The sequence below is a fragment of the Triticum aestivum genome, chromosome 2B, assembly GCF_018294505.1.
Source record: "Triticum aestivum cultivar Chinese Spring chromosome 2B, IWGSC CS RefSeq v2.1, whole genome shotgun sequence".
In the NCBI taxonomy this organism is placed as follows: Eukaryota; Viridiplantae; Streptophyta; class Magnoliopsida; order Poales; family Poaceae; genus Triticum; species Triticum aestivum.
Genome location: NC_057798.1, coordinates 108,504,720 through 108,576,808, shown reverse-complemented (window position 1 = coordinate 108,576,808; position 72,089 = coordinate 108,504,720). Strand labels below are relative to the sequence as shown.

The 72,089-nt window shown below is 46.6% G+C and overlaps 2 protein-coding genes across 2 annotated transcripts; both read left to right on the top strand.

Annotated features, from left to right (window-relative positions):
- Positions 1–45,681: 45,681 nt before the first annotated feature.
- Positions 45,682–48,628, top strand: LOC123040686 (autophagy-related protein 18d). The gene is made up of 4 exons (XM_044463461.1): positions 45,682–46,498; positions 47,668–47,911; positions 48,021–48,153; positions 48,362–48,628. Exons 1-4 carry the CDS (start codon positions 45,764–45,766, stop codon positions 48,441–48,443), a joined length of 1,194 nt encoding a protein of 397 aa, XP_044319396.1. The 5' UTR covers positions 45,682–45,763; the 3' UTR covers positions 48,444–48,628.
- Positions 48,629–52,514: 3,886 nt separating this feature from the next.
- Positions 52,515–54,373, top strand: LOC123040685 (autophagy-related protein 18d-like). Its single transcript, XM_044463460.1, has 4 exons — positions 52,515–53,063; positions 53,342–53,588; positions 53,660–53,789; positions 53,899–54,373. Exons 1-4 carry the CDS (start codon positions 52,614–52,616, stop codon positions 54,014–54,016), a joined length of 945 nt encoding a protein of 314 aa, XP_044319395.1. The 5' UTR covers positions 52,515–52,613; the 3' UTR covers positions 54,017–54,373.
- The last annotated feature ends 17,716 nt before the right edge of the window (positions 54,374–72,089 follow it).

Sequence of the window (72,089 nt, the reverse complement as noted above, 5' to 3'; positions counted from 1 at the left end):
AACGCCAGCCAATACGTGGGACGCCGCAGAGAAAGAGTATTTCCCTATGAGAGCCGCACTGCTCACGACGGTGCACGACTATCTCGGTTACGGATATCTTGCGGGGCAGGTAGTCCACGGATTTTCTGGATGCGTAAGGTGCATGGATGACACAACGTATCGCCAGCTAGATAGAGATCCCGGGTCTTCGAAAACCGTGTTCATGGGACATCGAAGGTGGCTTCGCGACGATGACCCGTGGAGGAAACGCAAGGATCTGTTCGATGGTGAAACAGAACCCCGAAAACGCCCGTGTACGAGGAGCGGCGAGGAAATAGACAAGCTGTTGAAAAATTGGAAAGACTGCCCACTGCCGGGAAAGAAGCAAAAGGCGCCAGAGCCGGGAAAGAAGCGAAAGGCGCCAGAGCCGCTGCTGAAGGTATGGAAAACGAGGTCTGTTTTCTGGGACTTGCCGTACTGGAAGATCCACCGTGTGCCTCACAGCCTTGATGTCATGCATATCACGAAGAACGTGTGCGAGAGTCTGCTTGGTACCCTGCTCAACATGCCAGAGAGGACCAAAGATGGGCCGAAAGCAAGGGCAGACTTGAAATCAATGGGCATCAGGCAGGAGCTTCACGCTATATATGATGATGATGATGATGATGATGATGATGATGATGATGATGATGAGGCGAAGCAGGACACAGAAAGTCGTCGCAAAGGCAAAAAGGCCAAGAAGACCGGAAATGACTACCCTCCCGCGTGCTTCACTCTAAGTCAGGAGGAGATCGAGCAGTTTTTCACCTGCCTCCTAGGAGTAAAACTTCCTTACGGTTACGCGGGGAAGATAAGCAGATACCTAGACCCAGCGAAGCAGAAGTTCAGCGGGATGAAGTCTCACGACTGTCACGTGCTGATGACGCAGATACTTCCAGTTGCAATCCGTGGGATCATGGACGCGCACGTCCGTGAAACGCTATTTGGCCTATGCAACTTCTTCGACGTCATCTCTCGGAAGTCGATTGGCGTGAGGCAACTCAGAAGGCTACAGGAAGAGATCGTGGTGATACTATGCGAGCTTGAGATGTACTTCCCGCCCGCATTCTTCGACGTTATGGTGCATCTGCTGGTCCATATAGTGGAGGATATCATCCAACTCGGGCCGATGTTCCTGCACAGCATGATGCCGTTCGAAAGGATGAATGGTGTCATCAAAGGATACGTTCGCAACATGTCACGTCCAGAAGGAAGCATAGCCAGGGGCTTTCTGACCGAAGAGTGCATCTCCTACTGCACGAATTATCTAGGCATCGAGAACCCCGTTGGTCTGCCCGTCAACAGGCACCTCGGCAGGCTCGCTGGATGGGGTCACCGTGAGGGTCGCCGCGAAATGCATGTCGACTTCGAGGGTCGACTCGCCGACTTTGAAAGAGCAAACCTAGTCGCGCTACAACACATAGACGTGGTCGATCCTTGGTTGGTAGAGCACAAAACCTTTATTAAAAAGACGTACAATGACCGAGGCCAACAGAGGACGGACGGAGATATACTCAAAGAGCACAACTCATGTTTCACGCGTTGGTTCAAGCATAAGCTTCTGTCGTACCCTTTACATGAGGATTCTTCCGCGGAAGAACAACTCATATTCGCCTTGTCACAGGGCGCCGAGCACAACCTGATGACCTATGAGGCGTACGATATCAACGGCTACACATTCTACACCGAGGCCAAGGACATGAAGAGCGATGGTTATCAGAACTCCGGGGTAACGATGGAATCCTACACCGGTAACGACAAGGACAGATACTACGGAAGGATCGAGGAGATCTGGGAGCTGAGCTACGCTGGAGAGAAGGTCCCGATGTTCCGTGTCAGATGGGCCAAGAACGTCATAAAAGAAGACCGGTATTTCACCACCATGGTTATACCCGAAGCCAAATCCAAGACCGCGGGCGCAAACGTCACCGCGAAAAATGAGCCATGGGTACTGGCTTCCCAAGTGGACCAATGCTTCTTCATTACCGACCCGCCAAAGCCCAGTCGTGTTGTCGTGAGGAGAGGCAAAAGGAAGATCATCGGAATGGATGGAGTAGCCAATGAGCAAGACTTCGACAAGTACGGCGACCCGAGGATCGAACATGACGACGATGATGAAGTAGCAGCATACACCACAAGAAGAAGCAGGACCACCCTACCTAAAGGACGTCCGTTCCACAGAAGAACTCCATTTGCGAAAAAGAAGGGCAAGAAGATTGTGAACAGATAGCTAGCTAAGATCGATTGTATTTAAATCGTAGCCTTCATTTCTCGATTGTATTTCATGGGTACTTTTTGAACTATCATGAATATTTTTAAATTTCATGGACACTCGATCTCGATCCCCCTCCATCTCGATCGCTATCCCACCTTGCCAGATCCGGCCCCCCTCGCCGCCGAGCACCCCCCAGTCCACCGGCCGCCGCCGCCGACCCCCCGCACCCTCGATTCCCCTACCCAACCGCCGCCGCCGACCCCCCGCACCCCGCGCACCGTCTTATAAAAAAAATTAGTATCAAACAGCTTTTTAAATGCTACTGTCTTATAAAAAAAATATTACTGTTATTATTTAAACAAGTTTGAACATATTTAAACACAAATAAGTATCAAACAGCTTTTTAAATGCTAAAAAAAATTTGTGGAGCCCACCTCGATCCCCCTCCATCTCGACCGCTATCCCACCTCGCCAGATCCGGTCCCCCTCGGCGCCGAGCACCCCCCAAGTCCACCGGCCGCCGCCGCCGACCCACCGCACCCTCGATTCCCCTACCCAACCGCCGCCGCCGACCCCCCGCACCCCGCGCACCGTCTTATAAAAAAATAAGTATCAAACAGCTTTTTAAATGCTACTGTCTTATAAAAAAATATTACTGTTATTATTTAAACAAGTTTGAACATATTTAAACACAAATAAGTATCAAACAGCTTTTTAAATGATAAAAAAAATTTGTGGAGCCTGGGATTCGAACCCAGGACCTCCTGGTGTGAGAACTGGCTACTGACCAGTCGAGCTAGTAGAGGGGACTTGGTGTGGATCAGGTCAGGTGGGAGATAACCTGTTGGCTCGAGCAGAAATAAAAAAAAGTACTAATGGCGCACCAGGGTGAGGTGCGCCATTAGTGTGGATATACTTATGGCGCACCGGGGGGTGGTGCGCCATTAGTATTGTGCCCCCATCCATATTTTTCCTCCCCGGCCCTCGATCCCCTTCTCGCCCTCGCCCTCGATCCCCTTCCCCTCCCCTCTCCTCTCCTCTCCCGACGCCGCTGCCCCGCCGCCTCGACGCCGCCCCGACGCCGCGACGCCGCCCCGACGCCGTGAGACGCCGCGACGCCGCCCTCTCCTCTCCCGACGCCGCCGCCCCGCCGCTTTCCCCACGGAGAAGGAGGAGGAAGAGGGGGCGCTCGCCGTTGACCTCGCCCGGCCGACTCCGGTGGCCAGGCCGACTCGCCATCGCCCCGCCGCCCTCGTCGCCGGTGGCCCGGACGCCGCCCCGTCCACACCACCGTCGCCGGAGCACCCACACCACCACCCGGACCTCGTCGCCCCCGTGAGCTCCCCCTCCTCCTCTCCCCCTATCCCCCTCGCATCCCCCGTGAGCCCATTCTGGAGTTTAATGGAGTGCAGGGCAAGTTTTACCTGTATCCGAATTGTTTGTTTGTTACACCATCGAATTGTTCGCTTGTTTCATGTCATGGAAGAAACCGGTCTGCTGCTTGATAACTTTATATTAGTTTCACAATGCACCATGTGTAATATTTTGGTTTATCATGAGATTTTGCAGTAATCAATTGTCACATACCTTTTTTCCTTTTTGCGGGGGCTTTTCACATTTGTTATGTCTCATCAGTCATCTTGAGAATGATATTTGCAAGTGACTAAGTCGACTACCTTGCATCAAGATATACCTACAGCTGCACAAAATGTTATGTGTAGTTTAGTTTCTGGAGTAGGTTTCAACTCCATTCAAACATTCAGAAGCACCTAAAAGAACCCCACACCATGGAAACTCACAATTAGTAGCGTCGATGTTATCTGCTAGTTTTCAAATAATTAGAATTTCTTATTGCAAGATGCCCACCGCTAGAGAACAACCATTGATGTTATCACCTACTGTTTCGTTTATTCTTAAGAGGTTTGGTTATATAACTCAGCGGCATTTTAATTCCCGATAATTGGGTTTACACTGGAGTATTTTATTTCTGTGGGGAGAGGGAGAGAAGCCAGTGCAGGGTGTGGGAAGCACCTCTTCATGTGATTTTTTTTGCTTTATTGTGTAATTTTTTTTCTTGAGGTCCTGACCGTAGAACAACCGTTCTATGGTATTTTTTTCAATTATGTACAAACAGTTACAAGGTTGGAAAAGGAAAAGGTCTATAAAACTTCAGTTTTTGCTAACATTAGGAGATTAAAGGTCCCTTGTGATGTATTTATGTAAATTGTGTTAAAGGGGGACTAAAATGCAAAGCTTCTGACTTGAAGATCCAACTATTCTGGCTATGAACAAGAATAAATTTTAGAGAGATTCCATGAAAGGATTATAAGTTGTTGTTGATCCAAGTGTTGAAGGGATCTACTTTCCTTTGCTTTGATATGTATGCCGGACAGCCTCTTTACAGGTAGAGATACCCTGTTCAAGGACAGGGGGGCGGGGGTGTGAACTTTGTGAAATCCTGTCCTATTGATGACTTTGCAAACTTAAGTAAGGGTGGTTGTCCATGGTACTGAGCGCTGCTGTTTCTATGCCAAGTCTTAAATATTTCCATTGTTTATTGTTAAAAAGCTTTCCTCATTTTGGTGACTTTACAGAATAAGTAAATCTTAACTAGCAGTGGTTAATAATTAAGTCTTCTTCTTTTTCCTTTGCAGCTCACATCCCACTGTACCTGTAGCAGTAAGACAGAAAAAGATGATCCACAATACTCTAGTTTATATGCAGAGAAATTACTTAAGAATACTCTAGTTTTAATAAGAATACTCTAGTTTTAATAACACAATATTTAGTGCTAACCAAACAGGTCACAGTAAATAAAACTATGATATTTGAAAAAACTGCAGTATTCTTAGAATACTTAGAAAATACTTTACTATCAAACAGGGCCTGATTGATTTGGTTGCTTGATTTGGTTTAATGGCTGCTGGCGTCTGAATGTTGTCTCCTAGTTTAATGGGTACCATAATTGTTTCCGTTGATTTGGTTGTCACTCTCCTCTGGATGAGATGAGATTGAGTTTGAGATTGAGATTGAGATGCTGTCTGACTTGCAGTTAGCACAGCATTTTCTTAAGCTATGATGAATCTGGAGATTAAACTGGTACCTCAAACTCAAACTACCATCACCAATCAGGCTGGAAACTGAAACCACCAAACCAAACTATCTCAAATTAATGGTTAAGATGCTAGATTTTTTCGCTGGTATTAGACTTGTGTTTTACTCATAAGTTCCAGCTAACTATCTCAAATAAAGGAAGATGGACCTAATTAGTCTGATGTAAATTTTCTACTGCACTGGAACATAATATTGCAAGGCTGCTTTGATTGATGTGTCTGGTCAAATATGTATATATGATTAAGGTCAGTGCTGTGTTTCTCAGGTTTCACACTGCAATGACCAATGTTCTTTCCTAGAAACAGATAACTGGATTTACTTGGGCAAGGTCGCTACAGCTTTATGCCTATTTCAGTGATTATTAACTTTATAAGAATGCAAATATATGATTTAAAACTTAGCATCTCTTGTTCTGCAAGATACTGCTGTCCAATAAATAGTAGCAGCGACAATCAGTTCTTGGTACAGTGTGTAGTCCTGCAGAATACTAAGGTGTGGTACAGGCGCACCTTAGTCGGGCTTAATGTTCAGATGCCCCGGGCTCCACAAGCTTTTATGAAAATGTATCATGTCACTGTCCGTGACTCTCTCTTTTTTGCATGTTGTGATGAAGGCCTTTTTTGCCTTGTCCACCCGAGAGGCCCTTGAGTTTGCTGGAATGTCGATTAACTTCCGTTCCAGCAAATTCGGGTACTCCATATGTCCTATTTTCAGCAAAGGTCATGCTGAAATTTTCCGTGAATTTTAGCATGACTTTGCTAAAAATAGGACATATGGGGTACTTGTGACTAATGCATGGGCCGGGGTATCTTAGTAGTTAATTAAGTAGGATCAAGTGCCCCGGCGTACTTGTGACTAATGCATGGCTTTTAGGGTGCCTCGGTGTCGATAAAAACCGAAATGATGAAAAGTTAGGCTTTTAGGGTGCCTTGGCGTCGAAAAACCCTCAATGATAAAAGCTTAGATTTTAGGATGCCTCGGTGTCGACAAACCCTAAATGATGAGACCATGATCTTGTTCCTTGACAATAACCAACTTTTTGACCAAACTTTGTTTCTATTTAGAGAGAAACATGGCCCACAACGATGAGGCCGGGGGTTCGGGCGGCAAGGCATTCTGGGAGCTGTCCCAGGAGATGGAGGAACAACCTCACTTGTATGAGGCCGCCGCCTTCCCCACCGATCCTGAGACCACGGATGGTGCCGCCGAGGATGACCACACTGATGCCACCACTGATGGTGCCGCCGAGGATGCCACCACTGATGATGGCGGCGCACGCACAGATAGCAGCCAGCCGAAGAGGCAACGGAAGGACCGGCGCCCGATCGTGCTCCGCACCCTCAAGGAGGAAGTTACTGAAGTGGACTCCAACGGGAATCCAACGGCGCCCGAACGAATAGTCAAGGGGTACTCGCTTCAGCTCGGGTGCATTGTCCGGAGCACCGTCTCGATCAACACCGAGAACCTGAGGCATCCTGACCGGGGGAATTTGCGCCACCTCCTCTTCACGAAGCTGCACGAACGATACAAGTTCCCCGCTGAATTCGAAAACACAAGCCTCAAAGGGAATAAAGTGAACAATGCTGCCCTCACGAAGATGAGCAAGGCCCTGTCTACTTGGAAAAGCAATGTGAAGAGAATGATCGAGAAAGGTGAGAGTTATGAGAAGATCAAGGAGAAAAATCCTTCCATCACCGAAGATGACTACAACGACTTCAAGATCAATTGCTCGAGCACCGCAAGCTCCCAATCAAGTGAGTGGGGGAAACAAATGCGGGAGCTGAACATAGGGGAACACACACTCGGTCCCGGCGGTTACAGAGTGGCGGAGCCTATATGGGACAAGGAGGAGGCGGACCGTGCCGAGCAAGGCCTACCGCCCCTCTTCGATAAATACGGTGACAAGCAGACCAGGAACTTTGTCAGGGCCCGGTACAAGAAGGACCCGAAAACAAAGGAGCTTACCACGGATCCGAAGACCAGGCAGCTTGAGCTTGTTCTGGTAAGGAATACACCCCCGCGTAATTAGCTCCATATGGTTGCATTCTAATTAATGAAGCCGAATTTCTAAATGGTTCACATTCCTTCCGCAGGCGACTGAAAGCAGTAGCGCGGGGTCGACTCAGAGCAACCCTTGGGACACCACTCTAAATAGGGGGTTGAATATAATGAAGAACAAGGATAAGCTCAGTAAGCCGACGTCAGCTGGTCGTGTGGCCGGCAAAGGCTTGTCGACAAAATGGGGGTCATACTATACCGCTGGTGTGCGGAAGGAGAAAAAGACCAGCTCGGAAAGCCAGGCGCGAGAGGTTCAAGAACTCAAGGCACAGGTGGCGCGGATTCCGGAGATTGTCCAAGAGCAAGTGGAACAACGACTCGGAGAGACGATCACCGCCCTTGTGCCTACCTTGATCTCGGGGTTGAGTGCGTGGATTGCGGGCGGCCAACAGGGGCCGCCCCCGATTCCTAGCTTCACGGCCAGCAACTCGCATAATGCGATGGCGGGGCCATTGGTGCCTCCGGCGGAGGCGGCATTGGTGTCTCCGACGCCGGCACGGGAGCTTAATGCACCCGGGTGTACGCCGGCCGGCACCTCTTCAGCAAGCGGCCGCTCCGTCAACTGCACGCCCGCCGTTGGCGGTGCCTCGACATTAGCCGAGCTCGACGCCATCATCACGGTAACTAATTAAGCCTCTCTCGGCCGAGGACTTCATCTCCTTGCCTTTGACTGGGCATCCCTGACGCCCTACATGTTTTCGCAGGGCGCCGCCGACGTTCCGTGCACTCTCCTCCACTTCGTGAACAACGAGTTGGTCGATGTCGCCAAGGGCAAAATCGTTCAACCGGGCAACCCCTTGTTCCACGGTACCCAGATGCCACCCAACTTGTTTAGGGTTCAACTGGTTCGGGTGCTGCCAGGCTGCGACGACTTGTTACCTCCGATTCGACCCGTCGGGGCCGACGATGATGACGTGATGACCCTCAGCGCCTGCCTGAGCTGGCCCCTGCTTTGGCCGAAGAGCCAGATTCGTTTGGGGGCGGGGGACACCACCCCAAAGACAACACCGCCAGTCGTGCCGGCGCCAAGTCGGCCCCATGGCAAGACCGCCGTAACGGTGCCGGACATCCCTATGCCACTGGATCCAAACATGCATATGGCACAGGATCAGAACGACGACGACGACGACGATGATACATTTGGCAACGTCGATCAGTACTTTGCCGAGCATGGGTACGATGGCGACTTCATGGGGCCTCCTTCTCAAGAACCAAACCCAACAAAAGACGTGTGCGATCTAGCTCGTACCGCGGAGAAGCCAAGTTGCAACAGGCGCCGTCTGGCGTTCAGCTCTCAGGAGACGCCTCCAGCTGCCGACTTCACCGAGCCTCAGATAGGCGAGGTGCGAAATATTATCAGCCCCAACACACTCAAGAAGGCGGTCTGTGAGCAGAACTCGGTCCCATTACAGGAGAAGAAGAAGGCACGCAAAAGAAAGACTAAGAAGGGTGCGAGCCAGCCGGCACCGAGTACGATCCGTGCTCAGGACGGGCCACCTTCACCGCAGGATATCTCGAGGAGGGTGCATGTGGCGGGTAGGGCGATGCTACCACCAAATATGCTCAATGCTGCAACCGGTGCTATGCGGAGTCTGCACGACAGTGTTCTTTCTTTGGAGAAGCGGCGTCTCAGAGAGAAGGATGTGGCATACCCGGTTTTCGTGGCCAAGGTGCCAGAGGGCAAGGGCTTTGTGGATGGCGACATCGGGGGTACGATCGTCCTGCGGTTTGATGACATCTTTGCTATGTTTAACCTTCATCCGCTGCACTACACCTTCGTTCGGCTATTTTCGCTGAGTATGGAGATGCGGATCATTCGCGACAAGACCCCGGACATCGTGATAGTCGACCCCTTCTACATGCGTGCCAAGATCTTGGGCAGCGCTGGGGACCGGCAAGTCGCGAGTTCTTACCTCGAAGGCGTCATTCTGGCAAACCAAGATAAGGATAACTTCCTCGTGCCTTACTTTCCCGAGTAAGTCCTCCCCTCAACCGGCCCGTAACATATGAATTCTTACTTTTCGATCGTTTTTCTTTTAACATTCCGTGTTTTCTGCAGTGACACACGTTGCACGCTCATCCTCCTAAGCCCCAAATATTCCATGGCCACGTATTTCGACCCGGACCGTCAGTCGAACGTAGACTACACAAATGTCAAGAAGGTTCTTGATGATGTTCTCCCCGGCTACGCCCAATCTGGAGGCACCTTCACCAGGCCTATTCGTAAGTACGGCAAGCACGTGTTCTCCCACAATACGACGTTCTGCTGCGTCAAGCAGCCGCCTGGCGGTCAGAAGGGTGCCTACTACGCCATCCATCACATGCGGGCGATCGTACGGGACCATCATCAACTTCTGCTACCGAGTAAACTCCAAGATTGGGCCGCGAGCGTGTCGGCAATCCAGGACGCGGACCTCCGACAAGAATTCTTTCGCATCCAGTCGGAGTTTGCGGAAATCATCCATCAAGATGTCCTTCGTACCTCGGGGCAGTTCTACCTCAGAAATCAACCGTCCAACAGTGACATCGACACAATGCTACAAATGCAGGATGACAACGCCCGTTCTTTCATGACTCCCACGATAGACGGCGGCTTCATCCACGCTCCGGTCCCTTGAGTCGAGTTGTCTAGTTCTGAAACATCGATTGGCTCATGTTGTAATTAAACTTTAATGAACTTGTAGTATGTCTCTTTGGTTTTGAGAGTCGTTCAACTTAGATGTAATCGATGCTATTAATGTCTTGCTTTTCTCTTCCGATCGTTCTGTTGCATAATTATATATTGCTTATGTATTGTCTGTGAATTGGTACTAACGTTTCGTTTGGCTAGTGCATAGTGATGCCGACGTATGTCGTATACAAGGGTAAGGTTCCCGGAGTCTACGATGACTGGGAGGAGTGTCGGAGACAGGTTCACCGATTCAGCGGTAACAGTTACAAAGGGTACACCACTAGGGCCGAGGCCGAATCTAGATACGCCCGCTATCTAGCGGGAGAGGGGAGGGAGCGTTGGAGGAACCGGATGAAGACGAGTTTCATCGTGATGATGCTCATCGTGATGACCGCAGCTCTCTTCTATGTGATGGTAGTTTAGATGATCGATATCGACTTGTAATGCGAAGACAAACTCGCTACTCGCGGTCTCGAGACTTGTAATATAATGTTCTATCTTTGTTCGGTCTTTTTAATTCGGAGACTAATATGATGAATTGTATTCGGAGACTAATATGATGAATTGTATTCAAAGACTAATCTTCTATTGTATTTGATGAATCTATTGTTGATGTGTGCTGTCTATATTTTGTCAAATTATACATTTTGTAACCTGTGCAAAAAACAGAAAATAAAAAAATAAAAAAAACCTAATATTCATACTAATGGCGCATCACACGACAGTGCGCCATTAGTATGACAGTGCATACTAATGGCGCATCACCGGGTAGTGCGCCATTAGTATGCTGCGGTTACTAATGGCGCATCCAGAGGTGGTGCGCCATTAGTATGCCAAAGCACCTGGGTGTACATGCCAACTGGGAGGCATACTAATGGCGCACCCTCGCATATACTAATGGCGCACCAGGTGGTGCGCCATTAGTATACCAGATACTAATGGCGCACCAGCTGGTGCGCCATTAGTAAAAATTACTAATGGCGTGCTGTCAGTGGCGCACCAGTGATGCGCCATTAATGGCCATAATAGGTGCGCCATTAGTAGTGGTATTTCTAGTAGTGCCATCATCATCACCGCGATCTTCACCGACACCTCCGCCATCTTCATCAACATCTCCATCACCTTCCCCCTTCTATATCCAGCGGTCCACTCTCCCGCAACCCGCTGTACCCTCTACTTGAACATGGTGCTTTATGCTTCATATTATTTTCCAATGATGTGTTGCCATCCTATGATGTCTGAGTAGATTTTCATTGTCCTATCGGTGATTGATGAATTGCTATGATTGGTTTGAGTTGCATGTTTTATAATTGGTGCTGTCCTATTGTGCCCTCCGTGTCGCGCAAGCGTGAGGGATTCCCGCTGTAGGGTTTGCAATATGTTTATGATTTGCTTATGGTGGGTGGCGTGAGTGACAGAAGCACAAACCCGAGTAAGTAGGTTGTTTGCCTATGGGATAAAGGGGACTTGATACTTTAATGCTATGGTTGGGTTTTACCTTAATGAATCTTTAGTATTTGCGGATGCTTGCTAGAGTTACAATCATAAGTGCATATGATCCAAGTAGAGAAAGTATGTTAGCTTATGCCTCTCCCTCAAACAGAATTGCAATAGTGATTACCGGTCTAGTAACAAAGTCAATTGCTTAGGGACACTTTCACAACTCCTACCACCACTTTTCCACACTCGCTACATTTACTTTATTGCAACTTTATCTAAACAGCCCCTACTTTTTATTTTCGCGTTCTTTATTATCTTGCAAACCTTTCCTATCATACTTGCAAAGTACTTCTAGTTTCATACTTGTTCTAGGTAAAGCGAACGTCAAGTGTGCGTAGAGTCGTATCAGTGGACGATAGGACTTGAGAGAGTATTTGTTCTACCTTTAGCTCCTCGTTGGGTTGGACACTCTTACTTATCGAAAGAGGCTACAACTATCCCGTATACTTGCGGGTTGTCAAGACCTTTTTCTGGCGCTGTTGCCGGGGAGTCATAGCGTGGGGTGAATATCCTCGTGTGTGCTTGTTAGCTTTATCACTAAGTAATTTTTATTTGTTGTTCTAAGTTGTTGTCTATCTTTAGTTATGGATATGGAACACGAAATACCAAAAAAATTAGGTGTAGATGCTACTCATGGAGATGCACTACTAGGGAAAAGCCTAGCAGCAGCGCGGGTTTTAGGCCTATCAGTAGCGCGGGAAGGAGCGCTACTGATAAGGCGCTACAGCTAAACCTTAGCAATAGCGCGCCTGTATGCACGCTACTGCTAACTTGACTTAGTAGTACTGGTTCTTCAGAACCGCGCTACTGGTAACTAGTAGTAACGCTTCCCCTTTCCCGCGCTACTACTATTATTTCTTTTTTATTTCATGTTGTATTCATACACCTTTACACAAGTTTTCATACAACAGGAATTTAGAGATTGTTTTTACATCATAATGAGTTATTACATCACGGGGTGAAAGAACCGTGGACTAGTTTCAAGTGGATGTCCATCCACTTGAAACTAATCCGTGGTTCTTTCACCCAATGATATAATAATATCATCATCATCATCATATCATTAACAACTTATCATCATAATACATCATTGTCATATAACACCTCCTCAAGATCATCGTTTTCATCAATGACATCACGTAGCAAATTGGTCACTAGTCGTAATCACAAGTACTCCTTATTATCAACTCTAACACATTACCACATAATAAACATATTGTACCTCATAGGACCTACTACATTCGATTAAGACCTACTACATTTGCTAAGTTAAAATAGCAAAAAAAAACAAGATAGCCCCTGACTCTCCATTATGGAGAATGGAGATTAGCATGTCTCCAATTCTTGCCTTTCGCTGAATGTTACTTCCAAGAACCTCCTTGCGAATGTCCATACATTTCTTCCATTCTTTGATGATCATGTGTTCACCGGTTTTAGAAATTCGATATGCACAGGTGAGCTCCCTAGATTTACCTGGCAGTATGTTCAGAATTGAGAGGCGACCATTCAGAGACATCAGATGAGGCACATAATCCATCGGGAGTTTCTGTTGAAAAACATAATAATAACTTCATAGTTAGCAATGATGTACTAGTTTTAGATGTATGCAAAAATGCACGGATGTCGTAATAGTAAAAAATCTTATCAGGGTATCTCCAGAGAAGTTACCGTGGTTCAACACATGCACTAGTGGCATGTATTCACCATAATTTGGAGGAGTTCGATAATAGTTATTGTAATTCTCAAGAAGAGTACAAAATGCGATCAGATGATTTTTCTCCTTATACGTTAATTCGGTGCCATCGGTGTAGTGGGTTTTATCTACCATCTTCCGCACAGTCTTTGAAGAATCAAAATAAGCTGTCAATGGAAATAAGCTATCAACTATTTTGAAATAAGCAATATAAATTAGTTAATAACTATGTTTGAGAAACTCACATAGCGGTATAATCGGAAGCGTATCAAGAAGGACCCAAATGTCCATATTGTCTTGCTCGATGTCAGGATCACCAAGATCCATGGTGAAAATCATACCCTCATAAAAACCATACATTTTGCAAAGTGCTTCCCAATTTTGGCAACCAAAATGGGTTACGCTCTGAGCATTGCACAGATTTACTTCAAAATCCATATCATGGTCTTCAAAATGGGTCCTTAGGTGTATTTTCTTTGTTTCAAAATTTTCATGGTCTTCAAAACCCATCCTCTCCAAGACAAAGCGTCTTGCATGGCATGGAATAAGCTAGTCGAATTGTAAAATATGAAAATTAGACGTTGAAATAGTTGAAGTCATGCTTAATTACGAAAAAACACATGTCGTTGTTGCATACCGTTTCAACATCGAAGGTCTCCTCGAGCTTAATGCTGAAGCGCCGATCTTCGTCCAGCTCAGTGAACCTGTCGCACATACCTTGATCATCGTGGCACCAGCTGCACTCCCCCAGGAGACTGTCGTTGTCCGAGTACGACATTTCCTACATTCATAATTCAAAGATTAAACGTGTACACATTCTAGCACAAGTCATGCCAGAATTCACGAAAAACTCCGACATGACCTTTGCTAAAAAAGGACATATCGAACGCCTGAAATTTGCCGGAACGGAAATTAATCAACACTCCAGCAAAACACAGGCCACTCGGAGATGTAAACTGAACATGAACGACCACTTGGGCAACCACATATCCTATTTGAGCAACAACACAAGATATACAAGGATATTTGGCTGGTCTCACCTCGATGTCGGAGGGGGTCGGTGACTAGGACGACGGCGGGGATGTCGGAGGGGGTCAGTGACGGGGACGACGGTGGTCACCTGAAACCGTATAAGTTATCACTAATACATCCCGAATAATTGCTTAAACTAAAAAAATAACAACAAATATGACATGTTCAACTAGTTTTATTAATTCAACTAGTTCTTACTAAATATAAACTTACTATAAATAGAAAAAAAACTAGTTCTTTCTAAAAATAAAGTAGTTCAACTAGTTATATTAATTATCTTACTAAAAATACATTAGTTCTATTAATTCAACTAGTTCAACTAGTTTATTAATTTACTTAGTAAACTAGTTCAACTACAACTAAAGTAGTTCAACTACAACTACTATTAATTATACTTCCCTAGTTAACTAGTACCATCACTACTAGTAATTAACATCTACTACTAAAAGTCTAGTACTAATGTGAATCCTAAATTAACACCTACCAGTACTAAAAATCTAGTACTAACTAAGCAACATATAGTACTAGCTATGAACCCTAAATTAACATCTACTACTACTAATTTTAGTACTAACTAGTGGCAGGGGGTGGGGGACGACGGAGAGGTAGCTAGGGGCGGTGAGGGCGGGATCGGGATCGGGAGGCGGCGGTGCTGGGTGGGCTCGGGTGGCGGCGGTGAGGTCGAGGGCGGTGGGAGGAGGGCTGCCGGCGGCGGAGGGAGGAGGGGCGGCCGCAGGCGGAGGGAGGAAGGCGGCGGCGGAGGAGGGAGGGGCGGCCGCAGGCGGAGGGAGGATGTGCGAGGAGGAGGGAGGAGGGACGGAAGGAGGGGAGTACCTCGGCGGCGACGCACGATGACGGTTATCGGCACGCGGGCGAGAGTGAGAGAGAGGGTCGGTCGTGCGCGTGGGGATAAGGTAGGGATAGTTGTAGCGCGTTTGCCGAAACGTGCTACAGCTAATCTGAATAGCAATAGCGCGGTTCATTATAGGGCGCTGCTGCTAACACTAGCAGGGGGCGAGGTCATGGCAATTAGAGCAGTAGCGCGTTTTGTGGAGGACGCGCTACTACTATTTTCCTTTCAGCAGCGCGTTTTGCTATCACGCACTGCTGCTAAGTAGCAGTAGCGTTGTATTTTGAGCAGCGCTGCTGGTAAGTTTCTGTGTATAGGCTTTTCCCTAGTAGTGATGGGGAACCTCCAAAAACCCTCGATGCTCGTTATGTGAAAGAAATTATGTACTATTTTAATAATCCTGAGAAAACCCCATTCGTTATGTTATGGGAGACACGTTGGATCAACATGAATACTTTAGAGATTATCGCTTGACACAAAAAGGGAAACTATTATGTGATCAAATTTCTATGTTGCGTTGGTATGCTCGTCAACTATGAGTGATACATGATTATACTTGTTGCTCTAGGATGAAGGCTCCACGCCTTCCCTTTTCATGCAAATTCAGTGATAATGAAACCTTAGCTTCTTATGCTAATGGTATCTTTGATTACTATGATGTGGAACAAATAGAAGAATTTGTTGCTTTTATGGGTGCTTATGAGGTTGAATCTATGTTTAAATTGTTTGATGATTTTGATGATTCAGTTTATAGACCAGAAAATCTTGCTATACTTAGATATTGCTATGAAAATTATGAATACAATTACTATATTAATGCATTTATTGAGAAAGTCTCTGCTGTCCAAGAAGAGACTAATATTTTGCAGGAAGCTATGGAAGAAGAAATTGATGAAACTGTGAGCTCATTGGATGAAAAAGATGACGAGGAGAGCGAAGAACAAAAGGAGGAAGAGCGGATTGATCACTCGTGCCCACCTTCAAATGAGAGTAACTCTTCAACTCATACATTGTTTAATTCCCCTTCGTGCTTACTGAAGGATGATTGCTATGATGATTGCTATGATCCCTTGAATTTGTTTGAAATATCCCTTTTTGATGATGCTTGCTATGCTTGTGGCCAAGATGCCAATATGAATTATGCTTATGGAGATGAACTTGCTATAGTTCCTTATGTTAAACATGAAATTGTTGCTATTGCACCCACGCATGATAGTCCTATTATCTTTTTGAATTCTCCAAACTACACTATATCGGAGAAGTTTGTGCTTATTAAGGATTATATTAATGGGTTGCGTTTTACTACTTTACATGATGATTTTAATAGATATAATATGCATGTCCTTGCTGCTCCTACTTGCAATTATTATGATAGAGGAACTACATCTTCGCCTCTTTATGTTTCCAACACGATAGAATTGCAAGAAACTGCTTATACTATGCATTGGCCTTTACTATGTGTGCATGAATTGTTCTTTTATGACATGCCGATGCATAGGAAGAGAGTTAGACTTCGTTGTTACATGATATATGTTACTTTATTCTCACTACTAAATTATAAATCATTGTTAATTAAAATTGGCTTTGATATACCTTGGGATCCGGGTGGATTCATTACATGAGCACTAAATGTCTAGCTTAATGGCTTTAAAGAAAGCGCTGCCAGGGAGACAACCCGGAAGTTTTAGAGAGTCAATTATTTCTCTTGAGTTCTTTCATATAGTTTAAAACAAAAAAAATAAAGAGGGGAACCTAAAACTTTTCAAAAAAGGAAAGTGAAAGTGAGAGAGACAAGCATTCTTGAAGTGGGAGAGCTCCTTGAACTTTGTTCATGCTCACGGAAACTTTGTGAATCTTGATTACATAAACTCTTCATCAAAAATAATTATCCCCTTGTACAATTCCATTGTATTATAAAAATAATGTGCCAAGATTTTGCCTTTAGGATGTTTACAATGCTTGTTGGTTTGTACGGTGCAGGACAAAAACTTCGGCTGTAGTGCGCGATTTTACATTTTTAACTGGGACGTCCATTGGTTCTGATTCTTTTTGAACTGTCTTTCTATACAACTTGGTTATTTTTTCTAATTTTGGTAGAATTTTTAGGGTACCATAAGTATGGTGAATATTCAGATTGCTACAGACTGTTCTGTTTTTGACAGATTCTGTTTTTGATGCATAGTTTGCTTGTTTTGATGAATCTATAAATTTATATTAGTGGATTAAGCCATGGAAAAGTTATATTACAGTAGACACAATGCAAAAACAAATTTGAATTGGTTTGCAACAGTACTTATAGTGGTGATTTGCTTTATTATACTCACGGATCTTACCGAGTTTTCTGTTGAAGTTATGTGTGGATGAAGTGTCTAAACGAGGAGGTCTCGATATGAGGAAAATAAAGAGAGGCAAGTGCTCAAGCTTGGGGATACCCAAGGAACCCCAAGCAAATATTCAAGGAGACTCAAGCGTCTAAGCTTGGGGATGCCCCCGAAGGCATCCCCTCTTTCTTCAATAAGTATCGGTATGTTTTCGTATTCGTTTCGTTCGTGCATTATGTGCAAGTCTTGGAGCGCCTTTGCATTTAGTTTTCACTTTTCTTTTATGCACCAGGCTGGTATGAGATATTCCTTGGTTGATTTATAGAATACTCATTGCACTTCACTTATATCTATTGAGTATGGCTTTATAGAATGCTTCATGTGCTTCACTTATATCATTTGAAGTCTGGATTGCCTATTTCTCTTCACATAGAAAACCGCCATTTGTAGAATGCTCTTTTGCTTCAGTTATATTTGTTAGAGCATGGGCATATCTTTTGTAGAAAGAATTAAACTCTCTTGCTTCACTTATATCAATTTAGAGAGATGACAGGAATTGGTCAATCACATGATTAGTCATAAAATCCTACATAAACTTGTAGATCGCTGAATATGGTATGCTTCATTCCTTGCAATAGTTTTGCGATATAGAGGTGATAATATGTGGGAGGTACTAGTAGATAGTTATGTTTAGTAAGGATGTTTGTGTTAAGGTTTGTGATTCCCGAAGCATGCACGTATGATCTATTAACTATGTAACCAAATTGGCGCGCATTGTATTTTGATTGTTTATCTTTGCGTGAAGGTCAGGGGCGCGCGATGGTTAACTCCTACCAACCTCCCCCCTAGGAGCATGTGTGTAGTACTTTGTTTCAAGGGCTAATGATTTTTTGCAATAAGTATGTGAGTTCTTTATGACTAATGTTGAGTCCATGGATTATACGCACTTTTACCTTTCCATCATTGCTAGCCTCTTCGGTACCGTGCATTGCCCTTTCTCACCTCGAGAGTTGGTGTAAACTTCACCGGTGCATCCAAACCCCGTGATACGATACGCTCTATCACACATAGGCCTCCTTATATCTTCCTCAAAACAGCCACCATACCTACCTATCATGGCATTTCCATAGCCATTCCAAGATATATTGCCATGCAACTTCCATCATCATCATATTCATGACTTGAGCATTCATTGTCATATTGCTTTGCATGATTGTAAGATAGCTAGCATGATGTTTTGATGTCATCGCCACGCTAGATCATTGCACATCCCGGTACACCGCCGGAAGCATTCATATAGAGTCATATCTTTGTTCTAGTATCGAGTTGTAATATTGAGTTGTAAGTAAATAAAAGTGTGGTGACCATTATTATAGAGCATTGCCCCAGAAAAAAAAGAAAAAAAAGGGAAAAAAGGAAAGGCCAAAGAAGCCTAAATAAAAAGGGGGGGGGGCAAAGAAGCCCACCGAAAAAGAAAAAGAAAAAAAGAAAAAGAAAAGGGGCAGTGTTACTATCCTTTTTCCACACTTGTGCTTCAAAGTAGCACCATGTTCTTCATATAGAGAGTCTCTTATGTTGTCACTTTCATATACTAGTGGGAATTTTTCATTATAGAACTTGGCTTGTATATTCCAACGATGGGCTTCCTCAAATGCCCTAGGTCTTCGTGAGCAAGCAAGTTGGATGCACACCCACTTAGTTTCAGTTTGAGCTTTCATACACTTATAGCTCTAGTGCATCCGTTGCATGGCAATCCCTACTCCTCGCATTGACATCAATTGATGGGCATCTCCATAGCCTGTTGATTAGTCGCGTCGATGTGAGACTTTCTCCCCTTTTGTCTTCTCCACGTAACCTCCATCATCATATTCTATTCCACCCATAGTGCTATATCCATTCCTCACGCTCATGTATTGCGTGAAAGTTGAAAAAGTTTGAGAATACTAAAGTATGAAACAATTGCTTGGCTGACACCGGGATAGGCATGAGGGGTACCTTGTGTTAAGAAAATGGAGCATACAAGAATATATGATTTTGTAGGGATAACTATCTGAAGCATTGATATTTTGAAAGACATGATTGTTTGTTGGGATGCCCTAAGTATTACTGTTTTTATGTCAAATGATAGACTATTGCTTTGAATCACTCGTATCTTAATATTCATGCCATGATTAGACATATGATCGAGATTATGCTAGGTAGCATTCCACATCAAAAAATTTCTTTTTTATCATTTAACTACTCGAGGACGAGCAGGAATTAAGCTTGGGAATGCTGATACGTCTCCGTCGTATCTATAATTTTTGATTGTTCCATGCCAATATTCTTCAACTTTCATATACTTTTGGCAACCTTTTATACTATTTTTGGGACTAACATATTGATCCAGTGCCCAGTTCCAGTTCCTGTCTATTGCTTGTTTTATGTTTCTCAGAAACCCCATATCAAACAGAGTCCAAACGGGATAAAAACGGATGGAGAATTATTTTGGAATATTTATGATTTTTGGGAAGTAAAATCAACGCGAGACGGTGCCCGAGGGGGCCAGGAGATAGGGGCGCGCCCCAGGGAGGCAAGCATGCCCTGGACTCTCCTGGGCCCCCTATAAGGCGGTTGATGCTCTTCTTTTGCCGCAAGAAAGATAATTTTATGAGAAAGATCTGGGCGAAAGATTCACCCCAATCGGAGTTACGGATCTCCACATATAAAAGAAACGGTGCCAGGGCAGAATTACAGCACGCAGAAACAGAGAGATAGATCCAATCTCAGAGGGGCTCTCACCCCTCCCACACCATGGGAGCCAAGGACCAGAGGGGAAACCCTTCTCCCATCTAGTGAGGAGGTCAAGGAAGAAGAAAAAGAAGAAGGGGGGCTCTCTCCCCTTGCTTCCGATGGCGCCGGAACGCCGCTGGGGGCCATCATCATCACTGTGATCTTCACCAACACCTCCGCCATCTTCACCAACATATCCATCACCTTCCCCCTTCTATATCCAGCAGTCCACTCTCCCGCAACCCGCTGTACCCTCTACTTGAACATGGTGCTTTATGCTTCATATTATTTTCCAATGATGTGTTGCCATCCTATGATGTCTGAGTAGATTTTCGTTGTCCGATCGGTGATTGATGAATTGCTATGATTGGTTTGAGTTGAATGTTTTATTATTGGTGCTGTCCTATTGTGCCCTCCGTGTCGCGCAAGCGTGAGGGATTCCCGATGTAGGGTTTGCAATATGTTTATGATTTGCTTATGGTGGGTGGCGTGAGTGACAGAAGCTCAGACCCGAGTAAGTAGGTTGTTTGCGTATGGGATAAAGGGGACTTGATACTTTAATGCTATGGTTGGGTTTTACCTTAATGAATCTTTAGTATTTGCGTATGCTTGCTAGAGTTCCAATCATAAGTGCATATGACCCAAGTAGAGAAAGTATGTTAGCTTATGCCTCTCCCTCAAATAGAATTGCAATAGTGATTACCGGTCTAGTAACGTAGTCAATTGCTTAGGGACGCTTTCACAACTCCTACCACCACTTTTCCACACTCGCTACATTTACTTTATTGCATCTTTATCTAAACAGCCCCTACTTTTTATTTATGCGTTCCTTATTATCTTGCAAATCTTTCCTATCATACTTGCAAAGTACTTCTAGTTTCATACTTGTTCTAGGTAAAGCGAACGTCAAGTGTGCGTAGAGTCGTATCAGTATCCGATAGGACTTGAGAGAGTATTTGTTCTACCTTTAGCTCCTCGTTGGGTTCGACACTCTTACTTACCGAAAGAGGCTACAACTATCCCGTATACTTGCGGGTTATCAAGATGCAAAATACTATCAGGTACAAAGTTCATGATAAATTAAAGTTCAGTTAATCAAATTATTAAAGAACTCCCACTTAGATACACATCCCTCTAATCATCTAAGTGATCACGTGATCCATATCAACTAAACCATGTCCGATCATCACGTGAGATGGAGTAGTTTTCAATGGTGAACATCACTATGTTGATCACATCTACTATATGATTCACGCTTGACCTTTCGGTCTCAATGTTCCGAGGCCATATCTGCATATGCTAGGCTCGTCCAGTTTATTAACCCGAGTATTCTGCATGTGCAAAACTGGCTTGCACCCATTGTATGTGAACGTAGAGCTTATCACACCCGATCATCACGTGGTGTCTCGGCATGACGAACTTTTGCAACGGTGCATACTTAGGGAGAACACTTGTACCTTGAAATTTAGTGAGAGATCATCTTATAATGCTACTGTCGATCTAAGCAAAATAAGATGCATAAAGGATAAACATCACATGCAATCAATATAAGTGATATGATATGGCCATCATCATCTTGTGCCTGTGATCTCCATCTCCAAAGCACCGTCATGATCACCATCGTCACCGGCACGACACCTTGATCTCCATCGTAGCATCGTTGTCGTCTTGCCAACTATTGCTTCTACAACTATCGCTACCACTTAGTGATAAAGTAAAGGAATTACAGTGCGATTGCATTTGATACAATAAAGTGACAGCCATATGGCTCCTGCCAGTTGCCGATAACTCTGTTACAAAACATGATCGTCTCATACAATAAAATTTAGCATCATGTCTTAACCATATCACATCACAACATGCCCTGCAAAAACAAGTTAGACATCCTCTACTTTGCTGTTGCAAGTTTTACGTGGCTGCTACGGGCTGAGCAAGAACCGTTCTTACCTACGCACCAAAACCACAATGATAGTTTGTCAAGTTAGTGATGTTTTAACCTTCTGAAGGACCGGGCGTAGCCACACTCGATTCAACTAAAGTTGGAGAAACTGACACCCGCTAGTCACCTGTGTGCAAAGCGCGGTGGTAAAACCAGTCTCGCGTAAGCGTACGCGTAATGTCGGTCCGGGCCGCTTCATCCAACAATACCGCCGAACCAAAGTGTGACATGCTAGTAAGCAGTATGACTTGTATCACCCATAACTCACTTGTGTTCTACTAGTGCATATAACATCTACGCATAAACCTGGCTCAGATGCCACTGTTGGGGAGTAATTTCAAAAAAATTCCTATGCACACGCAAGATCATGGTGATGCATAGGAACAAGAGGGGAGAGTATTGTCCACGTACCCTCGTAGACTGAAAGCGGAAGCGTTAGACGAACGCGGTTGATGTCGTCGTACGTCTTCATGATCCGACCGATCCAAGTACCGAACGCACGCCACCTCCGAGTTCAGCACACGTTCAACTCGATGACGTCCCGCGAGCTCCGATCCAGCAAAGCTTCGCCGGAGAGTTTCGTCAGCACGACAGCATGATGGCGGTGATGATGATGCTACCGATGCAGCGCTTCGCCTAAGCACCGCTACGATATTATTGAGGTGGATTATGGTGGAGGGGGGGCACCGCACACGGATAAGAGATCAAGAGATCAGTTGTTGTGTCTATGGGGTGCCCCCCTCCTCCGTATATAAAGGAGTGGAGGAGGGGGAGGAGGCCGGCCTCCCTAGGCGCGCCCCATGAGGAGTCCTACTCCCACCGGGAGTAGGACTCCCCCTTCGAAGTAGGAGTAGGAGAAGGGAAGGAAGGGAGAGAGGAAAAGAAGGAAAAAGGGGGGCGCCGCCCCCCTCCTTGTCCAATTCGGACTAGAGGGGGAGGGGCGCGCGGCTGCCCTGGCCGCCCCTCCTCTTCTCCCACTAGGGCCCATGAGGCCCAATTAACTCCTCGGGGGGTTCCGGTAACCCCTCGGTACTCCGGTATATGCCCGAAACCTCCCGGAACCCTTCCCATGTCCAAACATAGTCGTCCAATATATCGATCTTTACGTCTTGACCATTTCGAGACTCCTCGTCATGTCCGTGATCATATCCGGGACTCCGAACTACCTTCGGTACAATAAAACACAAAAAACTCATAATACCGATCGTCACCGAACTTTAAGCGCGCGGACCCTACGGGTTCAAGAACTATGTAGACATGACCGAGACACATCTCCGGTCAATAACTAATAGCGGAACCTGGATGCTCATATTGGCTCCTACATATTCTACAAAGATATTTATCGGTTAAACCGTATAACAACATACGTTGTTCCCTTTGTCATCGGTATGCTACTTGCCCGAGATTCGATCGTCGGTATCTCAATACCTAGTTCAATCTCATTACCAGCAAGTTTCTTTACTCGTTCCGTAATGCATCATCCTGCAACTAACTCATTAGTTACAATGCTTGCAAGGCTTATAGTGATGTGCATTACCGAGAGGGCCTAGAGATACCTCTCCGACAATCGAAGTGACAAATCCTAATCTCGATCTATGCCAACCCAACAAACACCTTCGGAGACACCTGTATAGCACCTTTATAATCACCCAGTTACGTTGTGATGTTTGGTAGCAAACAAAGTGTTCCTCCGGTATTTGGGAGTTGCATAGTCTCATAGTCATAGGAACATGTATAAGTCATGAAGAAAGCAATAGCAACATACTAAACGATCAAGTGCTAGGCTAATGGAATGGGTCATGTCAATCACATCATTATCTAATGATGCGATCCCATTAATCAAATGACAACTCATGTCTATGGTTAGGAAACTTAACCATCTTTGATTCAACAAGCTAGTCAAGTAGAGGCATACTAGTGAAACTCAGTTTGTCTATGTATCCACACATGTATTATGTTTCCGGTTAATACAATTCTAGCATGAATAATAAACATTTATCATGATATAAGGAAATAAATAATTACTTTATTATTGCCTCTGGGGCATATTTCCTTCAGAGAGCGCATGTCCCCCCGCCCCACCGCGCACTCGTCGAGGAGGACCCGCTGGGTCTCCACAAGTTCCGGAAGAAGATGGCAGCGACGATCCTTTCGCTGATTGCCCAGAGGATAGCAAGGATGGGGGCTCAAGTGGATCTCAACCAAATGCAACTCTAGGCCGAGTCAAAGAAGGAATGGACTGGATCCAGAAATCTCTACAGGACAACGGGTCAGGAGAGATGATCCCGAGATATGAATGGGACTGGAGCACTAGACCAGCAATAGATCCAGCACCAGAAAGTGCATAAACACCTGTGCGCCCTCTCCTGCTCACCCTACTCAAAGTCAGGAATGTGATCTGGAAATTGCATGCACAATATCAATTGTCGATATGGTACGAGAGTATGAAAGGAAGCACTTTGGTGTTAAAGGTTCAGCCTTAGGATATCATCAGAATCACAGAGATTTGGTACCAAGTGGTTACACATATCAAATAAAGCCCCAACAGAGCGGGGATCGATTAAGGAAAATAACCCCATTTCGGATGCTATGAATGGTCTACCAAGCACTGTTTTGTCACAATATCAGACCCATATCAATCTCACCCAGACAGAGGATCCACCCGATGACATAGTGTGGAATGTATCATTCAGAGACGATCTAATGCCTTTGGAAAACCAATATGGTTGGGGTATAAAAACTGGTAAGATGATGATATCAACCTGCGCATCACAGACATACAAGCACCCCCCCCCACCACCACCACATCTGCACCATGGAGAGCACTGTTGACAGAAAGGTGAAGAAGGCTGCGACAGAGAGCAAGCTGGAGGTGGTTGCCTCAAATGGCAATGAACGTGCGGGCATGAGGCTAGAAAGGGATCCTCCTCGCATGGACAGAGGGAGGCCTCCCTAATGGAGACCCAGCATGCCCCTGCTACGTCGGTGATGGAGGTTCAGAATTTCGACGTCGTGGAGATGGACCTCACCAGGGCACGAGCTGCTATGCCTACCCGCTGGCTAGTTGTTGCTACTTATTTTCTGTGTTGCCCTTCAGTACAGAGGGGTTGTTTGGAGAGCTAAAAAGCAAATGGGGCCTTCGTGGACGCATCGCCTACACCCTGCTCTGCAACAACATGTTCATGCTGGAGTTTGAGCGCGAAGGAGACAGGCGCTTTGTCCTGGAGAACTTGCTATGGACCCACCAAAAGGGTGCGTTCCTGATCGTCCCGTTTGATGGCCAAGGTAAAAATGCTAATGTGGTTGTGAATGTGATGCCCATTTGGGCTTGCATATATGACATCCCCCCTCCCCTCCCCCCTGGCTCATGCTTTCTGAGGAGATGGGATGGGAGCTGGGGATAAAGCTCGACAAGGTTCTGAGAGTTGATGCTGATAAGAGCGCGGGGCCGGTCCACAAATAAATGGGGCCCAGGGGCAAGACAAGAACATGGGGCCCTTCTTGACACAAAAAATCTCAAATTTTATTTATTTTAAAAATTATAAGCAATCCAGTACATAGTGTAGATTGATGGAACAATATAACTCCAGAACAGCTCGATTTTGTAATTGTTACAATGAAGATATCTTTTTTTTCTACAAAACAAAACAAACAATGAATGATTGTTATTCATCGACACACGGTATTTCTGAGTTTGGTGAGTGAGCTAGGTTTTTTGTTTACTACAACTATTATCACCCTCGTTGGTATCACCAGCAACAACATAAAATTGTCACTTTTTGCTCTTCGACATTTACTACAGTCAAGTGCAAAGAATTACTATTTTTGGAAAACTTAGCCATTACCTACCAAAAAAAGGAAAACGAAGCGATTGATCCTTTCTGGGATTCTACCAGTTCATCTATCCATTTTTCTTCCTTCCTTTAATCACTACCAAGACAAATACTTTCTTGGAGACATGTCACCAAACAAGCTGCATAAAAATCATTAATATAGGAACAGAAGAACCTGGAAATGGATTGATGCGGATGTAGGTGGCTTGATCCACAGGCCGCAATAGCCAGAATAAGCACGAATAAGATGCCGCCGCCACGAAGTGAATAAAATTTAGGGAAACACTTAATATCATACGTCTGATACAAATCAATCCTCAGACCACTAATGCTCCGTTGATGCTTGTTTAATCCCACGGCTGAGCCTCACCCCGCTGCTGACCACCCAATTTTCTTGGAGCCACATTACCATAACTTGCCCCTAATCCCTCGCCCCCTTCCATCTCTCTCCGTATCCCCTATTCCTCTGCCTTTCCTCGTCAGATCTCGCCTCCGTTCTCGCAATCCACCGGGACACTGTTCCTATGTCCTCTCCGATAGTGCCGCCAGAACTACATCCCCTGCGCACCATGCTTCGAGCTAGCGTCGTCTCCGAGCAGATCATCCACCACAGCGCCCAGATCTGAACCACCTATGTCCCCCCCCCCCGCGTGACCTCTTTCACTACCGGACTCGCGGTCTATGCCTACGGCCATGGGCCATCGGCATAGGCCCCTAGGCCGTCGGCATAGATCTATGCCCACGGCAGCCGTCGGCATAGATCTATGGCGACGGCAACCGTCGGCATAGAGCCGTCAGTCTAGATTACGTCAGCGTACTCCTATCAGACCGTCGGCATAATAATACCGTCGGCATAGGGAGGTATGCCGACGGCCCTGGCGCAGCTGTCGGCATAGTTTAGCCATCGGCGTAGTTTTCCATCTGACGGCAACGGACGGCGCCGTCAAAACTGCTGGCGGCTCAGGAGGCGACACGTGGCAGGGCTATGCCTACGGCAAAGCCGTCGGCATAGGTTAAATCTATGCCGACGGCTTTGCCGTAGGCATAGCCCTGCCACGTGTCGCCTCCTGGTGTAACCTGGTGGCATGGCTATGCCTACGGCAAAGCCGTCGGCATAGATATAAATCTATGCCGACGGCTTTGCCGTAGGCATAGCCCTGCCACGTGTCGCCTCCTGGTGGCTCCTGAGCGTATCTATGCCGACGGCTTTGCCGTAGGCATAGTTTTTTTATTCCCTGTTTTCTCTTTTCCAATTCATTTGACAACATTTCAAAACAGAATAATATGAAATATGACAGTTCATCAACATCATTTAAACATAGTCAAGTTCATCATCTAAAGATCATCACCGGCGAAAGTCCACGAACATAAGAGTAGTGCAAGACATGAAACATCATAAAAGTTGAAACATGAAAGACATGGCACAACGGCCGCATACACGGAATCATCATCGACATCAAGCACCACCGAGTCCACCTCCTCCAAAACCACCACCCACCCCACCCAAGTCCACCTCCGCCAAAACCGCCACCGCCAAGTCCTCCTCCGCCAAAACCGCCACCGCGACCACCATCACTCTGCCAGATCGGAGTGACTGGGGTCGACGGAGCAGGAGTCGAAGCCACCGGTCCCCTACATGTTTGAAAGAAGATTCTAACGGTAAATATGACATGATAGTGTTGAATGAACGAGAACTAGTTTGTCATTAGTTAGGCAAATTTACTAACCGGAGTATCACCGCCTAGTGCCAGCCATTCCTCGAACGTGGGAATGTGTGGGGCGTCTCCCGCAGGTGGTGGTGGGGGTCCAACTTGTGGTGGCTCCGTGCGGTTAGTCCAAGACGCCAACATAGCCTGGATGTTAGTTAAACAAGTCCACTTAGAAACAAGCCGTGATCAACAAAGTCAGAAGGAATGAAAGTGCAAATTTGAGCTTGGTTTAAGAGGGCAAAACTAACCGCCATCACTTGACGGCTGTAATCATCGTTTGCCTTCACTCGTTGCAAGTACTCCCTCACCTCAATATGCCTATGCTCGAGAAAGGCCTGATATGCCTACAAAATTGAGGTTGTTTCTAAGTGGGCAGTGATGAAAATAAACTAAGAAAGATAGAGACAAAGAAGATAAGGGGAAGTACTTACAGCACGTTGGCGGACTAAGGGAGGCTGCGAACGCCCCGTACTCTCTAACGGGCTCGGGTTGGTAGCTCGAAGCCGTGTGTACGAGATCGACGGAGTGATCAAGCCATCGAAACACGGATACCGGCCATGGGACTTACCCTGGATGGCCACCACCGCCGTGTCGTCGATCTGAGACTGGGCGACCTCAGGAACGGGAACATCCGGATGCAACTTCTGATAGTTCTGAGTGTAAGACTCCAGGTGTTGCTCGGTGTTGCCGTAGTACTGGCTCTCGCCCTCCTTGCGATCACTCCGCTCGCGGGCCAGCTTCCACGACTCCATGTCTGAGAGCGGCCTCTGCAACTTGTCCTCCTGCAACGTCAAACAGAAGTTAGCCATACATAAGAACATGACGGTAAAGAAGAACCAAAATGCATCTTTCATATAGATATACCTTCATGGCCTTGAAGCCCCAGTGGTTCCTGTTTCCTTGGCCGTGTGTCCCGTCTTTTCCACGGTTAGCCCGGGCCTTGATGCTCTTGGCAACAAACTCTGGATCGTCACCGACCCACCTATCCACCAAACACGCCCATCCGTCATGCCTTCCATAGCACCAACGAGGAACAACCTATGCAAATTTTGGAAGCATGACATGTGAGCACGAAACATATAGTTGACTCCTTGAAACAATGAAAAGTCAGTAATAGTTACCATCATGAACTGCTCCCTGCTCATGGTAATTTTTTGCCTCTGTGCTTGAGTTTTGGTCATCTTTTGTTGCAGGTAGATGTGGTAGTACTGTGAGACGGCAACCCAACGCACCTCGTACTGCAACTGACGAGCTTTCTTCTTTGCAGACGCAAGTAAGACCACGTCGGCTCTGGCCTTGTGCTCGTCAAGAACTCTATAGAGTTGCTGCAATCATGCATAAACCAGAAGCAAACAAGGCATGAGTTGAGTGATTCAATGATAAACTATGAACGAAACTAAAGACAAGTGATTCAAAAGGGAACTTACCCAAAATTTGGTGATCACGGCCTTAGCGGCCGTCCCGTACTCCGCGTTGCTGCAAGCCTCGTAGTGGGCCCAGCTTGTGGCCAAAACACGCAGCTGTGGGTCCCTGTCTGGCCGCGGGCAGAATAGGCCAGGCCAAAACTGCTTCAACAGGACAGTGAGAAGGCCGTTCGGTTTACGGCCCTTTCCGTGAAGGATCCAGTTACTGCAAAAGAATCAAAGGGTTGCCATGTGTACAATAAAAAAATGTTGTCATGTGTTGAAAGTATGATTGAGATGCACTTACTCTGTCCCCGCAGGTTCAATGAGCCACTTGTGCGCCTCGATAGAAGGTGGTGTAGGTACTCCGGCATTACCACGCAGCCACCCCTGCGGAGCACCCGGTGGCAAGTCACCCCACAACTCGGGGTCAACCTCCCCTCCACCCTCCTCGCCCTCCTCGGCCCTCCTCCTCGGCCTCCTCCTCCTCCCTCCTCCTCCTCGACATCAGGAATATACTCCTCCTCCTCAGACTCAGAAGCTGCATCAGCATAGGAGGGCATCGAAGAAGACCCTCCTATTTCGGACACGGCCCGGAGTTTTTTGGCCCGGTTGCCTCTCCCCCTACCTCCTCGTCCTCTAGGGGCTCTCCCCCACCCCCTCCTCCTCTAGGGTCTCCTCCCCCGACCCCTCCACCTCCCTGTGAGGTGCCATCCTCGCGTAGTCGGGAGGGAACCTTGTGGGCTCGTCCACTCCGAGTAAGTCCTCCTTTGAGTTTACTGAGGAAACTGGCACCGCTGGACTTGCCCATGATTAGCAAACCTGCATTGAGAAGAGAATAAACAATTAGTAAGGATATAAAAAAACAAGCATACAGGAAAGACATTAATAACGGAAGAGAACATTATTAAAAGAACATACATTTTCTAGAACCCATATGAATCATCACTATTGTAATCTATTTGTCGACCGGTCTCATCATCACTATCCCGCATATCTTCTTCGTTGTTTGACGGAGGTGGAGGCTCTTCCTCATCGTTAGAGTCAGCGTCTTCATTTAACTTTTCAAGCATAATTATGTCTCTTTGATTCACAACTGCCTCACCATCAATCCGGGCGCCGTCGTCGTTTGGGTCCAGGTCAACATAACCCAAGTCATCATCCTCCTTGTTTCGGACCACGTCATCATGTTCCTCTTGAAAAAACACTCCCTCGTATGTCATGGGGTTTATGTTGTAGTAATCATCATCGTTCGGGTCCGGTAGCTTACCATGTGGCGACACCTTGAACACAACTTCCCAACCCTTTAGGTACTCTTTCTGGCATGGGTAAGGCAGATAATATACTTGTGTGGCCTGGGTAGCGGCGATAAAGAGATCAGCTCCGGCATAGACGGTTGATGGTTTAACTTCAACTAAACCAACAGAAGGCGTATGTCTCAGACCCTTTTTGGGGTCGAACCATCGGCATTTGAACACAGTGAGACTTAGGTGTTTACGGCCACATTTGAATGTAAGCTCGTATATTTTTCCTACCCTTCCGTAGTAATCTACATTATTATCTCCTTCGGTGAAGACTCCGGTATTTATGGTTTTGGGATCAGGCCGACTGTTCTGGTGCTCCTCTGTATGGAAGCGATACCCATTCACATCATACTTTTGGCATGTCATGACGGTAGGGTCAAAACCCATGGAAACCCATCTCAATTCTTCATCCATTGATTCGTTCGGATCATTTCCCTACAAGTTTAATTGAAATTATAGGGTGCATGAGTTTAATTGGAAGTGTGAAATGGGTAATAGGGAAGTGTGAAATATTACTTTCTCCATGAACCACGCAACGAAATTTTCCTTCCATCAGCACCCTTTCGGAGAAGAGCAAGTGCCTCCGCTTCAGTAGGAGGCAGCATTCCTGTCCATTCTTCCTCAACGAATCGACTACAATAAGAAAAGCGGTATAAGAACTAGGCAAAGTGAACATAACGAATTGACTAAAAGAATGGTGCAAAGGTATTACCTCATCCACTCATCCTCAACTTCCTTGATGTTGTGCAAGATATAGAACATGACATCCTCCCACTCATCTCGTGGCATGACATAAGATGTCGAGCATCCAGCCCTGCCACCTTGCCCGGTGAATAGAGGCAACTTGGGTTTATACTTGGGTTCTTCTGTATTGTATCGAGACACCTTATTGTGCAACGTGGGAACATGGTCCGGATAGTAGGCTGTCCTGAGGTCTGCCACCTCCTCTAGGATAACTGCCTCAGCTATGGAAGCTTCAATCTTAGCTTTGTTTCCACATTTCTGTCTCAGATGCTTGTTCTGTCTCTCAGGGCCGTACTGCCAACGATACTGCACAGGGCCCCCCAACAATACCTCGTTCGCAAGGTGCAAAATGAGATGTGTCATCGGAGTAAAGAAGCCTGGCGGGAAGATCTTCTCTAGCTTGCATATCAACTCCGGCGCCTTCTTATGCATTTCTTTTATCTTCTCAGGACATACTTCTTTAGCACAAAGCGTTCGGAAGAAATGGCTTAACTCCGCAAGCACACGCCAGACACGCTCGGGAACATAGCCCCGAACCATCACCGGCATAATCCGCTCAATCCATACATGATAGTCATGACTCTTCAGCCCGGTCACTCTGCCCGTTGAAAGATTGACCCCCTTACTTATATTCGACGCATAACCATCAGTGAACTTCACGACGTGTTTCAGCCACTTGAATGCCTCCATCTTATGATCCTTTTTAAGTACGAAGTCAGCATCTGGCTTGAACCAAGATTTTCGACTGCCTGTGGGAGGTTGCATGTGAAGACGTGGTCTATCACAAATATTCTGTTGATCGACTCTAGCATTAACATTATCCTTTGTCTTATCAGGAATGTTGAGGATCGTGTTAAAAAGGGACTCTGCGACATTCTTTTCGGTGTGCATCACGTCGATGTTGTATGGAAGTTTGAGGTCCTTAAAATAGGGAAGCTGCGTGAAGGGGGTAATGTGAGTCCAGTTGTGCGTCTCACCATATCCTTCAAAACATTTTTTCCCTTTACCGATGCCTTTGCCTTTGCCTTTGCCTTTGCCTTTCCCTTCACCGGCAGGCTTAAGAGCTTTGAGCTGAGCAAGCACATCCGCACCAGAAAACGTTGGAATCTCGTTTACTTCATGGACAACTTTGCCTTTTGTGAAGTTCTTCTTGTCTTCCCTATCAGGATGGTCTGGAGGGAGGAATTGTCGATGCTGGTCAAAGGCAACATACTTGCCACCCTTCTTCAGCCAAATGAAAATCAAGGCCTGCATGCACACTGGGCAAGGCATCTTTCCACTTGTACACCATCCGCAGAACAGGGCATAGCCGGGAAAGTCATGCATGCAATACTGTAGCCAAACTTTCATCAAGAAATTTTTCTGCAGATGCCGGTCGTATGTCAACCTCGGGAAGTACCAAGAATGGTGCAAATCATCCACCAACGGCTGCATAAACACACTCAAATTCTTCCCTGGATATTCAGGCCCCGGAATTATAAGCGACAGGAACATGGTCTTGCGTTGCATTATGGCGCCGGGAGGGAGATTGAGCGGAATAACAAATATGGGCCAGCAGCTGTATGGATTAGACGACATACCATATGGATTGAACCCATCACCTGTTATAGCAATTCTGACATTCCCAGCCTCGGCTGCTTCCTCCGGGTACTTTATATCGAATGACTTCCATGCTTCACCTTCTGATGTATGTACAATTTTTTTTGGATTGTACCTTTTCCCTTCCTTGTGCCACTTCATCATTTTGGCAGACTCCTCGGTGATGAAAAGGCGCTGCAGTCTTTTTATAAAATCAAGATACCGAAGAACCTTCACAGGGATTTTTAGCTGCCGCTTCTGACCATGCTTATCGACCACCTCAATATACCGAGAGGAACCGCACTTCCTACAGTAGTTGTCATCCGCATACTCATGCCTAAACAAAAGGCAATTCTTTGGACAAACATGTATTTTCTCATAGTCCATGGAGAGCGCCTTCATGATTTTCTTCGTACCGTACATGGTTTTCGGCAGTTCATGGCCCTCGGGCAGGCTGTTAGCCCATACTCCCAGAAATGCTTCGAAGCAACCTCGGCTACAGCCGTACTCAGCCTTCACTTCCACCAGTTGCGAGATGGCATCCAGCACAGACAGCTTGGCACCCTCATAGAGAGGTTTCTTTGACGAGGCCAAGATTTCCAGGAAGGCCTTTGCGGTTTCCTCCGGCTCCTCCGGTTCATTCGCTGAATGTGACGGAGGTGTCGGCTGTGCAGCAAAGACATCATCTAGCATGTCTCTAACCCCATCGTCCTCATAACCAGCGACGCGTTGTCGTATCACATCCTCTCTACCACGGTCCCGCTGGGCAAAGTTTATCGGCATATTAAAGTTGGGCATAAATCCATGCGTGCGAAGGTGCTTAGTCATCGCACTCTTATCTCTGCGGATACGTCTCTTACATCTGGCACACGGGCATTCTGGCACCATCCTCATTGGACTACGGAATATCTCTTTCAAAAACACATCAGTTTTCTCGACCCACTCTGTTGTTACTTGATTCCGACGGAAAAACCCACTATACATCCACTGATTATCTGCCATCTCTGCTTTATTGGAACCCACACAACAAAATTAATGATTCATTTAAATTACCCACATCAATATTTTATTTTTTACAAGGTTGACGAGTAATCCACCTACATCTCTAATAGGTAAAGATGGGTCCTAATCCCACCCGAGAATGTGTAGATTGAGTACGGTCCATGCTCTACCCCATTCCGAGACAAAATTTCGGCAGCACCTCCCCGCTGTTCTCCAAATACACGTCTCGGCAAAATGCCGAGAGAATGTGCATCCGGAGAACAACAGGGAGGCGCCACCGAAATCCTGTCTCGGAACGGGGTAGAGCATGAACAACGTACCCAATCTACACATCCTCGGGCTGTCCGTGGAAAGCGCTGGACAATCCGAAAGAGCTGCGGTGATAAATATGCAATTGAATGCATATTTACCGATGCAACCCTTTCGGACGGGAGACCTAGGTTACGCGACTTGATGTGAAAATTCAATCTAGTGACATGGGAAAAAGTGGACGAGGTCATGGAATTGTTGCTCACCCTCCGATGTAGTCGATCAAAGGAGAGGGACGATCGTGGACCAACACCTCCAACGTCGACGATCACTCCACGAAGATGGAACACCACAAATCCTGTTAATTACACCGAGTGAAAAAAATTAGGTCATCACATCACATTAAGCATTGACACTTTTAACTATGAAAAAAAATCATGTTTCGTCAAGTGTCAAATTTTGTCCTTCAATTTTTTTAGCAAGATCATCATGATTAAATAACCACTCATCATATCATAATTTTGTCCGGTTCAATTTTGTCAAGTGTCCAATTTTGTCCGGTTCAATTTTTGTCAAGTGTCCAATTTTGTCCGGTTCAATTTTTTCGACAAGATCATCATCATAAAAATAACCACTCATCTTATACCAATTTTGGAGCACAACTCAAATGACAAAATCATCATAATAAAAATCTAACATCCAACATCCATCATCTAACATCCATCTAACATCCAACATCCAACATCCAACATCCAACATCTAACATCTAACATCCATCTAACATCCATCTAACATCCAACATCCATCCATGCATTCATTCATCCATGCAACAGTAGCAAAAAAATGAAAAAAATGAAGAAAAAAAAGTATCTCACCGAGAGGGGCGTGGCAGGGGGCGCGGCGGTGGAGGGGTGGTGAGGCAGGGGCGGTCGGGGACGGGAGGGACGGGGCCGGCCGAAGCCGTGACCGGCTGCAGCAGCCGCGGGTCGGGGAAGGCCGGGACCGCGACCGGCTGCAGCAGCCGCGGGGTCGGGGTAGGCCGGGGCAGCACGAGGGGGGAGACGCGGCAGGGGCGAGGGCCGTGGAGGTGCGGCGGCGGCAGGGGGGCGTGGAGGTGCAGCGGGGGCGGCAGGTCGGGGTGGGGGGGCGGCGGCAGGGGATGGTCGTGGAGGTGCGGCGGTGGTAGGGGAGGGCCGTGCGGCGGCGGCGGCAGGTCGGGGTGGGGGGGCGGCGGCGATGCAGGTCGGGGTGGGGGGTTGGGGGGCGGCGGCGCAGGTCGTGGGGTGCGGCGGCGGTGCGCTCTCGTCGTGGGGTGGGAAAGAACGAGTGGCTCTGGGTAGCTAGCTGCGTACGTAGTGGATAAGGCCACCCTATGCCGACGGCTAAGCCGTCGGCATAGCTGAGGTCGCCACGTGGCACCTATGCCGACGGCTTAGCCGTAGGCATATCTTTTTTTTGAATCATACATGATATGTAATTATGTTAAAAATAATACATGGTATATAATTATAATTATTATTTTTTTCTGAACCGAATTTTTTCTATGGTCAGCAACATTTCTTTATTATATAAATATTTTCTATGGTCTCGCGAAAGGTGATACATAGGAGAGCAACTGACTGAGGGGTACAGTTACCGAGCGGCGCCGTCCGTGAGGGAGGCCACGCACCGGAGACGCCTGCCGCCTCTTCGGACAAGCCACAACACCACCCCGCATGTATGAGGGCCCGGTACGACGCTCCGGTGGCATTGCTATCCCCCAGGGCCCCCGTCCCGCCTAACCTTAGAGCGGTTGACCACGAGATCTAGCCCTTTGACTTCCCACGGACGGGCTTTGACCAGTGGACCTCTCCACCCGGTTGTGTCAGGTCGGCCCATAGGGACACCCGGGAGCAACATCCGGGCCAATACCACAACTAAATCCACTCCGTATAGAACCGACGCGGCCGTTTCCCCCCTCAAGGTGCCGGCGGCGGCGCCGTCCGTGAGGGAGGCCACGCACCGGAGACGCGTGCCGCCTCTTCGGACATGCCACAACACCACCCCGCATGTATGAGGGCCCGGTACGATGCTCCGGTGGCATTGCTACCCCCCAGGGCCCCCGTCCCGCCTAACCCTGGAGCGGTTGACCACGAGATCTAGCCCTTTGACTTCCCACGGACGGGCTTTGACCAGTGGACCTCTCCACCCGGTTGTGTCAGGTCGGCCCATAGGGACACCCGGGAGCAACATCCGGGCCAAAACCACAGCTAAATCCACTCCGTGTAGACCCGACGCGTCCGTTTCCCCCCTCCAGGTGCCGGCGGCGGCGCCGTCCGTGAGGGAGGCCACGCACCGGAGACGCGTGCCGCCTCTTCGGACATGCCACAACACCAACCCGCATGTATGAGGGCCCGGTACGACGCTCCGGTGGCATTGCTACCCCCAGGGCCCCCGTCCCGCCTAACCCCGGAGCGGTTGACCACGAGATCTAGCCCTTTGACTTCCCACGGACGGGCTTTGACCAGTGGACCTCTCCACCCGGTTGTGTCAGGTCGGCCCATAGGGACACCCGGGAGCAACATCCGGGCCAAAACCACAGCTAAATCCACTCCGTGTAGACCCGACGCGTCCGTTTCCCCCCTCCAGGTGCCGGCGGCGGCGCCGTCCGTGAGGGAGGCCACGCACCGGAGACGCGTGCCGCCTCTTCGGACATGCCACAACACCACCCCGCATGTATGAGGGCCCGGTACGACGCTCCGGTGGCATTGCTACCCCCAGGGCCCCCGTCCCGCCTAACCCTGGAGCGGTTGACCACGAGATCTAGCCCTTTGACTTCCCACGGACGGGCTTTGACCAGTGGACCTCTCCACCCGGTTGTGTCAGGTCGGCCCATAGGGACACCCGGGAGCAACATCCGGGCCAAAACCACAGCTAAATCCACTCCGTGTAGACCCGACGCGTCCGTTTCCCCCCTCCAGGTGCCGGCGGCGGCGCCGTCCGTGAGGGAGGCCACGCACCGGAGACGCGTGCCGCCTCTTCGGACATGCCACAACACCACCCCGCATGTATGAGGGCCCGGTACGACGCTCCGGTGGCATTGCTACCCCCTAGGGCCCCCGTCCCGCCTAACCCTGGAGCGGTTGACCACGAGATCTAGCCCTTTGACTTCCCACGGACGGGCTTTGACCAGTGGACCTCTCCACCCGGTTGTGTCAGGTCGGCCCATAGGGACACCCGGGAGCAACATCCGGGCCAAAACCACAGCTAAATCCACTCCGTGTAGACCCGACGCGTCCAGTTTCCCCCTCCAGGTGCCGGCGGCGGCGCCGTCCGTGAGGGAGGCCACGCACCGGAGACGCGTGCCGCCTCTTCGGACATGCCACAACACCACCCCGCATGTATGAGGGCCCGGTACGACGCTCCGGTGGCATTGCTACCCCCAGGGCCCCCGTCCCGCCTAACCCTGGAGCGGTTGACCACGAGATCTAGCCCTTTGACTTCCCACGGACGGGCTTTGACCAGTGGACCTCTCCACCCGGTTGTGTCAGGTCGGCCCATAGGGACACCCGGGAGCAACATCCGGGCCAAAACCACAGCTAAATCCACTCCGTGTAGACCCGACGCGTCCGTTTCCCCCTCCAGGTGCCGGCGGCGGCGCCGTCCGTGAGGGAGGCCACGCACCGGAGACGCGTGCCGCCTCTTCGGACATGCCACAACACCACCCCGCATGTATGAGGGCCCGGTACGACGCTCCGGTGGCATTGCTACCCCCAGGGCCCCCGTCCCGCCTAACCCTGGAGCGGTTGACCACGAGATCTAGCCCTTTGACTTCCCACGGACGGGCTTTGACCAGTGGACCTCTCCACCCGGTTGTGTCAGGTCGGCCCATAGGGACACCCGGGAGCAACATCCGGGCCAAAACCACAGCTAAATCCACTCCGTGTAGACCCGACGCGTCCGTTTCCCCCTCCAGGTGCCGGCGGCGGCGCCGTCCGTGAGGGAGGCCACGCACCGGAGACGCGTGCCGCCTCTTCGGACATGCCACAACACCACCCCGCATGTATGAGGGCCCGGTACGACGCTCCGGTGGCATTGCTACCCCCAGGGCCCCCGTCCCGCCTAACCCTGGAGCGGTTGACCACGAGATCTAGCCCTTTGACTTCCCACGGACGGGCTTTGACCAGTGGACCTCTCCACCCGGTTGTGTCAGGTCGGCCCATAGGGACACCCGGGAGCAACATCCGGGCCAAAACCACAGCTAAATCCACTCCGTGTAGACCCGACGCGTCCGTTTCCCCCTCCAGGTGCCGGCGGCGGCGCCGTCCGTGAGGGAGGCCACGCACCGGAGACGCGTGCCGCCTCTTCGGACATGCCACAACACCACCCCGCATGTATGAGGGCCCGGTACGACGCTCCGGTGGCATTGCTACCCCCAGGGCCCCCGTCCCGCCTAACCCTGGAGCGGTTGACCACGAGATCTAGCCCTTTGACTTCCCACGGACGGGCTTTGACCAGTGGACCTCTCCACCCGGTTGTGTCAGGTCGGCCCATAGGGACACCCGGGAGCAACATCCGGGCCAAAACCACAGCTAAATCCACTCCGTGTAGACCCGACGCGTCCGTTTTCCCCCTCCAGGTGCCGGCGGCGGCGCCGTCCGTGAGGGAGGCCACGCATCGGAGACGCGTGCCGCCTCTTCGGACATGCCACAACACCACCCCGCATGTATGAGGGCCCGGTACGACGCTCCGGTGGCATTGCTACCCCCCAGGGCCCCCGTCCCGCCTAACCCTGGAGCGGTTGACCACGAGATCTAGCCCTTTGACTTCCCACGGACGGGCTTTGACCAGTGGACCTCTCCACCCGGTTGTGTCAGGTCGGCCCATAGGGACACCCGGGAGCAACATCCGGGCCAAAACCACATCTAAATCCACTCCGTGTAGAACCGACGCGGTAGTTTACCCCTCCAGGTGCCGCCGGCGGCGCCGTCCGTGAGGGAGGCCACGCACCGGAGACGCGTGCCGCCTCTTCGGACATGCCACAACACCACCCGGTTGTCAACACGTACTATATGTAAGTTAGTCAAATAATAATATTTAAGAAAACATAAAATATAGCTATGAAAAAAAAGAAAAAAAACTAACAAGTGGAGGGGGTGACCGGGAAGTGGATAAGGGAACTATGATAAAAAGATCGATGACGTGGTAAAAAAAAGAAAAAAAAACTAGGAAAAAAATATAGCTATGAAAAAAAAGAAAAAAAGAAAAAAAGAAAAAAAAACTATGCCGACGGCAAAGCCGTCGGCATAGCTGCGGCATATGGCAGATGGCCGGGGCGCTGCGGATCGGTGTTGTGGCATCTATGCCGACGGCAGCCGTCGGCATAGGTGGTGGTCGGTGCGCCTCGGATCGATGACGTGGTAAGGGCATCTATGCCGACGGCCTCCCGCCTCGGCCGTCGGCATAGACCGGACGCCGTTAGCCGCACGGCACGGCGGGATCGCCGGGCCCGCAACTATGTCGACGGCTGCTGTAGGCGTAACTTTGGGTAAGCCGACGGCCGTTCTGGGCCGACGGGGGCCGTCGGCATATGTCTGGATAGCCCGACGGCTTTATTACGCCAACGGCCTGGATATGGCTGTCGGCATAGCCTAGACAAGGCCGACGGGGGCCGTCGGCATAGATATGGCCGTCGGCATAGGGCCCCGTTCCGGTAGTGTTTGATGGCCAGCCCAACATCAGGTGCCCGTGCATGCCATCTGCACCATGTTATTTGCCTCCCTAGGTTGCCGAGAGGATCAACTAGGTCATCTTGGAGGCACCAGGTGTGTACGACTCTACCACCCATGACTTGCATCTTCAACTTAATTGAGCCTTCGATGTCTTTGCTGTATCAAAGTACAAATAATACAAGCACCAGGTTCTGTAATGTTGAAGTACAAATCGACATGTTTGAATTGTAGTGTACTTTTATTCAAATGGACGTGTGATGATTTTGTGTATGTCCATAACTTTAGTGCATGTAAGCTCACATAACTCCAATTAGGTTGATGATATTAATATGTACATTACAAATTGCAGCACCCAAATCTTGAAAACATATGTGCTATTTTTTCCATAACAGGATACTTCCAATATGTCACATCTATGTTGTGGTGGCAACAGATTTTGGCTTCAGATTTCATGCTTCATAGGTCTTATATATGTGCCCGTAGCTTCCTTCCCCATGTATGTTCTAATTCATGTCAGCCTTTTTTTTCTGCCGAGGAGGTAGCCGGGAGCCGTGCCAACGCTGCAGAGGAGGTTGATGTTGCCGGTGGTTGGCTCCGGCGTCCCTTCTTCGCCAGGACGAAAGGACGATCGTCAGTCAATACGACATGCTGCATACATGTCGTTCTTTTGCATCCTCAGTTTGTATATATTCTGTGGGGAGCCTTGTAATTCAGTGTGTTCAGTTTTGCTTCATTTCGATGCTTCATATTGCGCCCTCATGCTTCCTAAACTTCAAATATATTATGGACAAAATGGCTATCTTCATGATTTGAGTCTGAACGACCATGTACAAATCTTTTGTTATTCCCACTTTTTAAAATCTATGGTTCTATTATGCAGATTATGTTGGATTTGCATGATATGATGCATCCAAAATTTCATGCTTCATATGTTTGATTAGTTTGCTTCATAAGTATCATAGTTGTGTTTTTTCAACAATTTGCTTCATATATACATATATATGACCCAGGGTGCGGAATAAGTTATTCTTCACCCGAGGTAATATTACAATCATTTCATAATTAAATTACGTTTTGAATTCAAATAGTTACATTCCTATTTATTCACTACGTAAAATTTGGCATAAGAAAATAAAATATAGGTCACAACATAAGAAAATTTACAGTTTATGTGTATTTTACACATTGTTTTTACATTTGTAATTTTACATAACGTAAAATATTTTTTACGGTCATTATATATTTTCTTACGGTCTCTTTTTACGTCGGAAATAAGATAAAACTTACGGAACATAAAATTACGGTGCATTGATGGTAAACTAGAGGAGGGTGAAGAATAACTATTCCTCACCCAGGGTGACGAATAGTCAATCCCTATATATATATCTTATAACTTGATTTGAAATATCTTATATATAGTATATGAATATATTTAAAATGATAAAGTAGTATATATAGTACCACATGATAGTATATGAGACATATGGGTTAACTACCACCGGGTGGTAGGATGGATTTTCCCTATATATATATATATATATATATATATCATGTGCGTGAGCGCATTAACTCTAATCGTATGCTCCGGTCGCTAAGCGTCCGCTTCGTGCACCGCTCAACCAACCAATTGGCATGTATTGCTAATGATGGTAATGGAATTAAATCGATTACTGCCTGGTTACTACCAAGAATGCACAACTTTCCGTCCCACAAACAGATCATTCTCCTCACCCTGGTAAAATAATTGGCAAATATAGTAATGAAATTAAATCTGTTACGATCTGGTACGCACAACTCTCCCGATGGTAAAAACTAGCAGATATAGTAACACAATATAGGCAACATGAATTTTAAGCATTACGTACTTTACACGATGTTACCATAAAAGGTACAATCATTTACTATTGAAAAAGAACAATCTTGTATAGTAATACAACTACACATGTTTACCTTTACTTGCATGTGTGATTACCACCATAGTGTAGATGGTGGGTGCTCAAGCAGTAATCTAATTACTATTGTTACTATTTTTTCATAGCTTATTACTATGCATCCTAATTATGTGGTGGACGGAGAAGCTACAGGTGTAGTAGTAAACAGATTAATTCGGTTACTATATTTTCTGCTGATTTTACTGTCATGCACTAGATAATAGGTGGTTATGCCGAGCAAAGGCACGAGTAGTAATCGTTGGTCTATCGTTACGATGCTTTCTAAGATTAGGTAGAAGGCAGGATCGCTAACTTCCTGAGAGCAACGCGCGGAGCCTGGCGAGCGCGCAGGATAGATAATTATGCGCTCAGGCTCACTTTAGCATAACGGTAGCGCTAAACTGAGCGTGCGCGTAAAAACGCTAATCCTGCGCTCCGCTCGATGTGAAGTCTGTTGCGCGCGTCACTTGGTTGGACAATCCCAGTAAAAACCATGCCAAGAATTAAAACAGTTACGGTTGGCACAGACCACCCCTCCGCCTCGCATATGTAGGCTAGCAAACCAACCGTAATGAACCATCTATCTAGGGTAATCGTAGTGGATTTTTTTACTATAGGATTGACCAGCTGAGTAATAAGGACTAACTAGTAGTAAAACTAGATTTGCTTATTACCTTTGTACGTAGTAGCCTAGTAAATAGGTTACCAGACCAATTACAAGGCTAAGTGGTGCATGGTACACCCTGACAATATTACTATTTTTGATACATAAATGCCTTTTGAAGATTACTTATACAGTATTATGTGGCACAACCTAGTAACTACATTACCATAGATATTAAAGTGCCAAGGAGTGATGTCTGCCAGTGGGTAATGAGATTACTATAGACAACATATACTACAAGAGTACGTGGTAGCCTCGTATCAAGATTACCAGAACCATTAAATATTACTAGTAGTAAAGGATGGATGAGTGGTGCGTGAAAGCTAGTAACCTGATTACTAGAAAGACTGAATTTTTTACGAGCACCCAGGTGTGCCTCTCAACCAATCAAGCGGGTGGACATGCTAATGATCGATGGTAAAATCGCATGCCAGAAAAAGTAATGACATTTAATTAATTACTAGATGCCACACAGCAGTTCTTAAAGAAATTGAATGCGTTACCATAAGCCTTCCAAATCAGCCAACCTGCTTTTATTTCTTAGATGTGGTTGTAAACTAAGTAAGGCACATAGTAATGCTCCAATGAAAACTATTGTCAGAACGTTGCATCTAGTAATGCTTGAGAACAAAATCAACATAGTAAAATAATTTACTAATACAATATTATTTTACAATAAGAGCATGACAATTTCCTAATCAATGAAACAGAGAATCTGAGTGGTAATCGGTTTACTATGTTGTACCACTTGTGTCCAGATATTTACGATCAAACTAGATCATGGTGCATGCAGGTGGGTTTGGTCTCTCAGCCGTCTAGGGATTAGACATGTCGACAGTTAGGAGCGCTGAGAGAGGGTGCGGCGCGTAGAATAAGGTGAACTGCGCTCAGGCACATTTTAGCAAAGCTATATATATATATATATACCACCACTTGTATTTTCTATGTTGTATGTAGTATCTTTCAAAACCGAGAGTATATACGTGTAGTATGTAGTATATATCAATGATTAGGTAGTATATATAGTATTTTTTAGGTAGTATGTATCATGTTTTGAGTATGGTCTTTTTTACGTATAAATATATACGTATTTCACAAATATAACAAAAACTATGAACTCATATGCAATTTTTTCATGTAACTTGCTTTGAAATATCTTAGATATAGTTTATGAACATATTTAAAATAATAAAATAGTACATATAGTACAACATGGTGGTATATGAGATATGTGGGATAACTACCACTGGGTGGTAGGATGGATTTTCCCAATATATTTTGCTTCTACAATGTTTCAGGTTGCTTCATTTCCGTGCTTCCTATTTTTAGTCAAATCCAACAACTCATGCTTCCTGAAGTTCTGCAAGGTTGACGGGAGCGGGAGAAAATGTTTTGCAGATCGTGAGCATGCCGTGGTGGTCGATGGTGGAACGACATGTGGAATGATATTGACAATCTCAGTGGCTAGTGTTCTCGTCATCGGCTTGGAAGCAAACTAGCAAGATCCGCGCTTGGCTACCATGAGTTAAGAGTAAATTTTCTAAGCAATGGAAATATTTTTTGGCACATTGGAAACATAACAAATTTATTACTATGTTGGATTTTCTTTTGGACAGAAGCACTAGCACAGGAAGCAAATTTTAGTAGCACCAGAAACAATTTTGTGTTCGGTGGAAGTTCGCGGAAAATAAGATGGTATAAAAAAGAGTGGAAGGTAAACAGACGTGACTTTTGCCTGGTGGGTTTTCCATAGCACGGTTCCTTGGGCCTTTATTTTTCCCTTGTACTTTCCTTGGCCCATTCTACTTACTAGAATACCTGGGCCGGGGTCCCTGCGCCCCGGGGACCCAGGGCGGGCGCCCCGTTTGCTCGGCCTATGGGTCGGCCCTGTAAGAGCGACGACATATTCACTGGATTTGTCTGTGTCCGTGTCAAGCACAATGTAAACAAGAGTCTCCTGCGTGAGATCAAAAGTAGAGAGCTAGGCGAAGATGAACTTTTTGTATTAATTATGAGGACTTAAAAATTAGGAAACATGATGTATAGGAGTATAAAAGAATTGAATGAGAGCTTTGAGAAATTGTTGAGTTGGTCAAAATCAGGCGAACCTATTTCAATTGAACACCTCAATTGATTGTGATGCCTTTTACCCCTAGAGAGCTTTTTTTTAATAAAAGAAGGGCTTTGCACCCTTCCGATTTTCATTAACGAAAACCATGATGTTCGGAGCTACAAGGAAAAAAGAAAAGAGCACGATGAACTGCTTCCAGCTCCAGCAAATTCCCGAGAGGGAAATGTTTATAGAACTAGAGGCTAGACTAAGAAACCAAACCGTCTACTGCAACAAACTTTGCTATTTAAGTTCATACATTCATCCAGGCTAAGGGCCTCAAATTCCAAAAGACAAAGACCACTGAAAGACAAGTAGACAGAAGCGAGCAAATCAGCCACCACTCGGAAGAGCTTTGCTTTTTCATTCCAGCCGCGCCACATTGATTCTGCACCCTCGAGAGGCTGCATAAACCTCATTTGCTACCCATTCTAGCAGTCTTGCCCCTAGCTACAACACCTTTTTTTGTTGCTCCTTTATCTGCAAAATGACCAATCTACCATCCAATGGCTCATCAGTTTAATTAAAGTCATAGGATCAGAGATTTTTTTTTCAAAGATGATCCCATTCCTAGATTTCCATAAAGCCCAAAATACTGTAGCAATCCCAACTAACACCTTTTTCTTATCATTCGCCCTAAATGTGTCTAACCATTCCCCAAAACATTCTTGGACTGCTGATGGAGTTTTTCTCAGCCCAAATGAACATTTGATTAAACTCCACATCATAGAAGCAGCCGAACATGTGAAAAATAGATGATCAACTGGTTCATCTTTCCCACAAAACACACAGTTACTTTCTCCTTTCCACCCCCTCTTCAATAAGGAGTCTCTAGTATGTATAATTTTTTTGTAGACTAACCAAAGAAAAACTTTAATCTTAGCTGGGACCTTGATCTTCCATAAAAGAAATTGTGGGAATCTAAGAGCAGAAGCTACCAACCTTCTGTAAAGAGATTTAACTGAGAATTTTCCATCAACCCCTAGGGAGCTTAGTTATAATGCTGAATTAGTGTGTGCCACGGTGACAAAAGAACGCCCAAATCCGAGCCCAATAAACAAGACGGTTCCAGTGCCTGAACGTTTTGGCCCAGCCCAACGAACCAACAGCTTTATGTACGTTTCAGTAATTGTAATCCGACTGTCTCAAAACAAAAAGTAATTGTAATCCGACTCCGAACATGCATGCATGTCTCCCAGTTCGACATGATTACCAACTTAACTACTCCACGGGTACGTTCACGATCGAGCCTCGGTCGGTCATCACAACATATATACTTCGCCGTGATTGCTGATCATCAATTAGCAGATCGAACTAGTTGTAATCCCAAAGCAAAGCTTTGATGGATCTATCGTTGAGCCCATCGGTCTTGGCGTCTACATCGTCTACGTCCGAGCTGCCGGACGGGGTAGTCCTAGTCCCCGCTCCCGATCCGCTCGTCCACGTCGCCTTCAACCACCATGGCACGCACTTCGTCGCGGCCACGGCCACCGGCTTCCACGTATTCTCCTGCCACCCTCTCGACAGCGTCATGCACCGGCGCAGCAGCGAGCTCAATGTGACCTCCGCCCAGCTGCTCACGCGGTCGCAGCTGGCCCTCGCGACGCGGAGGCCCAACGCCGTCAGCGGCGCGGCCGACGACCACGTCATTGACTTCTGGAACGGCATGTGCAAGCCCAAGGACGCCAGGACCAACACCGTCAGGAGCCCGTGCGGCGCCGTGGGCGGGTTCCGCCTGCGCGGGGACCACATGCTCGTCGCCGGCGAGGGGACGGCCACGCTGTTCGACGGCGTCCACTGGGAGAAAGAGGTGACGACGGGGCCGAACCCGCTGGGGCTGTGCGCCATGGAGGAGCCGAATGGGCCCGCGACGCTCGTCTACGCCCTGCCGCTGCCGGAGGCGGGATCGGTACAGGTCCGCCGGCGCGGCAGGGCCGGCAGCGTCAGCGTGCGCGCGCACGGCTCGGGCGTGGCGTGCATCGCGCTGTCCCCCGACGGACGGCTGCTCGCCACCGCCGGCACACGCGGCACGCTCCTGCGCATCTTCAGCACCGCCGACGGCACCAAGCTGCAAGAGGTAGGTCTCAAAGCTGTCTTCTTTCGATCCTGAACTATTGCATTTTCAATTTTGAGCTTCAAACACTGAATCAATATATTATGTCCTATTTTGGAGCGGCTTTAATTTTGTGCTGGCTCAGACAATATGTACGTGGTATAGCGTATAGTACATGTGACCACCTTTGCATAGAAAAATAGAAAACTCCCCCAAAAAATAGCACAGAATAGTATAAATTTGCAGATAAGTTTGGAAAATCTGAAGCTTTTAACGAACTTGGAAAATGTAATTTGAAAAGACAGATCCACTACTCCATAAATGATTTGCGATGTGCGTAAAATGCCAATAGTGCCTGAGCTATAGGGAGCTCGTTTTTCAAATTCATATTTTTCACAGCCCAAAAATTTCGATTTTATTTGTGGACACACTACCACATGTGTACTACGCATGTGTAAAATTTCACAGCACTATACTTCACACGTGGCGTAAAAAAAAGACAAATATGCATTTTTAAATGGGCCTTTTTATTTTTGTTGTTGAGCTGGATTTTTTTTTACAGCCTACAAAGAACATTTTTAACACGTTCTTGCGGATTGCATATATGTTTTCATGGATTTTTTTCACTTTCTTTTTGAAACTTTTAAATATGCTTTTTGTTCTTACTAAGAAAAAAATTCAATAGTCAATCTAGAAACCAATCTCGAAATTAGTGACATTAATTAGTACTAAAAAGGATTAATAATCAAACAGAAACTTATATTTCCCTCATTTCCTATAAAATGACTTTTCTTTCCAAAGAAATAATTTTATGAATTTTGCTTAGAAGGCGAGTCAACCAAAATTTCTTATTGAATCCTATAATATAACTAAATAAGTGACGGACTTGACTAATTTGTTTTTATCTTAACATGCAAATTAACGTGTCACCTTAATATGTACCTACGCATGAGAAACTTCTTATTTTATTATGCTACTCCTGGAGTACTTTTGTTCAATAAATATTTTAAGATATATGATCATTAAATCAAGTAAATCATTAACACACTTCGTGGAAACATAATGTTTCATATAATTGAAACATATTGCAACTTACCCGCAACACGGTCGGGTATCATCTAGATATATTTAGAACTGTAATACAATGAAATTTCGTCTTGTTCACATGTTGGTGTTCTTGACTCCTGTTGTAGCTGAGGAGAGGCACCGAAGGAGCAGACATCCACTGCATCGCCTTCTCCCACGACTCCAAATGGTTAGCGGTGTCCAGCGACAAGGCAACGGTGCACGTTTTCAGCATCAATGACTTCAACCTCACAAGCTCCACGCCGGAGGACGACTACGCCGGCGATGACCTTCTGGCGGCACCATCAGCACCATCTTCTCCTGCATCAGCAAAAGCCAACAAGGGCTCATCACGCATGTCATTCTTGAAAGGTAGGTGAATGTTCCTACATGTTAACTGGTAAAATTAACGTTGTTCTCTACATTTTTTATGAATCGATCGAAATCTAAAATTAACACTCCACTCCTCATGAATACACAGGCTACCTGCCGACGTATTTCAGCTCGAAGTGGTCGTTTGCCCAGTTCCGGATCCCTACCGCCTGGACCAAGTGCTCCGTGGCATTCGACCGGAGACACCCCAACACCATTACCATTGTCTGCATGGACAAAAGGTGCGTTGACGAAGCTAAAATCACTCTCTCAATTTTATATCGACACACATGTCACATGTGCAACATATTGTCACACACACGCATGTGGTATTCTGTATCACACGCTCGCCCGAGCCTACCTCCCACTTCTTGATCCATTTTGTTTAGAAGTTTCTGAGATGATACATAACGTTACATGCTGACAACGGCTGTCATGGTGTGCGTGCAGGTTCTACCGCTGCGAGTTCGACCCGGTGAAAGGAGGCGACATGGTGCCGGGGGTGTACCACGAGAACTTCATGGACCTGTGAAGGGATTAGGGACGCAAGGCAGCAATGCAGCAAGACACTTCTTTAGGTCCAGTTGGAAGTCAATATACTTTCAGGTTGATGATGTCTAGATTTTTCTACGTAGACGTACCTCTATGGTGTTGTATGAATCATGACTTCTTTGGCATTTTGATCATCTTCGTTTTTAATGAATATAATGCATGCAACTCACCCGCATAATTCAAAGAGAAAAAAAGAATTATACGGCGCCAAGGTGCAACCACAAGTCAAAAGGCGTGACGTTCATATGGAGCCCACCGGATCACAGTTCCCACCTTCTTCATCTGTCGTTAGGGCATCTCTAGCAGACCCCTTAAAACCGCACGGTCCACATAATTCCGACGACTATACGCCAGTTTGGCCCAATTTTTGGGCCACACCAGACCGCGTATAGTCGGCCTGACCCGTAAAATTTACAGTGGCCCGGAAACGACCCCTCCCTTGTCGCAGTATATATCGGGGTCCGCGGCCGTGATACGGGTGGAAACCCTATCCCACCGCCGCCGTGATTCCCATTCCCCCTGTGATTTCTCGCCAACGATGACCTAAATCCGCCACCCCGCCCACCGATCCGCCACGATGTGGGGCGGAAAGTGGAACTCTGGCCGGCGTGGTGGCGATGACCCCGAGCGGAAGCGCTGCGTCACCGCAGACGCAGCAAGGAAGCGGTCCGCCCAGCGGTACACCAACCGTGGCCTTGAGCCGCCACCATCACTCCTCCGCAGCGAGACGGGGGAGTACGACCGGCGGCAGGCTCGGCTATCATGCAACACGGGTAGCTCCTCCGGTGCGTGCAGCTCGCATACGCCGTTGCGCCGGTCAAGAGGGAGGCGGAGGATCTCACTCAGCTCCGCGCGGTGAAGAGGGAGCACGAGGCAGAGCGGCTGCGCGCTGGTGTTGTCGGGCCGGAAGACAACATCCCCCCATCTGAGGGGGGCACCATCAAGGTGGCGATTCTCGCGCGCTGTGCGCGAGAGGAGGAGGTGGTGGCGCAGCGCCACCACCGGGACGAGGAGGTCAACGATGTCCTACTCGAGCAGGGCCCCGCCAAGACGCGGGAGTTCGAGGAGAAGGAGGCAACGTGGGGCCACGAAGCCGAAGCACGAGACTCCATGTACATCGACCTCACCTCCGACAATGACTAGAGTGATCGCCGCCACTGCCGATGCGTCGCTGCCGCACTCGCAGGGCTCCGGTGAGCCCCATTTTGGCCAGTTTAGGGTTAGGGTAGGCCAATGCGTAGTATGTAATCAATGAACTATATGTTTTTTTGAATGATCATCTCTATTATATGTATGTATGAATGATCATCTCTACGGTTTCTTTTTCATTTCTCGTGCGAAATACTTTTCAAATTTTACAGTTTCATATAAGGTTTCAGCTCGGCCACAGCCAAATTCGCCCCTTATAAAAGGGAAAACGCCAACCGTAAACCCCTTATAAGGGCTAGCCTTATAAAAGATCTGCTAGAGATGCTTTTAGTGCCTCCGCTTTGTCGCCTTCTGTCTTTTCTCTCCCTTGTGTCCCTCATCAGTGCACTGCTATCATTTTAATCTTCTAGCCAAGTTCCAGTTGAGGCATCCCTAAGGCTGGTTGTAATGGGGAGTATCATATACTAGTATCGGGTGCACATTATATGTCCGTTACCCAGTGCAACCTCATCGAGTCGTCAACCTCATCGTCCTCAACATTGTCAGAATTTTGTTGCCGATGAACGTGGGGACCTCTCGTGTCGTGATGCAGCTAGCCGTTAATTAGCAACATCCCTAAGGCTGGTTGTAATGGGGAGTATCATATACTAGTATCATGCATATGATATTAGTGTATGACACTACATCCCTAATGCATGGTATCATGTGTTGGTACCATATAGGACTACATTTATTTCCATGCATGACACAAAGTAGCACATCATTTAATATGATATGGTACCATGATATAATACTCAAGCCTCTCTTTCTTCATTTAATTCTATGCCACCTCATCAAGATTGCTTAGTTGGCATGCATGAAACTACCTATGAGGTTGATTGTAAGGCTGGTCATAGTGGGGAGTAACTTAGACTAGTAACATACATATGTTACTAGTCTATGTTACCACCTTCATAGTGGGGAGTAACATGTATGTAGTATCATGCAAGCCATCATTTATTAAGATGTAGACTCATTTTGCCTTGAAATGTGTTATGTTACAGTAACATATTATGTTACTCCAACCATCTCTCTCCTCATTAAATACATGCCATGTAAGCAAAATTTTTTTGAGATGTGTTATATTACTTGCTATGTTACTCTCACTATGAGCAGCCTAATGGGGAGTATCATATACTAGCTACTATCATGCATATGATACTACTATCATGCATATGATACTAATGTATGATACTAATGTATGACACATAGTATGATACATATGATACTAGTATGATACATATGATACTAATGTATGATACTACCTTCCTAACGCATAGTATTATATGTTAGTATCATGTAGTACGCTATTTATTGCCATGCATGACACATAGTAGCATAACATTTATTATGATACGGTATCATGATATGATACTCAACCCTCTCTTTCTTTATTTAATTCTATGACATCTCCCAAAATTGCCCAGTTGGCAGGCATGATACTAGCTATGATATTACCATTATGACCAGCATGATACTCCCATTACAACCAGTCTAACGTTTACTCTCTCTGTTTTAAAATATAAGATATTTTTGTAGGCTAGTTTATAACCTACCAAAACGTCTTATATTTTAGAACAGAAGCTTCACAATTCAAAAAAATATATATCATTCGTGTCTATCTAGGCACATCTAGTTATTGCACATCTAAGTGACCCAGTCACACTACAATGGAAAATAAAGTAGACAACAAAATGTCTGCATAAATTTTCATGTAAAATCACTGATATAACTTAGATGTGCTAATTAGGACACATTTAAATGTGCTTTAGCAAAACTGAATTCAATTTTGATACCAACAATACTACATCTACAGGGTTTTACAGGCTAGACTGAGGTGGGGTGTGTTGATTGGTTGTTAAGATGAAGCAGGCCCCACCTTGAAAATCGGGGGGGGGGGGATTAGTGAGGGAGAAGGTTAGTCTGTTAATTCTTGTAAAAATTTCCCGTACGCCTATCATTTTTGTTTCAATTTGTCTAATTTACATCTAGATTTTTTTTAGATTACATCATGCTTTTTTAAGGATGTCACATCTAAGCTCCCATAAATATATAATACAGCAATAAGAAACAAAAAAAACTAGATACAAAATAAACCACAAACAAAGTGAACATGAGGTTAGATGTGACATAACTATGTATCCTAGACAAACTCTTTTTGTTTTGATACCGGGTGGATTTCGTGGACAGTTGTAGTCCGCTTACGTGTGCGCTGCAAGTTACAGAGTCCGGCTCCAACCATGCAAAGTTTCTTTTTTGCAGGACCAAACATGCAAAGCTTAGAGGGTGTTTGTTTCCAGGGACTTATTGGTTTAGGGACTTAAAAATGTCCCTATAAGTCCCACCTAAACCAAACACAAGGGACTTATTGTGATGATTTGGGACTTATCAAACAAGACTCTCAGAGAGGAGCTTATTGGGACTTATCCCGGGCCGGACCTACCCCGCGTCGCTCCAGGCTCGTTCCCCGCATGCCGCCTGCCTCTCGGTCCAATCGCCGCTGCCGCCCCGCCTCTCGCCCCGTCGCCGCCCCGCCTCTCGCCCCGTCGCCGCCCCGCCTCGGTTCGTTCTGCCTCGGTTCGCCGCTCTGTCGCCGCCCCGCCTCGGTTCGTTGCAGCGGTGCCTCCAATCGCCGGACAGGCCCTCTCCTGAGCCTCGTTGCAGCGGTGCAACATGGACTTATAAGTCCCTGTAAACAAACAGGTAGGGATACGGCACTTATAAGTCCCTGTAAACAAACAGGTAGGGACTTATGACTTATAAGTTGGGATTTAAAAAAGTCCTAGGACTTATGAAACAAACATGGCCTTAAATCACGGTCGGTTCGACGTAGTTATGGTCACCAAATTCCGTACGAGCGGCTTAAATCACGGTCACGGACGCCCAGGGTAAGTACGTCGTCGCCGCCGTGCTGATCGATTCATCACGTAGCTAGCTAGGTTTCGACTTTGATTGAACGACCATGGCGCCTTCGTCGTCGTCCCCCGCGGCCACCGCCGAAGCCGACTCCCCGATCGTCCACGTCGCCTTCAGCAGCGGCGCATCCCACTTCGTCGCGTCCACGGCCACCGGGTTCCACGTCTTCTCCTGCGACGAGAAGGTCGAGCGTGTCCACTACAAGTCCGACGCCGTCGCCTCGCCCGGCGTCGTCGTGACCTCCGCCGGGCTGTTAACGCGATCGCGCGTGGCCGTTGTGACCCGGACGACAGGCGCCGTCGAGGGCGCAGCCGAGCACCACGCGATCTACTTCTGGGACGAGGAGAGCAAGCCCGGCAGCGTCGACGTGCACGCGCACGCGTCCAGCCTGTCGTGCATCGCGCTCTCCCGCGACGGCCGGCTGCTCGCCACAGCCGGATCAAAGGGCACGCTCGTGCGCATCTTCACCACCGACGACGGCGCCATGGTCCAAGAGGTATCCACCGCTACTACCTCTCGTTACGCTGCCAGTATTTTAGTTGTTTTTGTCCTTGCAAATCTACCTTTTCGGGGTACAATATTTTCAAATCAGTTACATCAGAGTCGTTTTGCCTCTTGTCACGGTATTTACTGGACGAACAAAGCATATGCTCCCTCCATTCGAAATTATTTGTCGCTCGAATGAACGTGACGGAGGAAGTACATACCTTACTTCTGTGTGCTTCGATCTTCGTGTTCGGCCGTGTTCTTGACTTGCTGCATGCGTACGTGCAGCTAAGGAGAGGCATCGATAGAGCAGACATCCACTGCATCACCTTCTCGCCGGACTCCAGATGGTTGGCCGTTTCCAGCGACAAGGGGACGGTCCACGTTTTCCCCGTCGCCAGCGTCGACAAAGCAACCTCGACAACGGAGGGCGGCGACGGCAATGCCCTCCCGGTGGCCCCGTCACGAGCAGCGGCGTCTCCTCCTGCACCGGCAGCAGCCAAGCAGGGATCATTACTGCCATCGTTCTTGAAAGGTGCAACACCTGTTCTCCTACAAGACTGAAAAACTGAAAAACTGAAGTACTTCTGCGTGCATCTCTTGCAGGTTACTTGCCGAGTTACTTCAGCTCAGAGTGGTCTCTGGCGCAGGTCCGGCTCCGTGAGGGCGTCGAGTACGCGGTGGAGTTCTGCCGGCAGCACGCCAACATCATCCTCATCGTCGGCACGGACGGAAGGTGCGTGTCCCCTGTTTTCTTTTCTTCTTTGGCTTGTTAGAACTGAATGTTGGCATGATGCACTTGATCGCTGACGTTTTGTCGAACTCCGAATGGTTCGTGCGTGCAGCTTCTACCGGTGCGGTTTCGACCCCTTGAACACCGGCGAGATGAAGCAGCTGGAGCACAGGAGATTCATGAAGACCAAGGAGTCCGAGGACAGTCAGAGAGTCCAGTCTGAGACTTAGCCAGTTCACAATTAGACGATGTACAATGCAATTCTTGTTTCTATAGTAGATCCAGTGGCGGAGCTTGGCCCAGAAAACTGGGCGGGCCGACAGTAGGAAAGAACTATTGGGATGGTGTTTCATGGCCCAAAAGTAAGTATACACTACAGAAAAATCGAATGGGCTGGGCGGGCCACGGCCCATTCGGCCTTGCTGTAGCTCCGCCACTGAGTAGATCCCTGGTGATGTGCCCTGTCCTTCCTGATGTAATGTAGGGGAGGTTTTGAGTTCGTCTAGTCTTTTTAGCAGCAGTAGTAGTAGATGGACTCATGCTCTTGTAAGATTGAACGGCTTTGGTTTTTCTTTAATGGAAATCAGAAGGGGGGACGCGTTCTTCTATCAAGAAGAAATGTTTCTATAGTAGAGGTCTTTAATACTTTTTTTTTGAAATGAAAGGTAGATTTCGTTCTACCTTATATATTTTAAAATAGGCCGTAGCCCCGAGACTGTAGGTCCATTACATGAAGCTTATATTCTGCACCAAGGTGCATAGGCCATAAGCTGCCTGTCGAATGAAAACAGAATTAGGAGAAGAAAGAAAATGAGTGGATGAACAGGCACATCAGCATCCTGAGCTACATTATGCTTGTAAACTAGCTATGCAGTCAAAGCAGGACGGCCTGTTTGTGGTCCGGACTCCTTGCCCGATGACTCCATAGCTTGAGAAGATTTGAAGCGTACAACCGTGCATACGTTGGAGACCAGATTTTGCCGTTGAACACCCTATCATTCCAGGCATGCCAAAGAGTGACAGCAGCAGCAGCGACAAGGACATGCCAAGCAGCTGATGACGGCTAGTGTGTCGCACATGTGCATAAACTCCAGCAGATCAGCAGAGCGTGAAGCAGAGTCCTCCAAACCAAACATGTCCCAGAGTGTAGCGGCGAGAGAGCATCGCAAGATGATATTATCGATGGACTCGCGGGCCGGGCAGATATCACAGTCAGCATGAGAGACCACCGAGGTTTAGTTCTTCTTGATCGTGTTATCCCTCGTGTTCAGACGCCCCCAGAAGGTCAACCATAAGAAGATCCGGTACTTAAGTGGAATAATGGGGTCCCCAACCCACATGTTGAAACTGCCGTCCACCCCCCGAAAAGTGAGTAGGTGATAAAAGTACGAAGTGCTCAAGACCTTGTCGTAGACGGACGAAGAACGGTTGTCTCGGTTGTGAGAGACAGGTTGAATGCCCAGCATAAGGGAGTACAGGTGGTGGAGCTCCTGGGCAGCAAATCTTGTGAGGTTAATTAGGGTGCAGCTGAACATCCCAGACACCATCAACAGAGAGCTGCGAAGCAACCGAGCAGTTACTGTCCTTTGCAAAGGTGTATAGAGTCGGCAGCACTTGCAAGAGTCGCCCCCGCATCTAACCGCTTGTCATGCCAAAAGGAGAGATCGCATCCATTGCCCAGAGAGCCTCTGGATGCATAGAGAACCATGGGAATGAAGCATTTGAAACCTTTCCTGATAGGCGTATCCCTACTGTGAACTCCAAAGCCCATGCAACCATTGCAATATTGTGCAGCAAACCACTGGAAACAAGGGATATCAGAGGGCTGCAGAACCTTGGCCGCAAACTTGCACAACAGTGCTTGATTATGAGCAGCCACATCACGCACACCTAGCCACCAGAACACCGCGGCATAATCACGTAATCCCATGCCACCAAGCATTGGCCACCCCGTACGCTGTTCTTGCCTTGCCAGAAGAATGCTCGAAAGAGACTGTTCAGCTTTGTAAGAGACTCCTTGGGCCAAGGGAAGCATGTCATATAGTAGCTTGGAATGGCAGCCAGCACAGAGTTCAGCTGCGTTAGCCGACCACCCCAGGATAAAAGAGTAGCTAACCAACCTGACAGTTGCTTGTCAACCTTGTGGATTACTGGCAGCAGCATGCCATGTGTGATCTTATGCAAAGATAAGGGGAGCTCGAGGTAAGTGCATGGGAAGGAAGAAACCGGGCAGCCGAACAGAGAAGCAATCTCAGACGTGGTGACGGCGTCCAGCCCAATAGGAACCAAAGTTCTCTTGTCAAAGTTTATGTGCAGGCCGGTAAAATCTGTGAATGCTGCCAGGATATCCCGGATAACAATGGCCTGCTGTATGCTGCCTGAAAGAGAAGCAAAGTGTCATCGGCATACTGCAGCACCGGAAACAACCTGTCGGAGCCTAAATGGTGAACCAAACTCCCGGCCTCAAACGCAACACAACACATATGCTGCAACACATCAACCACCAAAATGAACAAATATGGAGACAATGAATCACCCTGCCTGAACCCTCTCCTGGAGACGATCGGGTCCCCAAGCTCACCATTGACCATGACTCTAGAGCTGGAGGTGTGCAGGAGAGAAGAAACCCAACCAATCCATCTGCGGGGGAAGCCCCGTGCCTCCATAATGTTAGAAATGCAGCTGCCGAACGCTTTCCTGAAGTCCAACTTCAGAAGAATCATAGGCAAGCGTCGCTTATGAGCACTCTGAATCAGATCGGCTGCCATGGAATTTTTTTCCACAATAGACCTGCCCTTAGCAAAGCTAGACTGCAATGGGTGAATCAGCTCAGGCATCTGACGCTGCAACCTACGGGTGAGAACCTTGCTTGCTAGTTTCGGCATGTTGTGGACCATGGAAATAGGACGGTAGTCACGTATGTCAAGAGGCGTTTCCTTTTTTGGCAAAAGAGTGATGAAAGCCGTGTTAATACCAAAGAGGTCCACTCGGTTGTGATACAAGTCTGAGAAGAAACACTGCAAGTCAACCTTGAGGATGTTGTGGAAGGACTTATAGAACTCATTTGTGAACCCACCCGGACCCGGGCTACGGTTGTTCGGAGAGTGATTTATTGCTTCCAGGATTTCAGCCCAAGAAAACTCATGGTCGAGGCAGGACATATCCATATGATCATAGAGGGAGTGAAGCTGAACTGTTGGCAGCGTCGGGGAAGGATGTCCCAAGATACCTGCATAGTAACTAGTGGCAAGTTGTAGCTTGAGATGATCATCATAAAACTCAACTCCCTCATGAACCAAAACCCCGATCTTATTACGCCTTGCGTGACAGTTGGCAGCAGCATGGAAAAACATGTTACTCTCATCACTAGAAACGCACCATCTTAACTTAGCGCGCCGGCGCCACATAGCTGTTTGCCATAAGATAAGCTGCTCAGCCTTGGCAGATGCAAAGCCCCGTAGCACCACCTCAAGCGTAGACATCCTACGTCTCTCTTCCACTGCATTCAAATAATCAACCACCAGGTTGTTGTTGTTGTTGTTGTTGTTGATAAGCAGAACCAGACCAGGATGATTACGCTTCCACTCGCGCAACCCCGCACGAACACGCCTCATCTTTAAACTGATAAGAGAAGCAGAGGAGTGGAACGGCCTGGTACCCTTGGACCAGCCCGCTGAGATGATCTTCCTCGTGTCCTCCATGACCAGCCAATGGTTCTCCATACGGAACAACTTGCTCTTCCCTGTCCCAGAACCAAACTAAACCAGAATTGGAATATGATCCGAGGTAACAGCAGGGACAGCCGAAGCAGTTATCTGAACAAATCCCAGGAGCCAATCTGTGTTCACCAAAACCCTGTCCAGGCGAACCAGGGTGGGACAACCGCGCTTGTTTGACCAGGTGAACTGCCTGTTGCTGATATCAACTTCATCCAGCCTGTGCTCCCGAATCCATCCATTAAACAACTCCATCATGGACTAGTTGATACGACCACGAGACTGTTCATGCTCAGAACGGTACATGTTCAAGTCCCCCACAATCATCCAAGGCTCTGAAATCATGCCGACCGTAGAGCTAACCGTCTCGAGGAAGAGAGAGCGTTCATGATCATGGCAGGGAGCATACACTCTTGTAAGCAAGAAAGAATCATGGCTAGCAGTAGAGACCAGCCGCATGGTGATATGAAACCTGTGCGCAACCACAAGCTGACCAGAAATAGCAGCAGAATCCCAGGCCACCAAGAGACCCCGGCCGAACCAGCGGACGGGACAAACACATGATCATCAAGATAAGCTGTTAGGAAGGCACCCATCTTCCTCGTAGAAATAGAATCCAGTTTGGTTTCCTGCAAACAAACCACACTAGGACGACAAGAGGTTATCGCATTACGAACCAAAGAACACTTGTCCTCATCCCCGTGGCCTCTAACATTCCAGTCAAGTAGTTTCATTGATAAACAAACAATACAGCAACTCGCATGTGAGAAGAACATGATTCGAAATAAACGTGCAAAGGCAGAGGAGCCTAAAGCTCACTAAGCATGCATAGGAAGGCGCCCGAACGGCGGAAAACAGAAAGCAAGTACGGTACAGCCTGAAGAAGAAATGCAGATAGAACAGAAGGGGTGGAACATGCATACTACCACAACTACATGCAGCTACAGAAGAAAGCGGGAGGAGTACATGGCAGAGAAACCCTAAGGCCCGAGCAAGAGACAACATAGGCCTAGACATCATGAACATAGCCGTCACCCACAGAAGAAGCAGAAGATATGTCGATCGGGAATGACCTCGCAGCCCCAACGGAAGCGGCCGTATCATCCTGAGCCAGGGCGTGGGAGAGGATGGCATTGGCATTGAGATCGTAGCATTTAGCCAGCTTCTTGAGCTTGCCCTTCGTCAGAGGCCTCGGAGTTGCGGAGAGGGGGAGCTCCAGGAGGTCAGCAACCACCGGAACCTTGGACTTCTTGCGGCGTCCGCCAGGAGAAGCAGAGCGCCTCCCCGTAGCAGATCTAGAGCTGGAAGAGGAGCCCGCAGCTCTGGCCTTCCTCTTGGACGCTCGCTCGACGGATCCAACCTGCCCCCCGTTGTATAACCTGAGAATCCTGGCGTTGCGGCGCAGAGAAGGAGGAGCGCGACAGTAGACCGGCTTGTCCCGACACCCCACTCGCCATCCTGCGCTGCCGGCAGCAAACCGGAGGGGGCCGGAACCAGAGCGCAACCGGCGAAGGGTGGAGGCGTGGCCATCAGATCCACAGGCGCCTCCTCCAAGGAAGAAGCCAGCCGCGACGAGCCAGCCACCGCAGAGCTTGGATCCAGCAACTGCAGCATAGGCGGGGAGGAAAGCAGGTCATCCACGCCGGGCTCGAGGGGCGGCGCCCGGCAGCTGCAGAAGGCCGCCACCACCTGAGAGGGGAGAAGCACACAAGCCCCGTGCTTGAGATCCGTGGCCACCACAGGTGATAAATGACCGCAAGGCAACATGCCATCGCCGTTTGGGGGGAGATGCTTGATGGGCCGGGAGCAGATGGCCCGAGCAGCAAGAACCATGTGGGCCTGGACACGGGCCTAGGCGGAGTAGTAGGCGTCCCCCGGCAGGACCGCAGTCTCCCAAAATGAGAGAAGCGGGCCCGCAGCGGGAAAAAGCCCAACGGGCACAACTGGCTTGAGCAGGTGCCGGCTCTCCACAGCACGCAACAGAGGCAGGGTACGAGCACAAGCCCGGTCGTCGCTCCCTTCTGGCCAGAATTTGAACAACACGGAACGGCAGGTCTCCCGCGCTAGTAGATCGGAGCACAGGTTGAAGGACGGAAAGTAACCGTCGTCCATCGCGACCGCATTCACTGGTATGACCCCAGCAGCAGTACGGTAGTGGCTGAGCTCAAGCTTGAAGTAGAACGCCATGCATTCGGGGTCGAAGGAGACGATGATGTGAGGCTTGTGGGCATCCACCGCAAGCAGAACAGAGCAAAGGCAATCCCGGTGCTCATCATCATGCGTGATCTGCTCGGCAGTGGGGAGGTAGAAGGCGGCACACTTGATGAACTTGGGCTTGACGGAGAGTGATACGTCCATTTTGCATCATGCTTTTATATCAATATTTATTGCATTATGGGCTGTTATTACACATTATATCTCAACACTTATGGCTATTCTCTCTTATTTTACAAGGTTTACCATGAAGAGGGGGAATGCCGACAGTTGGAATTCTGGCTGGAAAAGGAGCAAACATTGGAAACCTATTCTGCACTGCTCCAAAAATCCTGAAACTCCACGAAACTTATTTTTGGAATAAGTAAGAATTATTGAGCGAAAGAAATACTCAGGGGCCTACACCCTAGCTAGGAGGGTGGGGGGCGCGCCCACCCCTACTGGGCACACCCCCTGTCTCCTGGCCCCCCTGGTGGCCCCCCGGTGTCCATCTTCTGCTATATGAAGGCTTTTACCCTGGAAAAAATCGTGGGCAAGCTTACGGGACGAAACTCCACTGCCACGAGGTGGAACCTTGGCGGAATCAATCTAGGGCTCCGGCGGAGCTATTCTGTCGGGGACACTTCCCTTTGGGAGGGGGAAATCATCACCATCGTCATCACCAACGATCCTCTCATCTGGAGGGGGTCAATCTCCATCAACATCTTCACCAGCACCATCTCCTCTCAAAACCCTAGTTCATCTCTTGTATCCAATCTTGTATCAAAACCACAAATTGGTACCTGTGGGTTGCTAGTAGTGTTGATTACTCCTTGTAGTTGATGCTAATTGGTTTACTTGGTGGAAGATGATATGTTCAGATCCTTAATGCATATTATTACTCCTCTGATTATGAACATGAATATGCTTTGTGAGTAGTTACGTTTGTTCCTGAGGACATGGGTGAAGTCTTGCTATTAGTAGTCATGTGAATTTGATATTCGTTCGATATTTTGATGAGATGTATGTTGTCTTTTCCTCTAGTGGTGTTATGTGAATGTCGACTACATGACACTTCACCATTATTTGGGCCTAGAGGAAGGCATGGGGAAGTAATAAGTAGATGATGGGTTTCTAGAATGACAGAAGCTTAAACCCTACTTTATGCGTTGCTTTGTTAGGGGCTGATTTGGACCCATATGTTTAATGCTGTGGTTAGGTTTAGCTTAATATTTCTTTTGTAGTTGCAGATGCTTGCAATAGGGGTTCATCATAAGTGGGATACTTGTCCAAGTAAGGGCAGTACCCAAGCACCGGTCCACCCACATATCAAATTATCAAAGTACCGAACGTGAATCATATGAGCGTGATGAAAACTAGCTTGATGATAATTCCCATGTGTCCTCGGGAGCTCTTTTCTCATTATAAGAAATTGTCTAGGCTTATCCTTTGCTACAAAAGGATTGGGCCACCTTGCTGCACTTTATTTACTTTTATTGCTTGTTACTCTTTACAATTTATCTTATCACAAAACTACATATTACCTACAATTTCAGTGCTTGCAGAGAAAACCTTACTGAAAACCGCTTATCATTTCCTTCTGCTCCTCGTTGGGTTCGACACTCTTACTTATTGAAAGGACTATGATAGATCCCCTACACTTGTGGGTCATCAAGACTCTTTCCTGGCGCCATTGCCGAGGAGCGTAGCGTTCTTGGTGAGTGGAACTTTGTAAGGAAACATTTATAAAGTATGCTGAAATTTTCTGTTACTTGTCACTATGGAAACTAATCCTTTCAGGGGCTTGTTTGGGGTATCTTCACCCCGACCAAAAGAGCAAAGAGTTGCTCCTCAACCTACTGAACTATTTGAAAATATTTACTTTGAGATTCCTTCGGGTATGATAGAGAAACTGCTAGCTAATCCATTTGTAGGGGATGGAACATTGCATCCCGATTTACACCTTATCTTTGTGGATGAAGTCTGTGGATTATTTAAGCTTGCAGGTATTCCCGATGATGTTGTCAAAAGGAAGGTCTTCCCTTTATCTTTGAAGGGAGATGCATTGACATGGTATAGGCTATGTGATGATACGAGATCTTGGAATTATAAACGATTGAAGTTGGAATTTCACCAGAAGTTCTATCCTATGCATATTGTTCATCGTGATCGTAATTACATATATAATTTCTGGCCTCACGAAGGAGAAAGCATCGCTCAAGCTTGGGGGAGGCTTAAATCAATGTTATATTCATGCCCCAATCATGAGCTCTCCAGAGAAATGATTTATGCTCGGCTTTCTCTTAATGATCGCAACCTGCTCGATACTTCCTGTGCTAGTTCTTATATGTTGAAGACTATTGATTTCAAATGGGACTTATTGGAAAGAATTAAACGCAACTCTGAAGATTGGGGTTCCGACGATGGTAAGGAGTCAGGTATGACACCTAAGTTCGATTGTGTTAAATCTTTTATGGATACCGATGCTTTTCGTGGATTTAGCACTAAGTATGGACTTGACTCTGAGATAGTAGCTTCTTTCTGTGAATCTTTTGCTACTGACGTTGATCTCCCTAAGGAGAAGTGGTATAAATATAATCCTCCCGTTGAAGTCAAAGTAGTTGCACCTATTACAGTTGAAGAAAAGACTGTCACCTATAGTGATCCTATTGTTCCTACTACTTATGTTGAGAAACCCCCTTTTCCCGTTAGGATAAAGGATCATGCTAAAACTTCGGCTGTTGTTCGTAAGAGTAATACTAAGACTTATACACCTCCTGAGCAAATCAGAGTTGAACCTAATATTGCTATGGTTAAAGATCTCTTGGATGATAATTTAGATGGGCATGTAATTTATTTCTGTGGTGAGACTGCTAATATTGCTAGACTAGATGCTAAGATACATAGACCTGTGGTAGGCATGCCTGTTATTTCTGTTAAAATAGGAGATCATTGTTATCATGGCTTATGTGATATGGGTGCCAGTGCTAGTGCAATACCCTATGACTTATATAAAGAAATTATGCACGACATTGCACCCGTTGAATTGGAAGATATAGATGTTACTATCAAGCTTGCTAATAGGGATACTATTAAGCCATTCGGGATTGTTAGAGATGTTGAAGTATTGTGTGGGAAGGTCAAATATCTTGCTGATTTCCTTGTTCTTGGTTCCCCACAAGATGATTTTTGCCCCATTATTTTTGGTAGACCCTTCTTGAATACTGTTAATGCTAAGATCGATTGTGAAAAGGATACTGTTACAATTGGCTTAGAGGGTATGTCTCATGAGTTTAATTTTTCTAAGTTTCATAGACAACCTCGTGATAGAGAATCACCTAGTAAGGATGAGATTATTGGTCTTGCTTCCATTGCTGTACCTCCTACTGATCTGTTAGAACAATATTTGCTAGACCATGAAAACAAAATGTTTATGAAGGAAAGAAGGGGAATAGATGAAGTGTTCCTTAAACAGGAACCTATCCTGAAACACAACCTTCCCGTTGAAATTTTTGGGGATCCCCCTCCACCCAAGGGTGATCTTGTGTTTGAACTCAAACCATTACCTGATAACCTTAAGTATGCTTATCTTGATGAAAAGAAAATATATCCTGTTATTATTAGTGCTTACCTTTCAGAGCAAGAAGAAGAAAGATTATTGAAAACTCTGAAGAAGCACCGCGCTGCTATTGGATATACTCTGGATGATCAAGGGCATTAGTCCCACGTTATGCCAACCCAAAATTAATTTGGAGGCTGATGCTAAACCAGTTAGAGATCCTCAACGACGACTGAATCCCAAGATGAAAGAAGTGGTAAGAAAGGAGATACTAAAGCTCCTTGAGGCAGGTATAATTTATCCCGTTGCTAATAGTGAATGGGTAAGCCCTGTCCACTGTGTTCCTAAAAAGGGAGGTATTACCGTTGTTCCTAATGATAACGATGAATTGATCCCGCAAAGAATTATTACAAGTTATAGGATGGTAATTGATTTCCGTAAATTAAATAAAGCTACTAAGAAAGATCATTACCCTTTTCCTTTTATTGATCAAATGCTAGAAAGACTATCCAAACACATGCATTTTTGATTTCTAGATGGTTATTCTGGTTTCTCTCAAATACCTGTATCAGCTAAGGATCAATCAAAAACTACTTTTACTTGCCCTTTTGGTACCTTTGCTTATAGACATATGCCTTTTGGTTTATGTAATGCACCTGCTACCTTTTGAAGATGTATGATGGCTATATTCTTTGACTTTTGTGAAAAGATTTGTGAGGTATTCATGGATGATTTCTCCGTTTATGGATCCTCTTTTGATGATTGCTTGAGCAACCTTGATCGAGTTTTGCAGAGGTGCGAAGACACTAGTCTCGTCCTGAATTGGGAAAAGTGTCACTTTATGGTTAATGAAGGCATTGTCTTGGGGCATAAGATCTCCGAGAGAGGTATTGAAGTTGACAAAGCTAAAGTTGATGCTATTGAAAAGATCCCATGTCCCAAGGACATAAAAGGTATAAGAAGTTTCCTTGGTCATGCCGGTTTTTATAGGAGGTTCATTAAGGACTTTTCTAAAATCTCTAGGCCTCTGACTAATTTATTGCAAAAAGATATTCCTTTTGTCTTTGATGATGATTGTGTACAAGCATTTGAAATACTTAAGAAAGCTTTGATCACTGCACCTATTGTTCAGCCACCTGATTGGAATTTACCTTTTGAAATTATGTGTGATGCTAGTGATTATGCTATAGGTGCTGTTCTAGGGCAAATAGTTGATAAGAAATTGAATGTTATCCAGTATGCTAGTAAGACTCTTGATACTGCCCAGAGAAATTATGCTACTACTGAAAAAGAGTTCTTAGCAGTTGTGTTTGCATGTGATAAGTTTAAACCTTATATTGTTGATTCCAAAGTTACTATTCACACTGATCATGCTGCTATTAAATATCTTATGGAAAAGAAAGACGCTAAGCCTAGACTCATTAGATGGGTTCTCTTGCTCCAAGAATTTGATTTGCATATTATAGATAGAAAGGGAGCTGAGAACCCCGTTGCAGACAACTTGTCTAGGTTAGAGCATGTTCTTGATGACCCACTGCCTATTGATGATAGCTTTCTTGATGAACAATTAGCGGTCATTAATGCTTCTTGTACTGCTCCGTGGTATGCTGATTATGCTAATTACATTGTTGCCAAGTTTATACCTCCTAGTTTCACATACCAGCAAAAGAAAAAGTTCTTTTATGATTTAAGAAATTACTTTTGGGATGACCCACACCTTAAAAAAGGAGTAGATGGTGTTATTAGATGTTGTGTACCTGAGCAAGAACAGGAACAAATCCTATGCAAGTGTCACTCTGAATCCTATGGAGGACACCACGCTGGAGATAGAACTACACATAAGGTACTGCAATCTGGTTTTTATTGGCCTACTCTCTTCAAAGATGCTGGTAAGTTTGTCTTATCTTGTGATGAATGTCAAAGAGTTAGTAATATTAGTAGACGTCAAGAAATTCCTATGAATTATTCTCTTGTTATTGAACCATTTGATGTTTGGGGCTTTGATTACATGGGACCCTTTCCTGCCTCTAATAGTTACACACATATTTTAGTTGCTGCTGATTACGTTACTAAGTGGGTAGAAGCTATTCCAACTAGTAGTGCTGATCATAACACTTCTATTAAAATTCTTAAAGAAGTTATTTTTCTGAGGTTTGGAGTCCCTAGATATCTTATGACTGATGGTGGTTCACATTTTATTCATGGTGCTTTCCGTGAGATGCTTGCTAAGTATGATGTTAATCATAGAATCGCATCTCCTTATCACCCGCAGTCTAGTGGTCAAGTAGACTTGAGCAATAGAGAGCTCAAATTAATTTTGCAAATGACTATGAATAGATCTAGAAAGAACTGGTCCAAAAAACTTGATGTTGCATTATGGGCCTATAGAACTGCATACAAAAATCCTATGGGTACGTCTCCATATAAGACGGTTTATGGAAAAGCTTGTCATTTACCTCTAGAACTTGAGCATAAAGCATGTTGTTAGAAGAGGTTAACTATGACTTCAAACTTACTGGTTAGAAGAGGTTGTTTGACATTAGCTCACTTGATGAATGGAGAACCCAAGGCCATGAGAATGCCAAGCTATTCAAAGAAAAAGTCAAACGCTGGCATGACAAAAGGATACAAAAGCGTGAGTTTAATGTAGGTGATTATGTGTTGTTATTCAACTCTCGTTTAAGATTTTTTGCAGGAAAGTTCTCTCTAAATGGGAAGGTCCTTACGTTATCGAGGAGGTCTATCGTTCTAGTGCCATAAAAATCAACAACTTCAAAGGCACAAGTCCGAGGGTGGTGAACGGTCAAAGAATTAAACATTATATCTCAGGTAATCCTATCAATGTTGAAACTAATATTATTGAAACTGTAACCCCTGAGGAATGCATAAGGGACACTTTCCAGAACATTTCAGACTCCGAAAAGGAATAGGTATGTGGTACGGTAAGTAAACCGACTCCAAAACAATTCCAATGGCAATTTTTATCAGTTTTGGAATATTTAAGAATTTTAGGAAGAAAGAAGTAGTCCGGGAAGGACACGAGGCCTCCACGAGGGTGGAGGGCGCGCCCACCCTTACTGGGCGCGCCCCCTGTCTCGTGGACACCTCGTGTGCCCCCCGGACTCCGTTTTCTTGCACGTTATGTATTTTGGTCGGTAAAAATTCATTATATAATCTCCCGAAGGTTTTGACCACCGTATCACGCAAATATCCTCTGTTTTCGTTTCGAGCTGTTCCTGTTGCAGATTAAGAGCAAGATGTCTTCCCAAGAGTCAGTCGGGGAGAGCCGGGTGTCTCACCCAACACCAGGACCAGGATCAAATAGCGATGCTTATCACCTTGGACCATCAGCGGAGGACGAGATGGAGGCCGACTTGAAAAGGATAGATGCCATGGAGGAAGATCATGAAGTTACATCTCGTCTCCAAGCAGAATTCATGACGGGGGAACTACATAGATCGGCTATTCCAAATTCGGTTATCCCTTCCAACTTTAGATTTCTTTCTTATGAAAATATGAAAAAGACGTCACTTGTTCTCCAGAAGATATGCAACATCCTTGGGTAAAGGGAGCTTTAACCTTTACGGGCAAGCTCCGTAAAGAAATTGTGGACCTCAAACAACAAGTCAATAAGCTCGAGGAGGAGAACCGTATCCTGAGGGGCATCATCGCCAAGAAGATCATAACACCAACCGTGAAGAAGGAGACATAATCACATGGGTATGGGCACTCCCCTTGGCAACTGCCAAGCTTGGGGGAGGTGCCCCAGTATCGTATCACCATCACACTTCTATCTTTACAGTTTTATTTAGTTCGATCCTTTTAGTAGTATCTTAATCTAGTAGATTGAAGTTTTTAGTATCAAGTAGTTCTGAGTTTTGCTTTGTGATCCCTTTATGTAATCGAGTCCGTGAGCTATCTATAATAAAGATTAGTGTTGAGTCAAGGGCTATGCTATCTTGCTATGATCTTGAGAAAGTAGAAAGAATAAAAGAGTTTATATCGATCTCATGGATAGTAATGACTTCACACACAGAAAGTATGAGGCATAAAAGTTGTTGAGAGTTGATAAACATAGTTTTGGTCATCGTTTCTATTAATAGGAAGTAATAAGGAAAGAGAGGTTCACATACAAATATATTATCTTGGACATCTTTGATGATTGGGAGCACTCATTAAGTATGACATGCTAAAAGAGTTGACGTTGGACAAGGAAGACAATGTAATGGTTTATGTTTTCTCACATCTCAGTTAAAGTATATTGTCATTGACCTTCAAAACATGTTGAGCTTGCCTTTCCCCCTCATGCTAGCCAAATTCCTTGCACCAAGTAGAGATACTACTTGTGCTTCCAAATATCCTTAAACCCAGTTTTGCCATGAGAGTCCACCATACCTACCTATGGATTGAGTAAGATCCTTCAAGTAAGTTGTCATGTTGCAGGCAATAAAAATTGCTATCTAAATATGTATGACTTATTAGTGCAGAAAAAATAAGCTTTATACGATCTTGTTGTGGAAGTAATAAAAGCGACGAACTGCATAATAAAGGTCCACATACAAGGGGCAATATAAAGTGATGTTCTTTTGCATTAAGATTTTGTGCATCCAACCTTAAACGCACATGACAACCTCTGCTTCCCACTGCGAAGGGCCTATCTTTTACTTTATGCTTTTACTTTATGCTTGAGTCAAGGTGATCCTCACCTTTCCCTTTTTCATTTTATCATTTGGCAAGCTCCTTGTGTTTGCAAGATCATGATATATCCAATTGAGTGTAAGTTAGCATGGATTATTATTTTTGACATCACCTAAAGGTGAATACGTTGGGAGGCAACACAATAAGCCCCTATCTTTCTCAGTGTTATGCTGAAACTTAATAACCACAAATATTGCATGAGTGTTAGCAATTGTAGAAGACTACATGACAGTTGAGTATGTGGACTTGCTGAAAAGCTCTATTATTGACTCTTTCTGATGTTATGATAAATTGCAATTGCTGCAATGACCGAGATTATAGTTTGTTAGTTCCCAATGAAGTTTCTGAACCATACTTGATATTGTGAATTGATCGTTGCTTGAGCATAAGAAATCATATGATTAAATCTATATATGTTGCTGTTATAAGAATGATCATGATGCCCTCATGTCCGTATTTTATTTTTATCGACACCTCTATCTCTAAACATGTGGACATATTTTTTGATTTCGGCTTCCGCTTGAGGAGAAGCGAGGTCTAAGCTTGGGGGAGTTGACACATCCATTTTGCATCATGCTTTTATATCAATATTTATTGCATTATGGGCTGTTATTACACATTATATCTCAACACTTATGGCTATTCTCTCTTATTTTATAAGGTTTACCATGAAGAGGGGGAATGCCGGCAGCTGGAATTCTGGCTGGAAAAGGAGCAAACATTGGAAACCTATTCTGCACTGCTCCAAAAATACTGAAACTCCACGAAACTTAATTTTTGGAATAAATAAGAATTATTGAGCGGAAGAAACACCTCAAGGGGCCCACACCCTGGCCAGGAGGGTGGGGGGCGTGCCCACCCCTACTGGGCGCGCCCCTGTCTCCTGGGCCCCTGGTGGCCCCCCGGTGTCCATCTTCTTCTATATGAAGGCTTTTACCCTGGAAAAAATCGTTGGCAAGCTTACGGGAGGAAACTCCGCCGCCACGAGGCGGAACCTTGGCGGAATCAATCTAGGGGTCCGGCGGAGCTGTTCTGCCGAGGACACTTCCCTCCGGGAGGGGGTAATCATCACCATCGTCATCACCAATGATCCTCTCATCGGGAGGGGGTCAATCTCCATCAACATCTTCACCAGCACCATCTCCTCTCAAAACCCTAGTTCATCTCTTCTATCCAATCTTGTATCAAAACCACAAATTGGTACCTGTGGGTTGCTAGTAGTGTTGATTACTCCTTCTAGTTGATGCTAATTGGTTTACTTGGTGGAAGATCATATGTTCAGATCCTTAATGCATATTATTACTCCTCTGATTATGAACATGAATATGCTTTGTGAGTAGTTACGTTTGTTCCTGAGGACATGGGTGAAGTCTTGCTATTAGTAGTCATGTGAATTTGGTATTCGTTCGATATTTTGATGAGATGTATGTTGTCTTTTCCTCTAGTGGTGTTATGTGAACGGCCTAGAGGAAGGCATGGGGAAGTAATAAGTAGATGATGGGTTGCTAGAATGATAGAAGCTTAAACCCTAGTTTATGCGTTGCTTCGTTAGGGGCTGATTTGGACCCATATGTTTAATGTTGTGGTTAGGTTTACCTTAATACTTCTTTTGTAGTTGCGGATGCTTGCAATAGGGGTTAATCATAAGTGGGATACTTGTCCAAGTAAGGGCAGTACCCAAGCACCAGTCCACCCACAATCAAATTATCAAAGTACCGAACGCGAATCATATGAGCGTGATAAAAACTAGCTTGACGATAATTCCGATGTGTCCTCGGGAGCTCTTTTCTCATTATAAGAAATTGTCCAGGCTTATCCTTTGCTACAAAAGGATTGGGCCACCTTTCTACACATTATTTACTTTTGTTGCTTGTTACTCTTTACAATTTATCTTATCACAAAACTACCTATTACCTACAATTTCAGTGCTTGCAGAGAAAACCTTACTGAAAACCGCTTATCATTTCCTTCTGCTCCTCGTTGGGTTCGACACTCTTACTTATCGAAAGGACTATGATAGACCCCCTACACTTGTGGGTCATCAGAGAGGTGCAACATGGCCATGAGGTCGCCGGGGGCGGCGATGAGGGGGTAAAGGAATGCCCGATATGCACGGGTGGCCATGCCGTCCTTGTCGGCCAACGGGCCAGCGACAGCGTTAGTGTTGGAAATATGCCCTAGAGGCAATAATAAAATGGTTATTATTATATTTCCTTGTTTGTGATAATTGTCTATTGTTCATGCTATAATTGTATTAACTGGAAACCGTAATACATGTGTGAATACATAGACCACAACATGTCCCTAGTGAGCCTCTAGTTGACTAGCTCTATGATCAATAGATGGTTATGGTTTCCTGACCATGGACATAGGATGTCATTGATAACGGGATCACATTATTAGGAGAATGATGTGATGGACAAGACCCAATCCTAAGCATAGCACAAGATCGTATAGTTCGTTTGCTAAGAGCTTTTCTAATGTCAAGTATCATTTCCTTATACCATGAGATTGTGCAACTCCCGGATACCGTAGGAATGCTTTGGGTGTACCAAACATCACAACATAACTGGGTGGCTATAAAGGTGCACTATAGGTATCTCTGAAAGTGTCTGTTGGGTGGGCATGAATCGAGACTAGGATTTGTCACTCCGTATGACGGAGAGGAATCTCTGGGCCCACTAGGTAATGCATCATCATAATGAGCTCAATGTGACTACGTAGTTAGTCACGGGATCATGCATTACAGAACGAGTAAAGTGACTTGCCGGTAACGAGATTGAACGAGGTATTAGGATACCGACAATCAAATCTTGGGCAAGTAACGTACCGATTGACAAAGGGAATTGTATACAGGATTGCTTGAATCCTTGACATCGTGGTTCATCCGATGAGATCATCATGGAACATGTGGGAGCCAACATGGGTATCCATATCCCGCTGTTGGTTATTGGCCAGAGAGCTGTCTCGGTCATGTCTGCATGATTCCCGAACCCGTTGGGTCTACACACTTAAGGTTCGATGATGCTAGGGTATAGGGAAGTTTTGTATGTGGTTACCGAATGTTGTTCGGAGTCCCGGATGAGATCCCGGACGTCACGAGGAGTTCCGGAATGGTCTGGACGTAAAGAATAATATATAGGAAGTGAGATTTTAGTCACCGGAAGTATTACGGGTGTCACAGGTAATGTACCGGGACCACCGAAAGGGTTCCGGGGGTCCACCGGGAGGGGCCACCAGCCCCGGAGGCTTGCATGGGCCAAGAGTTGGAAGGGACCAACCTCTGAGTGGGCTGGTGCGCCTCCCACAAAGGCCCAAGGTGCAGCAAAGAGGAGAGAGGGGAAACCCTAGGCGCAGATGGGCCTAAGGCCCACCCTAGGGTGCGCCCCCTCTCTCCCCCTCTTGGCCGCCTCCCTCCATCCCATCTAGGGCTGCCGCCCCCGTAGGGGTGGGAACCATAGAGGGGGTGCACCCTCCTCCCCTCCTCCTATATATAGTGGGGGTTTGGGGGCTGCCAAGGACATGAGTCTCCCTCTCTCTTGGTGCAGCCCTACCCCTCTCCCTCCTCGTCTCTCGCAGTGCTTGGTGAAGCCCTGATGGAGTGCCACACTCCTCCATCACCACCACGCCATTGTACTGCTGCTGGACGGAGTCTTACCCAACCTCCCCCTCTCTCCTTGTTGGATCAAGGCACGGGAGACATCACCGGGCTGCACGTGTGTTGAACGCGGAGGCACCGTTGTTCGGTGCTAAGATCGGATTTGGCCGCGATCTGAATCGCTTCGTGTACGACTCCGCCGACCGCGTTCTTGCAACGCTTCCGCATCGCGATCTTCAAGGGTATGAAGATGCACTCCCCTCTCTCTCGTTGCTAGTTACTCCATAGATTGATCTTGGTGATGCATAGAAAATTTTGAATTTCTGCTACGTTCCCCAACAGTGGCATCATGAGCTAGGTCTATGCGTAGTTTCTATGCACAAGTAGAACACAAGTTGTTATGGGCATCGATTTTGTCAATTTACTTGCCACTACTAGTCTTATCTTGATTCGGCGGCATCGTGGGATGAAGTGGCCCGGACCGACCTTACACATACGCTTACGTGAGACAGGTTCCACCGACTGACATGCACTAGTTG

Excerpts from the sequence above, each read along its gene's own strand:
- LOC123040686 (XM_044463461.1), top strand. The coding sequence starts at position 45,764 with ATGGATCTATCGTTGAGCCCATCGGTCTTGGCGTCTACATCGTCTACG. Across the intron at positions 46,499-47,667 it reads ACGGCACCAAGCTGCAAGAG|CTGAGGAGAGGCACCGAAGG; the intron begins GTAGGTCTCAAA and ends CTCCTGTTGTAG. Across the intron at positions 47,912-48,020 it reads ACGCATGTCATTCTTGAAAG|GCTACCTGCCGACGTATTTC; the intron begins GTAGGTGAATGT and ends ATGAATACACAG.
- LOC123040685 (XM_044463460.1), top strand. The coding sequence starts at position 52,614 with ATGGCGCCTTCGTCGTCGTCCCCCGCGGCCACCGCCGAAGCCGACTCC. Across the intron at positions 53,064-53,341 it reads ACGGCGCCATGGTCCAAGAG|CTAAGGAGAGGCATCGATAG; the intron begins GTATCCACCGCT and ends GCGTACGTGCAG. Across the intron at positions 53,589-53,659 it reads ACTGCCATCGTTCTTGAAAG|GTTACTTGCCGAGTTACTTC; the intron begins GTGCAACACCTG and ends CATCTCTTGCAG.